This window comes from Lytechinus pictus, chromosome 11, assembly GCF_037042905.1.
Source record: "Lytechinus pictus isolate F3 Inbred chromosome 11, Lp3.0, whole genome shotgun sequence".
NCBI lineage: Eukaryota > Metazoa > Echinodermata > Echinoidea > Temnopleuroida > Toxopneustidae > Lytechinus > Lytechinus pictus.
In genome coordinates, this window is record NC_087255.1 from 31,985,240 (window position 1) to 32,057,328 (window position 72,089).

General features: G+C 36.6%; 3 protein-coding genes and 2 long non-coding RNA genes across 7 annotated transcripts in view; 2 read left to right on the plus strand and 3 right to left on the minus strand.

Moving 5' to 3' along the window:
• The first annotated feature begins 3,665 nt into the window (after positions 1-3,665).
• LOC129272138 (uncharacterized) lies at positions 3,666-22,357 on the plus strand. Its single transcript, XM_064106360.1, has 7 exons — positions 3,666-4,305; positions 13,066-13,109; positions 13,744-13,800; positions 14,321-14,400; positions 17,224-17,538; positions 18,132-18,333; positions 20,522-22,357. The coding sequence occupies exons 1-7, from the start codon at positions 4,245-4,247 to the stop codon at positions 20,795-20,797; spliced, it is 1,035 nt and encodes a 344-aa protein (XP_063962430.1). The 5' UTR covers positions 3,666-4,244; the 3' UTR covers positions 20,798-22,357.
• Positions 22,358-23,463: 1,106 nt separating this feature from the next.
• Positions 23,464-27,536, minus strand: LOC135155906 (uncharacterized). The gene is made up of 3 exons (XR_010295042.1): positions 27,461-27,536; positions 24,865-25,120; positions 23,464-24,175 (listed from the first exon to the last, which is right to left on the minus strand). It is a non-coding gene; the product is annotated as an uncharacterized LOC135155906 (long non-coding RNA).
• Positions 27,537-39,340: 11,804 nt separating this feature from the next.
• LOC129272139 (zonadhesin-like) lies at positions 39,341-57,144 on the minus strand. Of its 2 annotated transcripts, none has more exons than XM_064106362.1 (19): positions 57,056-57,144; positions 56,011-56,087; positions 54,506-54,712; positions 54,177-54,362; positions 53,165-53,350; positions 52,076-52,246; positions 50,686-50,862; positions 50,346-50,522; positions 50,004-50,180; positions 49,665-49,841; positions 49,135-49,311; positions 48,795-48,971; positions 48,455-48,631; positions 48,115-48,291; positions 47,775-47,951; positions 46,716-46,892; positions 44,134-44,316; positions 42,456-42,626; positions 39,341-41,158 (listed from the first exon to the last, which is right to left on the minus strand). In XM_064106362.1, exons 2-19 carry the CDS (start codon positions 56,072-56,074, stop codon positions 40,857-40,859), a joined length of 3,240 nt encoding a protein of 1,079 aa, XP_063962432.1. In that variant the 5' UTR covers positions 56,075-56,087; positions 57,056-57,144; the 3' UTR covers positions 39,341-40,856. The 2 variants fall into 2 exon arrangements, with proteins under 2 accessions (XP_063962432.1, XP_063962431.1); XM_064106361.1 differs by having other exon boundaries at positions 56,956-57,073.
• A 3,788-nt stretch (positions 57,145-60,932) lies between these two features.
• LOC129271681 (uncharacterized) lies at positions 60,933-66,823 on the minus strand. The gene is made up of 3 exons (XR_010295043.1): positions 66,753-66,823; positions 61,611-63,533; positions 60,933-61,410 (listed from the first exon to the last, which is right to left on the minus strand). It is a non-coding gene; the product is annotated as an uncharacterized LOC129271681 (long non-coding RNA).
• A 2,152-nt stretch (positions 66,824-68,975) lies between these two features.
• Positions 68,976-72,089, plus strand: part of LOC135155907 (trichohyalin-like) — a 5,231-nt gene continuing 2,117 nt past the window's right edge. Inside the window, exons 1-3 of one of the 2 annotated variants that reach the window (XM_064106363.1) lie at positions 69,066-69,251; positions 70,922-71,414; positions 71,782-71,850. In XM_064106363.1, the coding sequence (XP_063962433.1) occupies positions 70,928-71,414; positions 71,782-71,850 (556 nt within the window). In that variant the 5' untranslated portion in view covers positions 69,066-69,251; positions 70,922-70,927. Of the gene's footprint in view, positions 71,415-71,781; positions 71,851-72,089 lie in introns of both variants that reach the window. The other variant, XM_064106364.1, reaches the window with a different exon arrangement.

The following is a 72,089-nucleotide window of genomic DNA, read 5'->3' on the forward strand; positions in this document are numbered from 1 at the left end:
CCTTCGTGAAACGGTTTACGCTGATTTGTCGCCAATCTTCCTATCTCGGAAGAATGGTCGTAGGACGTTCCTACGGCTACGTATCGCTCATCTCGTCGTGCAACAGGCCCCTGGGCTCGGGCCCGCTTCGTGGGCCTGAGCTCCCTGGGTTAGGCTAACTGCAGTCCCACTGCATTAAATTCGTGTGGGCAGTATTTGGCAATTTTATACTATTTTATGAAAAATACTTACCACGTCCTTTAGTTTCCTCTGCTAGCACATCCCCAATTAGAAAGAGAAGTGTTCCGACCAAAAACGTGAGATACAACTCCATTTCAATTAAAGATTTTGCAAAAGAACAGTTAGAATGTGAGGAACGCTCGTCCTGTTTTCCCGGCTTGGCAGACGTCGACCACATATGGGTATGACTAAAATGTTTTGAACGCTAGGGGGCGGCAGCGCCGGCGTGGAGTTCGAGACTTCGAGGAGCCGGAGCTGCTAAGATTCCCTAAGATTGTCTAGATGATTATGAAGAGTTTGGTTGCAAAAAGGGTTAGGTCCACTTTGGACCATTCCGAGAAATATCATGTTTTTTATTCTTACTTAAAGCAATACTCTTATGAGAAACTAAATTTTCATGATGTACTACCCTATCATGTGAACATAAAAATGGGTATAAAGAAATCTACATGTCTTCAATTATTTTTCTATATATTTTTTCACAAAATTAATATCATTGTGGACCTAACCCCTTTTGCAAGCAAACTGAAATAAATCCAATCTCTTTTGAATAAAAAAAAGTAATCTTCTTTGCCACTTTTATTCACGTTTTAATGTGAATACAAATTTTCTTTTGTTATATACAAGAAGAACTGTAAGAGAAATTGCATTTATTTATTTAGTTGTTTTTTTCTCTCTCTAGGGATGTACATTGCCTATGATTAAGAATATTCCAGAATGTCTTAGTAAGCTTTGCAAGATACGCATATTTAATGAGATAGAGCAATGATTGGTATTTGGCTATTTTTGTATTGGACAATAGAGACTGCTTGACAATAGACACCCTGCAGTGAAAAAGATAATAGGATTAGGCTAATTAGCTATGTTGTTTACATAGCATTGTTAATTTTCACTGAGGTCATTCAAGAGTCTTCTAGAATAGAACAGCTCTAGAAAGAAGGAGAATGTTCTTTGTAAAGACAATACCAGAAACTTCCAGAATGGTGGAAATTTATATAAGCTGGCAGTTTTATCATCATATCAGATTAGTTTCACACCAGACTTTGAACTAAATATGGCAGGGGCTGCGGAAGAGGGGGAGCCCCCCCCCCCCCCCCCTCCCACACACACACACACACTTTTTTCCAAAACCGTGTACAAAAACGTAAAAATGACCAGATTTTTTGCATGGTCACGCCCCACTTTTGGCTGAGCCCCCCCCCCCCCCCTTTGAAAACTGTTCCGCGGCCCCTGTATGGTAACAATAGGTCACGTCAGGAATAGGTGCACTTATCGGCACATTCTGGTTAAAAAGTTCGTTTCCCAAAATGTGCAGTTACCAAAATTACCCGTAACAAGGTTACGGCACATTTTGATAAATTAGATATTTTGTAATTTTACCAAAATTTGCCGTAACAAACCTTGGTCATTCCTGTTGATGGTTTACGATACCGGACGGTCATACCCTATAGGATAATTATATAACAATGCTGCCAATGACTAGCGTTTTATCCTATTTAGTTGGATTTTTAAGAAGAAAGTGACACTAAATAGGACACCCCCCCCCCCCCCGAAAAAGGATTTTTTTTTTTTTTTTTTTTTTTTTTTTTTTTAGCAAGAACGATGATTTTTGGTATGTTTTCTAATGTTTTAAAGAAAATTGGATTTTAGGCTTGAAAATAGGATAAAAAGAAATAAAGAATTTTCTTTATTCATATATATATATTTTTTACAGTGAGGTTGCAGCTCCGTATCAATCTGATGTGCACTTCATGCACGTTCTCCATTATTTTGTATAATAACAATTCATAAAAATGTGTATTTTTAATCATTAATCAATAAAGTAGGCCCTACACCGAAAAGGCAAAATTAAAGAAAAGGAAAATGATAAGGTAGAAGAAAACGAGAACATTTAGTATAATCTGAAGAGCAAAGCCAACCGTAAAAACTCATCTTGATCAGAAGTCGAAACGGCGCGCCGTCGCCGCGGCGTATCATATCGGGAGGGGGCACAATAATTATCACTGTGAGGTCTGAGTAGGAATTGCTTTTCTTGTATGTTCTTTCCTATGAAGTTAAAAAAAATATGTAATGAAAATAATGAGTTTTATAAATGTACCACGTCTGTCAAAGATGACTTTTTTAGTGCAGTATTAAAAGACCATCATGTTGAATTGTAAATATATGCTTTAACATGACTGAATGATGGACAATAAAGAAGTTTAATGTGAAAGGAAATTATTTACTGTAAATAAAGGCATAGTGAGGCACGTGCACGAAAAAGATCATAATGAAATGTCTGAATAATGATGGTTACCCATTGTCATTGAAATCGAATGGAATGTTATAGCTCCAAGGTGATAAGGGGGTGCAAAAATGGTAAGGGGCGCCATCCGAAGGGGGGAGGAGACTTTATGAATATAAAGGGGAAATCAATGAAAGGGAGCACTTTTAGAAAATGTATCCTTAAAATAAAAGAAGTTCCTGCAGCAGAGTCTCGAGAACACCTGTATCTTACCAGATTGCGTAATCTTACAGGAAATTGGTATTTGGTGTATGGAACCTTACAAATTTCCTTTAACAAAACACCATTTTCCCCCTTTTGAAACAGACCTGTTCTGTTAAATTGCAGAAAAATTCCTGTTTTATGAATTTACAGAATGATTCTGTTATTGCTTTCTGCAAAATCTTCTATTTTCTGTTAATCAGGGTTTTTTAACAGTGAGGCAAGCAAAACGAAAAGAGTATAAATTTATGATAAGAAATGTCCAAACTCTATATGATCGTACACTTGTTTTTCAATTATGGTAACAAAACCGATGTCACCGTGGTCCATGCCCTCCTATTAAATGGTGCCGCCAATGAATATGATGAACAACTTGATTGGAGTGTGTGAGTGTATGTGTGTGAAATCTCTATCGTCATGAAACCAAATAAAACATTTGAAAAGACGGTGTGCGTGTGCGCGTTGGTATTTGTTTTAAAGGGTTGCTACCAGTAATGAGCCTAAATCTTTGAGTTGCGAGATATTGGGGCAAACTTTATAACAAGTTGCGAGATAGCAAAGCGAGCGAGCGAGCAAAAATTATGACATTATTTAAAAAAAAATCAAATTTTGTGATAGATTTTGACATAATATTCAGAAAAAATATAATGTGTCACCTCTTGTCTCTTTTTAGGGGGGGGGGGCAAGCATCCCCTGAAACTCCTCTGATCTGTACTCCACTGGTTGCTACTGTTACTGCCGCCTCCCCACACCACCATTCTGTAAGACTTTTTAATTGCATTTTATTACCTTGTATCGATGTTGACTGATCAAGAGCAAACATCGTGCAAAAACAGAAGGGCGACTGATGGGCATTCAAAATTAGACTTCAAACCCACTTGAATATTCTTGATCAATACGGTGATTTTCTTTTATCTCCATTTATCTTCAAACATAATTATATTTGTCAATGTGATATGGTACGTGGAGATTTGGCATGAGTAGGATCATCAAGATGGGATTTTTAAAAAAGAGATGTAGAAGAAAAATATATATAAACGAGATAGACTATACTTATCAACTAGGTAATAGAGCGATGAAGACGGAGAGATGGAGAAGAAGAGAGAAAATAGAAAGGGAGAGAGAGAAGGGGAGAGAGAGAGAGAGAGAGTGGGAAGAAGGGGGGAAAATTAAAGAGAATTTGAAAGAAAAAATAAACGAAAATCGAACGAGGAGGTCAAAAGAGCGAAAAGGGAGAAAACGATCGATCGAGGGATCAGACAATATAAATGAAATGATAGAGACAGGCAAGGTACAAAAATCAAACATGCGAAGACCCTGAATAGCATCATAATGAAGTTCACGTGGCTTGAACTGAGACTAGCTGATATTGACAAAGTGCTCGTGTTTCTGAAGCAAACTCTGTTTGATGACCGTCATCTTCAGATTGGAACATACCTTGGTTGAGAGCGCACCGTAGTCCATTGAGCACCACATCGTAACACTGCCACATCCGAGAGTTACACTTAATTCGAAGTCGATCTCGACCACCTAAACGAGGATGAAGACCTTGTTGCTCGCAGTAGTGGTCATTCTGACCATCTCTTCAGTTAATGGCCAGGGTAAGTTACATTCTCAGTTAGATAAGAAAAGTTTAAGCTCAATGAGGTTGAGGAGAAGCAATGAATTCCTCCAATTTCCCGGCCCAAAAACCAATATTTATCCTATTTTAAACCCTATCAGAATATAATGATGTCGGCTCATCTCGGCTATAAGTTCCATCTATAACAATCGAAGATTTATTTATCATAACTTCGTCAAAATGAATCAGACAAAAGACCAAACATTGTAAAGCTTATAGAGTCTCCTCCATAATCTGTTAAATGTAGACAATAATCATCCACGCATGGATGAGATAAACAACAGAAAACGTCTATATTCAAGAAAACCATGAAAGAGGAGACTCCAAGTTTTACAGTGATAATAAACCCCTTTTTTCTTACTCCTATTTTGATCATAATTATGCTCTTTTATTTCTCATCTCACCCTCTTTTGTGATCTTATAATACAAAATTTGGTGCTGTATTAAATGCATTAATCAATCTAGCTTCTTATACAAATTTTCAACAAACAAGAAAACCAAATTTGAAAGGAATATTTGAAATGCTCTGAGAAGAAATAAAATGGAGAGCGAATATCAAAAAGAGTGTTTTGGGAAAATTGCAAAAAGACGACAGAAAAGTCAAATATTGCATTTTGTTTGTCACACTTACTATTTGATATGTATCTAATATTCTCTCTTCTTATACCTAGTTGTCAATTTTTATGTTAAATTTTATTGTATATCATGCGGTTCTTTGGTTTAATGTACAGTGATGATGTAAATAAGAACATACAAATAAAAAATAGATAAAAAATTATACACAGCTTGTTCAATTTTAAAAGATATAATTATGTTGGTGCTATTCAAATGGCAGTCAAAGGGCGTTGGAAATATAAAGCAAATCGAATTGAAGCTTTGAATATGATTACAAAGGGTACAATGATCGTTTTAACATTCAAAGATAAAAATATTAGGCATAATTTGATCCCAAATGGAGATGAAGTTTGGATTAAATCCATGTCCACAATGGGAATTAACTTTCACCAGTACTCACTAGCGTACCTACAGGGGGGGGGGGGCAGTCTGCCCCCCCCCCTGACGAGCCACAACCCATGCAAAGGACGTATCCCTGCCCCCCCCCGACGAGCTTGAAAGACCTTTTTTGCCCCCCCCCCCCCCTGATGAGCTTGAAGACCTTTATTCCCCCCCCCCCCCCCCCTGAAGAGCTTGAAGCTTTTTTTTTTTTTTTTTTTTTTTTGCTTGTCAATTTTTTTCGGGTACGAAATCCTTCATTTGTGATTGAAGACCTTTTTTTTTTTTTTGCTTGTCAATTTTTTTGGCGGACGGTTTTGCACCCCCTGTGGAAAATCCTAGGTACGCCACTGCCAGTACTAACTGATCAGAGCGTTTTGGATTTAGATGACTTCTTTTTTGCTCTAATTTGATATAAGTGAATAAAGTATCAGTATAGATTTTGACTTGCACATTAATTCTTAAATTGATCTAAGTAATATCATTTGAACCTAAAAAAAATTGAGAACTTGCTAATTTCATATGCATAATTATGCCATATAACTGCCAGGAATAAGGTTATGTGCATTTTTTTTAAGACAATAATTGTTCAAAATCTGTCTAGATTGTTAAAACACCTAGTTTATTAAGAGAAAGCCACACATCATCGATTGAAGGGCTGTTTTGGTTCGGCAACTCGTTTTCTCCTTCAAAAAACCGCGTTTACTACTTATTCAGATCCTTCACATCTGCAAGAAACAATGAACATGATGAGGTCCGTAGACCTTATCTATTTTTTCCCCTTTGACTGTTTAAAACGCCGCTAAGAACGAACAGAACGGCTATTTTTCAAATGGTAAGCGGCGTTTGAAGACGGTTAAACTCGGGACCGCCACGAGAAGCCACTTTTTAGGGGGTGGTATGCTTCAGTTAATCATAGATACCATTAATTATTAACAGGATCAAAACGGTCTATATGGCGGGGCATGGAAAATCGCAAAGTAACCATAAAATCCGCGTCCAGGGGTCCGTTGCAGAAAGAGTTACGTTTAAACGCAAGTCAAAAAATCAATCGCAAGTCCCAAATGCGCTGTTGATTGGTTGAAAATCAAGTTGCGCATGATTTTTAGAGTTGCAATTGATTGCAACTCTTTCTGCAACGGGCCCCTGACCAAGCGTCGAAAGTGTTCCCCGCGTTTCGGGTTCAGGCGTCGTCGACGTCTTTCGGGAAAAGGGTTGCTTTTTCAGTACCATTTACAATGGCAATCGCCAGTTCGGCATTATGGGACGCCTTTTTTCACCCACCCCACCATTTAGAGTTGCTAATTTGATTATGCAATGCTTGTGCAGAGGTGAAATTTAATTGATAATGCATATTTTAATACGAAGTAGTAATGAATTTTTAGAGATTTATAACTTGCTTCAGTAAGCATCGGATTTTTTTTTAATATGAACTGTATCCGTGGCGGATCCAGGGAGGAGGTCAATTCGCCCCGTGCCCCCCCCCCCCTTGAGAGCCATAATCATAATTTTTAATGTAGATATATGCCGTTTTTACCCAAGTGTGTCCCCACTTTTGAAAGTAAGGATTTTTTTTTGCTAGTCAAATTTTTCGCAGACGAATGACCTTCAATTAAGGTGAAAACGTTTTTTTTTCTTTTTGGGCTTGTCAAATTTACATCGGGAAAACGAATGTGCCCCCACCCGTTGGAAAATCCTGGATCCACCCCTGAACTGTATTAGTACATGTTTCACAGTCATGTTAGCGGAGAACATCAAAGTAGCCGATTTCACTACCTACGCAAGGACTCAAAACTGGGACCTGGAGTTCCGGTCCTAGAGCTCCCCCACCTTTTTCAATAAACGTGTACAAAAATACAAAAAAGATACCATCTGATTTTATTATTTGTTTTTACATTAGACCCGACATTAGCCCCCCCCCCCCCCCCGGCCCCCCCTCCCACTGTAAGATCCGCTCCACTAGCCATTAGGGTATCAAATTAGGGGTTTCTCTTTTCATGTCCCTTTGGTCGCAGAATTAGAGCATAATTATCCTTCATATTACTTAGGGCTAAGAGTGGCTTATCTTGTATGTTACGCAATTTAGGGTTGCAAATTTGGTTATGCAGATTGCGCCGTTTTATTTCGGGTAGATCTCTAATGTTTTTGGACACGGGTGGGTTGCCCGGTGCAGCCAATGTGGCGAGTGACCCCCGCCCCTCTCTCGCGGGGGTGGGGCACTTGTGCCGCAATGTTAAATTGGTGATTATCCCTTTGAAAAATCACATCCCCTTGTCATTTTAGTACTAAAGTTAAATAATTCAAATCAAATTAGATGAATGTTCGAGTTTTACTCAGGTGTTCATAATGTGACATGCATGGACACGAAAATAAAGACATGATCTTAGCTTCATAGAAACGGTGATCATCATGTATTGATTGAAACGAATGGGCATGTTCAAGGATATCATTTATCATCAAGGTGCATTTTCAATTGTTACGAAATAGTAAATAAATACCACAGTGTCCACAGGGTTGAGCCTCTTATGTTTACTCGAGACAAAGTACAGTCTTGAATAAAGTATACTCCCGTCCTCGTTCTGATCATAAAATCATAAAAAATATTTGAGTTAGCAGTTGGAAGAAATAGATATGCAAAGAGGTATCCTCCCCTATTGAGTCAATATTTGATCCATCATAAAGAAAACGTGACATGTTTATGAAATACATATGGTTTACCTATAGCTGCTGGAGAGAAGAAGAAAATGAAAAGAGAAGTAAGAAAAAAAAAACGGAAACAAAAAAATATCTAGCAAAGGATTAGGAACAGCGACGAAATTTGGTGAATATCAGAAATGTAACTAGGGAGTAAAGAGATGATTGATCGGTTGCCAACAGCATATAAAGGATCACCCTCACAACTAAGGTGATGATGTTGGTGATAATAATAATAATTATTATTATTATAAAAATTAATAACAATAATAATAATAGTGATAATAAAAACGATGATAGTGATAAAATAGAGAAGCAATTATTAGGCTTTTGCTCAATGTGGAAAACTTCCCCAACGACAAACGCGACTATTGAACGAAGTCAAAAGAAAGTAATCATTGTTAATAGTCTTGCTCGGCAAAACAAAGCGTACATAGAGTTACACATTACACCCAAAAGTATCAGTTACCTAATGCCTCTGAATGACATGCAATACAGCATGAGCTTCTACCATGAAATAACTCGAAAAAAAAATTATTCCAAGCGACTGGGTCATGGTCTACCAGCCTTTCTACTCCATGGTTATTAGCACAATCTAGATTTCTTTATTGAAATATGATCAGCAGATCAGGGTCTCATTCCCTTTCACCGATATATTAAAAAAAGGTATTTCTTTTCTACGTTCCATTGTGCCCTGCACTCTCTCGCTCCACTGCGAGTATGTGCTGGTTAATATTATACAGCATTTGATATCAACAAAAACCTATTGTGTGGTTATGCAAAAAACATGTTTAGAAAGCGCAATTGCACTTTGGTCATATTTGAATTCGTTCATTGTCAGTGTGGAAAGTAGAAGGCGTGCAAATACTGGCCTCTCAAAAACGAGGGTCGCCAAGTCTTTATATATTTTCTTAATTCTTCCTCAGAACATGCCGCGAAATCGTGCAAGAAAGGGACTTTGGCCTTTGATCTTTCTTCTCTGTACCAAACACAATACTTCTGACGATCACAAATTAGTCAAGATCTGCTTTATAGGGCGTCACTGTCACCTACAACCCCCCTTCCCTCTGAATAACTATCCTTTTTCGTCTTCTCTTCCTATCTCTGTGTCAGGCCACAACCGTTTCATCTCCTTACACAGTAAAAAAAATAAAAATCACGCTGTTTAACCCGTCACTCTAACAACAATTTTTTTTACTTTTACACAATTGTTTAAGCTTTACGTTTTCAACATCTTGTTAAAAAAATCAAACATTGCACAATTAGAGTGACGGGCTTAAACAACCTGCTTGAAATATAAAACAGCGATTTTACGGTGTACATCGCTCATTGCTTTATTTCTCTGTTCAAATTAATAATAATTTAATTCATTTAATGCCCCGCCCCCTCTCTCTCTCTCTCCTTCCCTCTCAATTTCACCATTCTCCCCTCCCTCCTAACTCATTATCTTTGATCTTTTATCTTTAATCTGCTATAAGCATGGACGACCATTTCCTGATTTTTTGTGTCCATCTATATAGAGGGAAGGGAAAGAGATGACTCTCTTCAACAGGCTCCTGTGAAAAAATTAAAAATCAAGGGAGCTACGTATGTCTCCCCCTCCCGTCTCTGGAATCGCCGCCAATGGTTATAATTATGTACTTCCATTGAGAAATAACCTTAATTGTTAACAAAAGACCTTGCCCCCCTCGATCGGTTTCTAGTCTGAATGCCTTCTGCATCTCCCAATTTTTTTTTTGTTTCCCCACAATCGATTTTGCCGCAATAACTCAAATATTGACACGTTCTGGTGAAATGCTACCTAAAACAAAGAGAAAAAAAAAAGAGAATGCAAAGCTAATAATCGTAAAGAACCTGCGAGTAATTGTGGTTCTCTATCCTTCTGCACCCCTCCGGGGGTCACACCCCTATACAGTCACAGAAGGAAGTTATATCCGAACGATTCTAAATCTTGTTTCATTAATTCGATTGATGACTGTCATATCAAGTCATATTCACCACCAACAATAAGCTGGTTTGGGTAGAAATAAACGTAAACAAAATGCACTGCAAGATATGAAGGGTCTACCATTTTTCATTTCACTTTCATAATAAAGAAGTAACCTTGTGGGCCGTACAAATGAGGGATTCGTGGAACTGAAAGAGCAACCGCGTAGCCAGGATTTCATTTTGGAGGGGGCGGTAATCGCACGCGAAGCGTGCCAACACTTACAGAGCGCGCGAAGCGCGCTCCCTAGGGGGTGGGTGCAGGGAGGGGGAGTTTCCCGCGCGAAGCGCGAAGCTTTTGGTGTTTCATAAATTAAAATGAAAAGGAGCCGTCTCTCTTGTCTCTAGTACCTATATCACCCCCAGTTCAGTTGACAATATTGTGATTTTGAACCTTTTTTTCATGAACCTTATTTTCAAAAGTGATTGTGAGCGAACGCATAAAAGAGGAATACAATGGAGGAAATTAAAATAATAACCCCGCGCGAAGCGCGGAAGCTAAAGCGTTTTTTCAATTTTTTTCTGCCATGAAAAGGGTCCCGATAAAAGGGTATTTTCAAAGATATATTGAATACTTCCCTTGGAAAGATCATATTTGATTACAAACAATTTAGCGACAGTGCATAACTCGCAAAACAGAGGAGAAGAAGTGTATATGCCGGGAGGAAGATATTCCTCCCCGCGCAGAGCAATGAAACTCTGAAGTTTCAAAGGGCGGACGTTTCATCAAATTCAGATATCTCTAATACCCCATCGGGTCTAATTCGATTGATTTTCTAAGATTATTGAACTTCATTACAAGGAAAATAGTGCGCAAAAAGTTGAAACTTCTGTGATTCATTGAAATTATATAAAAAGGATGCCTAATTTCTTTGACTTATCCTGAAGCGCTTCATTTTGAATTATAAAGAACCCTAAGTGTCATTCAAAATTTCAAACTGAGTGCGCAAAACAGGACAAGAGATGAATGTGCAGGGAAATGACATGTAGTTTAATAGAATATGATAATAAATATTGTACTTTTTTATCTAATACGACACGAATTTTATACCTTCCTTTTTTTAAATTAGGAACCTGTTTGCCCCAAAATTATGGTTGATTAGTAATGAGCTGAAAAGCAGGAGAAGTTGACTTTATGGAGGTGACGGCAGAAATTGATATAAAGATTTTACCCGCCCATGGCCGACCCGTCCAGAAGTTGCGCAATCAATTAAAAAAAAAAAGATAACTTCATATACTTCGGCCTAACCTTACTCTAATTCCATGCCCTAATCTATACATTTGAACTTTAACTGGCAAGAAACACATATAGCTGAGGTGGAAAAGCAGAGTTAGAGAAAGGGTGGGGAAACAATGGAGAACTTCAATATTATCATTTAACCGCGCGCCGCGCGGTAGCAAAATTCATATATAAATTTAGAGCAAGAGAGAAGGAGTTTCTCTTTTGAGAAAAAAAATAAAGAATAAAAAGAAAAAAAAACACAAAGCTACCTTTCTTCCCTTTCCTCCCTTCCCTTTTCCTTTTCTCCCCTCTTTTTTCCCTTCTTTTTTTTTTCTTTTTGGGGACGTTTTTTTTTGGGGGGGCGACCGCCCCCACCGCCCCCCCCCCCTGGCTACGCGCCTGTGAAAGAGGGATGTATTTCAACTCATAATAGATTTGAAATAAAAAAAAACATTTTCACCATTAATATAACAACAGAGGAAATTATGATTTTATATAAAATCAATTACATTCTTGGAGGAATAGATAAAATATTCTTGACGCATCAGTGCCTTCATTAGCCGTCCAAAAAATAGGGCCTCCATCAAAATAATGAAATCATGATGATCATAAACATAATCTCTGTACCGGGCTCTATACACGCGGTGTTGTACTAAAAGAAATAAATCCATCAAAACTTGTAATTATCATTACCCTGGTGCAAATAAAAATATGCTCAAAGTAAAGATTACAAAGCAACACCGGCGTATCTAGTTGGAGGGGTGGGGGCTTGGGGCAAAGAAACCGACGAAATTTACAGCACGACTCAAGAAAAAAGGAACAGAAAAAAAGGAGGAAAATTGTGAAATGTGATGTTTCTTTCTAAATATTTCCCCTATGATATACATGCAAAAATACATGTATGTCCTAAAATGTTTCAAATGTTCGCTCGCTTGTGAACTTAAAGGGGAATCCAACCCAAATAAAAACTTGTTTTTATAAGAAAAAGAAAAATCAGACAAGTTGATAGGTGAAAGTTTGAACAATATTGGACAAACACCAAGAAAGTTATGAATTTTTAAAAGTTGTAAATATTGGTAATCACTATACTCATGGAGACTTCAAATTGGCCGCATATGGTATGTCATAGTGATGTAAGGCAAGGACTACTCTTCCATGTACTCCAATACATATTATGGCTAAAATGTCATTTTCCCAAAAGTTTTACTTCAAATTATATTTTTCTTTCATGAGGACACTAAACAATATACTACCTGGGTTATATTTATATTACTGCCCCAGGGGAATGGGTACCTAGGAGAAAACCACAAATCCCTGATAATAAAGTACATGGCCTATGGGAAAGTTGTCCTTGCCCCTTGTCATAATTTACTTACCCAGTTGCCAATTTGAAATGTACATACTATTAGTGATCTCAATTTTAAAGCAGCTATAACTTTCTTATTGCTTGTCCGATTTCTTTCAAACTTTCACCATTCTGTTTGATTTATTTTTCTCCTTCCCAACAAACCATTTTATGGCCAAGGTTGGATTCCCCTTTAAAGAAATCTTGCCCTATATTCCATATTATATCCCCTCATGTTTTCTTTGCCTGAATACGTGACATAAAGAGACTGCATAATCATAACAGGAAGTATGTGGTTCCAACTCTATATCGCATCTCTTGATTTGAAGTACGGTTCAGAAAGTAAACGCGATGACCAATTAAGTTCATTGTTGCATCCTGCTTTAATATTGTCTAACATAGACATTCGACCAATCAGAATGGTTGTTTTTCATTTGTATTTGATTATAATTCTTATAATCTGCCTATTGATTTTTATTCATTTTTTTGTTACATAACAGCTGTGCCTACCTGTGATGTTTCTACAGGCATTTCCAAAACGGAAGTGAGTATAGAATTTTCTTGGTTTAATTTTTATCATGTGCACATGTTCCTATCTAGCATAGCATTTTTCATTTATTTCATATTAAATCCATGCAAAAATAAATAAATGGAATACTCTAAACTGTAAAGGCTTTGTTTGAAATTTTAAGCGCGTTTTTTGTAAGCCCGTATTTTGTTTAAACTCTATTAAAAATATTTGATCATTGTTTAAATGGTTAAAGTTTGTAAACAACTTGTTAAATACTATAAACAATAGTTGTTAGAGTGACGGGCTTAAACGATGTGCTTAAATTATGGAATACACTCTAAAAAAAAAGGATTGGTCAAATTACCATTATCTTAGTTAATAATGTGTCTGACCGAGTTTCTAAACAATAATTTGGTCAATTTTTGGCATTTTTCTTGGTCGGATTAACCAAGAGAATTGTGATTTTGACCAATCTCTTTTAAGAGTGACTCCGTTCTCCCAGTGGGCCGGCCCTACATAACCGCATTATCATCAGTTCTTCTTACAGCAATTGCTGAGCCTGGTCTACGAACATAATTATGACGAATTGTATTTTCTAATACTAGGGTAATATTAAGATCATTCATAAATAATTCCTGTTATTTTATTCCTTGTCCTATCTATACAGTGTGATGAATACGTCGCTGCTGGTGCCATAACTGTGACATTCGACGGCAAATCCGACGTAAGTATAAACATTTATATTCTTTTTGGTTATGATATTTTATCAAACAATGAAAGAAAGAAGGTATATACAAAAGCGATACGTCCATAACGAGTAAAAAACATGGGTTTTATGCACGTGGTATAAATATTTTTTTTAAATTAAGTCGTATCGTCTTCGTTACATGGGTTTCACGGTTATTAATCACAAGATATTATATTTTATATCAGATTTTTAAAATGACTTTAACATATCAAAAAAATAACGTTCATAAGAATGATAATTTTTCTCCTCCCAAACTACAAGGAAACTTGCTCAGAACTCCGATGTGATTCAGATGTTGAATATCAAATGGTTTTATTGTGAATTGATCCATATTTCGTTCGCAAATTATATATATAGTACATTTCAAAGGCTGTTTTAAACTGCCAACTATGGATGACATTATACTCAAGGATTTTCCCGTAATGAAGGACAATTATCTCTCATTCGATAATTCATTGAAATCTTTATCTTTCGTCTATATTGGGTTTTTTTTTAGGCTTTAACTGATGTGGAAACGGAACTCTTCAAAGAAGTCATCGCTAACGTGACCAACGACTATGTTTTCCTTCCAGTTTTGTAAGTAAAATTCTGGTTGGTATTTCATAAAGCTGTTCGTAAAGTTACGCACGACTGGAACATGTTCTTAGGTCATAAATCAACTTCATAGGGATATCACATAGCACAAAAAAGGATCACCAGTCGTGCGTAAAGTCATTCGTATCTTACGAACAGCTGTTATGAAACACCCTCTGGGCTACAGGGCCTATAGGGTACACAACTGAGCAAGAAATAGCTAGGTCATGCTTCTTGATATGGGGAAAGGGGCAAAAGTTTACATAAGTACAAGATAAGAAAAAGGTAGAAAAGGGTCAAACGTCAGAACTATATATGGAAGCACTTTCCCGTTAAAAAAATGCGCCAGTGCACCTCCCCCCCCCCAAAAAAAAAAAAAATATACATATATATATACACAACAAAAAAAGTAAGTCCCCCTTAAACAAACATCAATAATTTCCGAACCAATGCGAGTTTTTAATATATTTTTACATGAGCGTGTAGGTAATTTTATAAGCTATCTTCTGAGTAAATGTTATGGACATATTTTACGTCATGCTTCAGTGAGCACCGTCAGAAGGCAAAAATGTCACTTTTCAAAAGTCACAAGCCAAATATCATTACTTTGATTCCATTTTATTGGAACTAATTCCACATTCTCATCATGAAAAATAGTCAGAAGGCTTGAAAAAAGGTACTTTCTAAAAGACGATACAACTTTTTTTGGATAAATTTCACGGTTGAATAAACACAAGTCCAAATTTGCTATAATTAGATTTTTCACACATTTCTATAAATAAAAATGATAGAATATGATGACAGTTATTTTTTAGAAGAGTATCTTCAGCAATATTCATCGATTCACGGTTCAATAAACATTTATTAAATACAAAAATAAGATTTTCAAATATCATAGGCATATATTGTTTCATTTTGGTAACTGAAAATGACCTTTTCTCAACTGTTTCGTTATGTTCATGACCAATTAACATGCTTCAATGATTCAAAGGCGTTTAATTAAACATTCACGCTTGAATGAACATGTGGAATGTGATTAGCTCTTTTTTACGTTATTGGAAAAAATGCAATTTGTAACTATGGATATCTGTCACAAACCTCCATGCATAGTTCATTTGATTTGATTTTTATGAAAATCCCGATGTTTAATGCATCAGTGAGCACACAATATTCGAAAATTATGCAAATAAGAAGAAAGTTCAAGGCCTTGGCGGCTTGGTTATTTGGAATGGTTATTTTGGTGTGCGCGCCTTTTGGATATAGTGTTACTCTGAAGCCATGTGCGAAGTTTCATGAAATAACTGTTGGCAGAAGTAACAAAAACCGTCCATGAAACAAACCCTCATTTCATATTTGTTAAAATTTTGAATTCCTCTCTCATAGACTTGTGTACATTATCATTTATGGGTGCATATGTTTAAGAATAAGTAACCCCTTTTTTCAAGGCTGTCTTTAGCAATGTCATTTGGCAGTAATGTTTATCAACCCATGGGCAGAATTCTGTGCAAAAATGAAATCGATTTGTTTATTTATGGATGAGTGAGCACGCATCAAAGTGGGAAAATTGGTATTTTCAATCATTTTAAAGGGTAATAAAGTGAATATTGGGGGCAAATTCGGTTTGAAATGTGACTTTAATTGCTGTGTTTTTATCATCCATCATTTCTATCATCACACAATTTCCGAACTTTAACAGTTTTCATGGTTGAGCGAGCACATTCGAAAACTTAGGAATGAATACTCTTTACACTGCATAAATGTATTCTTTTTCTAACAATTTCTCATGATCAGTTTAATTTATGGACAAATCAGTGGTGGATCCAGAATTTTAAAATGGGGGAGGGGTCTATAATCGGGGGAGACACCAACATTTTCAAATTTTAACATGATCTAACAAGTTGTAGAGGATACTACCATAAACTCGGCCCTATGATAATACCTCACAATACAGGGGCCGCGGAACGGTTTTCAAAGTGGGAGAGGGGGGGCTGACCATGCAAAAAATCACAATCGTATGGTCATTTTTACATTTTTGTACATGCTTTTGGAAAAAAGTGGGGGGCTGAGCCCCCCCCCCCTTCCGCGGCCCCTGCAATACATTCAATCACTCAACCATGAACATACGATATTAAAATTGTGTGAAGTGGCTAAATGATGGATAGTAAAACAGCATAACACCATAAAATTCACCTAAAAACAACTTTTGCCCAACTTTGTATTTGCACAATCTGAAAAACGACTCTTGTGACTTTAAAAAATGGTCATTTTCAATTCAATCTTTAATCACTCATGCATGACTCAACCGATCAATCTCATTTTTCACCAGGAGTTGCTTAATGAGTGTAGAAAACCACCTACGAAATATATCTCAAAATAATTCCGTTCAAAAATTACAGCAATTTGATTTAGGGGGGAATGACTTTTTTTGTTGTGTATATATTACATTTTTAAAATTCTCTTTCTTTTTCTAATTTGCTCTGAGGCAATGTGAGCATCTAATTATAGTTCATTTCAACGGCATTAAGGCAAAACTTTATGCGGTAAACAAGATTACATCCATACAAATAAAATTCAATTAATATCAGATTCAGATTATCTTATTTAAATGGTGAGCGGGAAAAAATCATTAAAATTTTCAATTTTTAATATAACATAACATCTAACATTTTATCTAACATCTTTTTAATGATATTTTCAATTTTGACTTTCACATTTCAGAATGTGTTTCTTGCATGTTTATCATCCCCTCCCCCCTCCCCCCCCCCCAAAAAAAAAATATTAATAAATATAAATATCGTTACTACCCTTTTTACTTATTCAAATTAGCCCAGAGCATGTGATCATCGTGCAGCGTGTTCGTAACACCGCAACCGATGAATTCGGCCTTGTGTTCTTCGTGCGTAACCCATCCCTTTCCGAGTTCATGCCCGTAGCACTCCGCAGGCAGGAGCTATACCTGATGGTGAAGCTAAACAACGGTATGATCAACGAATATCTTGGTCCCGGTTTGGCCATCACTGCCCAGGAGCCCCCATCTTCGTACCCATTGGCTATTCCAGCTTGGGCGATAGCTATCATTGGCTATGTCGGGCTGATTATCTTCATCTACTGCATCATGGTGTTGACTAGTGATTGGAGAAGGTATGTGGGCGAGGTTTAGATGGAATGCAAGGGATGGCCCCTCCCCCCCCCCCCCACCACTTCCTGAAAAAAAATCCCCAAATCACTTGATGGTGGTCATGATGATGACAGAAATCATAATTATTATTATAATAATGTTCGATATAAATAGAAAATCATTACTTCCACTACTACCAATAGATATAACAATAATGATGATCATGATCATAATAATAACAATAAATATAATGATAATAATGATAAAGTGCTTAGAGAAATTCTAATAGATGCTATATAAATATATTGAATCATTATCATTATAAATCATAATACATATGATAATAATAATGGAGATGATACTAATGCTTGGAGTAATAAAATGGCAATGATGATGAGCCCAGTGAAAATATTGTTATTAAGACATCACACATGAACTATTCCCCAATACAAGTCATAGGTATTCCCTATTTGGGGTGAAACACAAATTTGTCTAAAGTCACGTTATGTGCCTATTTACGAATCAAGCAGGAAATGTCCAGAACAAAAATATTTTTATCATCAGCCTACTTTATTCAATTCTGTTTAGTACTATGTACTCTATTTCATCCCGATAGGAAAAAGTCTGAAGAGTTTGAGGCAAGTCTAGAGAAGGAGTACTATAACAATACAAATGGAGTGACTGCAGCAGGTGATGAGATACCAATGAAGAAGATACCAGCTAACAATGACTACCAGGAGATTACAGAGACCAAGAAGAATGATGGACTGTCCAAGATATCCATAGGAGTACAAACGCCTCGTCATGTCGCTGTTCAGGTAAGGGAAGACCATCAAGCTACCATTCATTCTAACATGGGGGGCATTTTATGAAACAAATTGTCAATGACTTTTAAAGCTAACAAGGAAAAAATATATCAGTGGAAAATCACTGACTGTTTATTTCATAAAACACTCCCCAGTTGGCTATAAATAATAGGTTTCTTGGCAATCCACGTCAAACCACTAGTGATGAATATCTTATGGGTAATAGGTTTCTTGACAATCCAAGTCAAACCACTGGTGAGCAATATCTTATGGGTAATAGGTTTCTTGGCAATCCACGTCAAACCACTAGTGATGAATATCTTATGGGTAATAGGTTTCTTGACAATCCAAGTCAAACCATTGGTGAGCAATATCTTATGGGTAATAGGTTTCTTGACAATCCAAGTCAAACCACTGGTGAGCAATATCTTATGGGTAATAGGTTTCTTGACAATCCAAGTCAAACCACTGGTGAGCAATATCTTATGGGTAATAGGTTTCTTGACAATTCAAGTTAAATTATATGTCATCAATATCTTATGGGTAATAGGTTTCTTGGCAATCCACGTCAAATCATAGGTGAGCAATATCTTACGGGTAATAGGTTTCTTGACAATCCAAGTCAAACCACTGGTGAGCAATATCTTATGGGTAATAGGTTTCTTGAGAATCACAGTTAAACAACAGGTGATCAATATCTTATGGGTAATAGGTTTCTTGACAATACAAGTTAAACCATATGTGATCACTTTCTTATGGGTAATAGGTTTCTTGACGATACAAGTTAAACCAAATGTGATCAATATCTTATTGGCAATAGGTTTCTTGACAATCCAAGTTAAACCATATGTGATCAAAATCTTATGGGTAATAGGTGTCTTGACAATCCAAGTTAAACCATATGTGATCAATATCTTATGGGTAATAAGTTTCTTGACAATCCAAGTTAAACCATACATGTGATCAATATCTTATGGGTATTAGGTTTCTTGACAATCCAAATTAAACCACAGGTGATCAATATCTTATGGGTAATAGGTTTCTTGACAATACAAGTTAAACAATATGTGATCAATGTCTTATGGGTAATAGGTTTCTTGGCAATCCAAGTCAAACCACAGGTGATCAATATCTTATGGGTAATAGGTTTTTTGACAATCCAAATTAAACAATGGGTGATCAATATCCTATCAGTGATAGGTTTCTTGACAGTCTATGTCAAACCACAGGTGATCAAAATCTTATGGGTAATAGGTTTCTTGACAATCCAAGTTAAACCACAGGTGATCAATATCTTATGGGTAATAGGTTTCTTGACAATACAAGTTAAACCATATGTGATCAATATCTTATGGGTAATAGGTTTCTTGACAATCCAAGTTTAACCACAGGTGATCAATATCTTATGGCTAATAGGTTTCTTGACAATACAAGTTAAACCAAATTTGATCAATATCTTATTGGCAATAGGTTTCTTGATAATCCAAGTTAAACCATATGTGATCAAAATCTTATGGGTATTGGGTTTCTTGACAATCCAAATTAAACAACGGGTGATCAATATCCTATCAGTGATAGGTTTCTTGACAGTCCATGTCAAACCACAGGTGATCAATATCTTATGTGTAATAGGCTTCTTAATGAATGAGATCAATGCCATAATGGACAATTCAAGCCAACAATAGGTGAACAGGTGAAGTTACTCAATAATCCAAATAATATCAAATAAGATTCTGGAGCACAAGGTTTGTGAAACAATTACGTGACCTCATGGCAATGAGGTTTCTTTGCGAGCATTTCAATTAATTCCATATGTAATCAATGTCTCACAGGCATATGTTTTCAGTTGTGACAGTTCAATAATTTATACTTCAAAACTCTATCTTTTAAAGATATTGTATCAAGACAATTGACCAGTCAAAAAATTCAGATCTTATATTTTGAGGGATTTTAGGTTTGATTAAACATGTATATCATCCATTAATTTGAACAATCCATACTCCAAGAGTCATTTTTAGACACAAATGGCATTCATATATGCCAGAAGGGAATTTCTGTAACTCCATTAAACACCTATAATCAAAATGTATGGAATTGGGTTTTTTTTTTAAAATGTCATTCCAGGGCAACCATAAGTGATCGAAGACCTATTTTTAGATATATCTAACCCACCCTTGTTTTCCACATCTATCCCTTCTAGGTTGACCCAGATGATATAGTAGGTGGTCAGTCTTCGCCCGCTCCGAGTCAGACAAGCACCACAGAAGTGGTGATCGAAAATGGCCATTCCACGATCGATGACGAACCTGCATACGACTCCCCAGATATTCCAGACACTGCCCCCATCGTTACTCATACAAATGAAGGCGACGCCGATAAAGAAGCCGATGATGCAGCGGCGGCTATAGAGGGCGCTTTAAATGAAGGTTTTGCAGAGGATGAAACGGACGTTGCTCAACCTTCCACGAACCTCTAGCTTTAGCTCAAAAACAGAGAAAGATCTCTCGTGTGATGTGACGGAAGGTGACCTGACCTCAGATCGACTTGACCTTGGAATCTCACATAGTCTTTGCACTTTAAATTTTTTTTTCTTATCTCTGTCTTGTTAGAATGACGATTTGATAGTTATGATATTATAATCAGCCTTGTAGCAGTTTGATGCACATGACACAAAGTCACTCTTTTTTTTTTAAAGAGAATTTTTTCCCTATATACAGCATGAATTATTTGATAATAGGAAATCAACAAGATTAATATTAATTATATGGATAAAGAATGCTTAGCAACATAAAAAATATCAATTTGTAACATCTCATTCCTATTTCTTTATCTCGCTCTCTCTCTCCCTTTCTCTTTATATGAACTCTCTGAATTCCTGTTGTCTATGTACTAGGTGTATTCAGTTTCAGTAGGCGAATCCCCCCCCCCTCTCTCTCTCTTTCTCTCTCTCTGATTATTCTCTGTCTCTTTCTCTCTCTTTCATTTAATTTTTACTCTCTCTTTGATATGCAAATCTTGATGTTTTCATGTCTGATGAGGGGAAAGATTATCATAACAGAATGACAGGGAAGGAAAATCAATTATATGCAGCATAGATGATCCTGAATTTTTCTTTATGATTTTGTCCCAAAACTCTTGCCAGCTATTATGAACTGTGGAAAAGGCGAAGATGATATACACATACCACAGGAACATTCAAGCATTGATTAGTGAATAACCATCACATTTGGCTTGTATCAACAATGAAAATTTAAAAGTAGTACAGAAAGCTCTGTCGTAGATAGAGAATCAAACATTTTTGGTGAATATGTGTGTTTCATAATACGGTTCCATGTCATTGCTCCGAAGAAAAATCTGCAAGTTAAGCCAAACTTAAAACCCAACGTCCAAAACGAAATAAACCCCAATCCTAATCTTTACATGATTCTTAACCAAAAACTTCAATCGTAACGCTACCCATGTACCCTCTGAGATACTTAGACCAGAGCAAATGTCACATGTCGTGTCACCCATAATACCTCATTTTGCCATCACTCCAACTTTGTACTCGGCACCATGCATTAATTGGTATTTCTCCTTCAAATCCATTGCAACCAGTTTTCCTGGAATCTCATTTATAAGTTCTACCAATCAATTCTTGTTCTTCCCTGCAGTGACATCCATCTTATCAGAGCCCCATTGAATAAGTCACTAGTATCGTAACTTTCATAAAATCCTTGATTTTGATTGGCTGTTGGGTCATGTTACCATAGTAATTACCATTGGAAGGCAAAGTTACCAAAATCTGATAATAGTAACTTTTGTGCAACGGGCCCAGTTCTCATTCACACCCCATGCTATTTTGTACATCTCGGGGAAAGTTTCAAGCAGCCTCTTGTGATGTTGTTGGTGCATGAATTATGAAACACACAAATGGTATTTATAAACACATGTAGACAAAGGGAAATATCTCAAATGAAACTATGGTCCCACAGTGTAATAATAGACATGCTGATTAATACCCCTGAAAATGATCAAATAAATTGCATTAAATTAAGCTTAATTGTCATTACGTGTGTTTTGTGAATATTGTAATTTGTTGTGTCATAAATATGGTACATTCTAGATATAATACAAACTATGAAACAACCGCATCCTGAAGTTGTTTTGTTTTAACAGAAATGTTAAATATTTTGTACATTATACAAAAGACTCTGCTTAAGTCGACCTTGCATAAATTGGACAATCAGGTCTATGACATTTGCTCTGACGACAATTGCTCCGATGGAAAATCTCCATGTTTAGCCAAACATAAAACCTGACCTCCAAAACTAAACCCTAATCCTTATCTTTACACTATTCTGAACCAAAATCTCTATTACAACCCTAACAAATCAATTTGTATGCCTTAACTCTAATGTCTTCTGACAAATGTCGCAGGAGCATATGTTGTGTCACTGAATAATCACCAAAGTCAAAACATGTTTCCAGACCAAAATATGCAAACATATATTATTTGGCTCTTCTAAGACAAATTTTACCGATAGAAGTTGGAAAGATTCTTGTGTCCACAACATATCCTACTGAGGTAGATCAACCAGTACATAGCCAGTAACGGATCTGTTTGTTTTATCTTAATCAAAAGCGTAAAGATGAACTTTATGTCAACTGGATAACAAAGATGGCACATGATGATGGTGATGATGATGATGGACATTATGGCTATGAAGATGATGATGATAAACAATAATAATAATGATGTTCATACTAAATAATAATGATACAATTATGAAGATTACGATGACGATGAAGTTGATGATGATGATGATAATAAAAAGACATAATCCTCACAAAAGTCACCAAGCCACAGAGAGCTCAAGATGTTATCAATAAACACAACACTAACTTTTTATAGGTACAGACATAATCTTTCTTCGATTTCTCTGTCTCTCACACTGTCTATCCATCTCTCTATTTTGGCTCTGTCTCTCTCTCCCTCTCTCCCCCTCTATCTCTCTCTATTTTGTTTCTTTGCTCTCTCCTCTTTCTGAGCCTCTTTCTCCCTTACATTTCACTCTCGTCCCCCCTCATTTTCTTTTATGAATATCTCCGTTTGTCAATTTTGTCCTTCAATGAAATATGTCAATATGCAACCAATGAATCAAATTTGTATGCCTTATCCGCGACTGAAATAATTTAATATCTGATCTTACATAGATGAGTATAGATATATCACAACAGCTAAAATCGAAGGGTCCAGTAGTTTTCTTAACATGAATTTAACATGAAAAGTGCAGATTAAACTATCATCTACCATCAAACTTGGCGAATTAATTCTGAAATTGGTAAGACTAGAATTCATAGTGTTGTGTAGTCACAATCGAACCACCATGAATGTGCATCATTTACATTCTATGAAATATTCAAAGCAATTATAAAAGAAATGTTCATAGTTCTTAATAGAATATTTAATAGCAAGCCCATTTAAGGGCATTTGTTATCTAACCTAGAGATGATACACACAGAATAGTAAGGATCAAATCAAAATAATAACATTTGATAATTATCATCAGAACAGATCTCTAGATCAATTATAACATTAAGTCATTTATTGCCTCCTATTATCAGACCAGATATCGAGATCAATAATAACATTATTACATCATTTATTGTCCCTCTACTTATGGGTAGTTTCAAAATTCATGATAACCTTAACATGTCTCTTCTGGTACTGGCGCCACTCCCATGAAATATATACCTGGTATTCACATATTACTTGTTTAAATGGTGGCGTTTTACGCCACATTGGACCTCACGAAGCCCATTGTTATCGTTGACATAGAAGACAGCGTTGCAGCTATTGCAGAAGTTGGACCTATGATGGGAAAGAGAAGATTGAGAGAAAGATCATCACACCTGTATCACAAGAATTTAAAGGGAGAAACCATCCCTTAGGAAAAGTTGTGTTGCAAAAATAGCAGAAAAATAATAAAAAATATTGGTGAAGGTTTGAGGAAAATCGTTCAAAGATTAAAGAAGTTATTAGCATTTAAACTTTGTGACTTCTGACATCATATCCAAGCAGCTGCCCCATAATGTTATATAATATAAAATGCATAAAATTCATATTTTGAATGGTTCCTGATGACTCGATAATTCATAGCTTTCAGAAATAATCTTTTATTGATACACTGAAGGTATAATAAAAACCATTTTCACTATTTTGAGAAAAAGACATTTTGTAGATTTTTTTACCATAAGATATGTGGGAAAGCTGCTCGTACATGACATCATAAATAAAATTCTGATAACTTTTTTTTTTCGATGGATTTTCCTCAAACCTTCACAAATATATTTATCATTTTTCTGCTATTTTTACAATAAACTATTTGTTTATTCATACTTTTCACCTAAACAAATTTGACTTAAAAAACAATATGATATATGCATTATAGATAGGCATGAGATAAAAATCTGAAGTTTAAAGAATGCCACATGCAAAGAATGATCTTCCTTCAAGAATAAAAAGGACAATAAGAATGTTAGTCAAATGTGAATACTTACACACACTGCGCATCTGGAAAGTCAGGACATGTTGCAGATAGACATGGATCTGCGAAGCAATTAGCCACCGTACAAGATGGACATTCACTAGGCTCAATACACCTGCCGTTTTGGCGAAGATAACCCTCCTCACAAAAACATCCAACATCCTCTGGTCCACCAAAGACAGTAGAGAGTAGTGTGAAAAAGGGACACACCGGGTCGGAATTGGGAACCGCGATCTGATAGACTTCATTTTCCGTGCACTGCGCTGCCTCTGGAAAGACAAAACATATTGGGGGTGATCTTTTTCACCTGATTGCTATTAAAGAAAGCATGAATGCAGTTATAAAAATTTGGCAATATTTTGTAAGTGTATGTCAGACCCAAAAGTGCTATAAAAAAAACCCATGAATTTGTTTACAAATCCAATGCATATTGTGCTTTAGCCAAAATTCCATTTTATCCGACTCTAGACATTCAGTAAAAAAAACTGTGATGTACAAGCATGTATCTATTTCTGACAGGGGTTGCAGAATCAGCAAACACTATCATGATGTGTCACTGTTACCTATGTAGCTTCTGTTTGTTGAATGCATGTAGTCAGAATATACAGCATATGGAATATATTGCACATTTAACTTTTGAATAAAATTTTCAAATTCTTTGATAATCTAATCACATCTTCATTCTTCCTATGCGTACATAGGCCAAATTTAAACATGTGTTTTTTATATCCTTATGTGCCATTTCTATGCATGAATTCATAACTCTCATATGCATACACATGAGGGCATTTTCACGGTAACTGACATTACACGGCACAATGTTTTCACACCTTTCATTGTGTGTATCTCTAAAACAACAAATGATGGGAGTTTGCTTTTGATAGAGTTAATAAAGTGAACCTTGCTGTATACTCTGATACTAAGTTTTCCTATGTAACCACATTTTTTTACGCATCAGCAAGCAAATATGTGTGCAAATATGTGTCGGTAACTGACATTACGCAAAAGGACATGCAATTTCAGGGTGTTCATTAAAATTGAAATATCTCATGTCCCTGAGTAGATAAAGTAATAATTTGAATATGTAAATATACCTTCGTTACTAGGTTAACATGTGTCAAAATATTAAACATTTTGTTTTTGTACTTTGGGGGCTATGATAATTTTTCCACAACCATGCTGGTAACTGACATTACGGTAACTGACATTACACTTAATTTGCCATAGAGATAACACATGGAAGTCAAATGTGTGGAATCATTGCATGCAGGGCTTCACATGAAAGTGAGCTTGATGTGGAAGTATACCCAAGTTTCTAGGAACATTTCAATGAAAAACTTTTTTTTTTCTTAATTCCTTTCTTTGATTTGAACATTTTTATAATTACTTGTCGGTAAATTATGAGGCGCCGAATGTACCAATATTATATAGAACAATTATTTGTTATATAATCATTATTTATTAAATAATAACTATTATTTATATATAATTTACATTTTATTTGTAAATAACTACTATTATATAAAATATCATTTCTAATTATTTATATATAATTCCAAGTAATACTTCATTATTTGTAAATAATAATAGTTCGACATTCCATTATTTATAAATAATGATTATTTGTTTTTCATTATTTATAAATAATGATTATTTGTTTTTCATTATTTATAAATAATGATTATTTGTTTTTCATTATTTACAAATAATGATTATTTGTTTTTCATTATTTATAAATAATGATTATTTGTTTTTCATTATTTATAAATAATGATTATTTGTTTTTCATTATTTACAAATAATGATTATTTGTTTTTCATTATTTATAAATAATGATTATTTGTTTTTCATTATTTATAAATAATGATTATTTGTTTTTCATTATTTACAAATAATGATTATTTGTTTTTCATTATTTATAAATAATTTGTTGAGTTTTCCATTATTTATAAATAATGATTATTTGTTAAATAATGAAAACGTCTACTTCATTATTTATAAATAATTTTTTCGAGTGCACCATTATTCTCATTATTTATAAATAATCATTATTTAATGTTCGAGTTTTCCATTATTTATAAATAAAGATTATTTGTTAAATAATGAAATATCTACTTCATTATTTATAAATAATAATTTTGTTTCAATATCCCATTAATCATTATTTATAAACAATTTTTACAGTTTGCCATTATATACAAATAATCATTATTTATATACAAATAACCATTATTTATTAAATAATGCCATTATTTATTAAATAATGCCATTATTTATTAAATAATGCCATTATTTATTAAATAATGGAAAACTCGCTATAACATGCAAATGTGGGACTAGACAGCTGGCAGCCGTCTGTTTCGAGGAGTTTTTTAACATTTTTTTATTTTTTAAATTTCTCCTCATACACAGACGGCTCGCTAGCGTGCAGCCACCATTAGGGGACTTACAATGCAAAATCCCCCCGTCGGGGCTCTTCAATTTTTGTCTTTAATGAATAAAACTTTTGAAAATTAATGCGACCAAAATGCAAATTAATATTCCCTCTTGGCATTAATTGCCAAAAAACGGGGAAAATCAAGTTAAAAGGAACAAAAACAGTGACTTACCTCGGCTGTCGCCCAACTTCACTGCCCTGTTTTATCCGAACTTAATACACATAAACATATGGCCATTGAGTCCCCTGTACAGATCGCGCTAGAACTTCGGTCTCTGTATTTGGTGAGTGAAGCCAACGGAGTTCAGCTGAACAACCAACATAACAGAGACCGAAGCTTTTGGTCTAATGTGGGACCGCCCATGATATGAATATTCATGATGCGATTTCCTTTTTCGTGATTTTTCTTCACAAATTTTTGTCCATTTCCTCTTCATAATGACATTTCTTGAAGCAATTTTCTAGGGATATGGTCTGATTGTAATATTCTTCATTTTCTATATAACTTCGTCTTCGTAGAAATATCAAAAAGTGTAATTTTATACGATTTTTCCTACAGTTCACAATCCCCATAGGCGCGCGTGTACGGTAGGGACAACCGGTGAATCGACGGAGTGCTCTTCATCGAAATACTACGTTGGTTGGTCCCCGGAAGTGGCGGGCGGAATTTAGCCCGAATCCTCGATGGAAGTCGATCAAGTGCATATGAGCTGAGAGAGTGAAATATCAGTGTACTTGTACAGACCCTTCTACTTTTTATAAATATTTCTTGTTGCTTTTTTTGTTAAGTTAATTTTTCCTGGTGTAGAGATAAGTTTCAGTTCTAATAATGCACTTCAAATACATTTTGGAGTGTCTGTTTGAGGCGTTTGGGGCGATTTCACCCTGGCCCCAAAATGCTCGCAACGACAATAAGGGGGCATGATGACCCCTAAATTTTTAAAAACTTATTTTTCTATTGAAAATTATCTCAAAATTCACCAAAAGTGTGCACGAAAGCCTCCGTATTTCACTTTTAAAACTCCAAAAAGTGCCCAAATGACAAGCTTGGTCGCTTCGCTGTGTCGCATTCAACTTGAGAACGTTTACGCGTCTGCTTCGATATATCCCCCCCCCCCCCCTCCTCCGAAAGAAATTCTGTATACGGCCATGCTCTAAAGAGCCTGGCACATTGATTTATGTATACTTTCATTTTCATTATTTTTATCTCATTATCAACATGGCCTTACGTAGAATTTTTTCCAGGGGGGCCGGAGCATGACGCGCGCGTAAACTTTCTCAAAAAAATCTTGAAAGCCACGGGACCAATGAAGCCCAAATGACAAGCTTGGTCGCTTCGCTGTCTCGCTTTCAACTTGAGAACGTTTACGCGCGTCTGCCCCCACCCCCCGAAAGAAATTCTGTGAACGGCCATGCTCAAAAGAGCATATGGCACATTGATTTATATGTACTTTTCATTTTCATTATTTTTATCACATTATCATCATGGCCTTACACAGAATTTTTACCGGGGGGGGGGGGGGGGGAGCAGCTAGGACGCGCGTAAAGTTTCTCAAAAAAATCTTGAAAGCGAGACAGCGACGCGACCAAGCTCAAATGACAAGCTTGGTCGCTTCGCTTTTTCAAGATTTTTATGAGAAAGTTTACGCGCGTCCTGCTCCCCCCACCCCCCCCCCCCGGAAAAAATTCTGCGTAAGGCCATGATGATAATGAGATAAAAATAATGAAAATGAAGGTATACATAAATCAATGTGCCAGGCTCTTTAGAGCATGGCCGTATACATAATTTCTTTCGGAGGAGGGGGGGGGGGAAGCAGACGCGTAAACGTTCTCAAGTTGAAAGCGACACAGCGAAGCGACCAAGCTTGTCATTTGGGCACTTTTTGGAGTTTTAAAAGTGAAATACGAAGGCTTTCGTGCACACTTTTGGTGAATTTTGTGATAATTTTCAATAGAAAAATAAGTTTTTAAAAATTTAGGGGTCATCATGCCCCCGTATTGTCGTTGCGAGCATTTTGGGGCCAGGGTGAAATCGCCCCAAACGCCTCAAACAGACACTCCAAAATGTATTTGAAGTGCATTATTAGAACTGAAACTTATCTCTACACCAGGAAAAATTAACTTAACAAAAAAAGCAACAAGAAATATTTATAAAAAGTAGAAGGGCCTGTACAAGTACACTGATATTTCACTCTCTCAGCTCATATGCACTTGATCGACTTCCATTGAGGATTCGGGCTAAATTCCGCCCGCCACTTCCGGGGACCAACCAACGTAGTATTTCGATGAAGAGCACTCCGTCGATTCACCGGTTGTCCCTACCGTACACGCGCGCCTATGGGGATTGTGAACTGTAGGAAAAATCGTATAAAATTACACTTTTTGATATTTCTACGAAGACGAAGTTATATAGAAAATGAAGAATATTACAATCAGACCATATCCCTAGAAAATTGCTTCAAGAAATGTCATTATGAAGAGGAAATGGACAAAAATTTGTGAAGAAAAATCACGAAAAAGGAAATCGCATCATAAATATTCATATCATGGGCGGTCCCACATTTGCATGTTATAGCGAGTTTTCCATTATTTAATAAATAATGGCATTATTTAATAAATAATGGCATTATTTAATAAATAATGGTTATTTGTATATAAATAATGATTATTTGTATATAATGGCAAACTGTAAAAATTGTTTATAAATAATGATTAATGGGATATTGAAACAAAATTATTATTTATAAATAATGAAGTAGATATTTCATTATTTAACAAATAATCTTTATTTATAAATAATGGAAAACTCGAACATTAAATAATGATTATTTATAAATAATGAGAATAATGGTGCACTCGAAAAAATTATTTATAAATAATGAAGTAGACGTTTTCATTATTTAACAAATAATCATTATTTATAAATAATGGAAAACTCAACAAATTATTTATAAATAATGAAAAACCAATTATCATTATTTATAAATAGTGAAAAACAAATAATCATTATTTATAAATAATGAAAAACAAATAATCATTATTTATAAATAATGAAAAACCAATTATCATTATTTATAAATAGTGAAAAACAAATAATCATTATTTATAAATAATGAAAAACAAATAATCATTATTTGTAAATAATGAAAAACAAATAATCATTATTTATAAATAATGAAAAACAAATAATCATTATTTATAAATAATGAAATAAGATTATTCGAATAAGCGAAGAAGATAGTTTGCGAGAGAAGACAGGTCTTCTCAAAAAACCAATTATTGGCAAGCCATACACGGCCCGCGAAAACAAAGCGCGCCCCTGCGATTCCGCGGGAATTATTGCTCATCCCAGGTCACAGGGATGTCAGGATAAAATGGATCCCGGGAAAATTAATTCTCAGCGTTTTTATCAACATTATGAATGGCTAGCCGTCCAGATCTCGCTGACGACACGCTGGTGGCACAGCTGCAGAGTGCAGTGAAGGGATGGACGGATACAACGCTGAATTACCGAACCCCTACAGGGACTTTCTCAGTTAGGCCGGGATCACCATTCTCGTTAGAGGTCTAACGTTAGATCGACCGCTATTTTGCCACGGTCTATCGGTGAGACTGCAGAGTTGGAATATACATCAGCTTCCACAGGAATAATAAGTACTTTCAGTCAAACGGAAGCTCTGACCAATGCCGTAAATGAGGATATTTGCCGGAGTTGTTCTCCTATGAGTACAACTAGGCCGATTGTCTTTTGAGGCTGTGCCTGTGATAAAACTGCCAGCGATGCTTCGAGTTCGATGGAGCTGGATCTAATTGATTGTTGATGCGAATGGAGTGGAGTTAGGGCCCGGACTACAGTGTATATATCTTGACCCGGTGAGTGTTTGGATCCATGTTTGTACTTGTAGTTGCACATCTTGACCTAGACCTTAAATGAATTTGGCCTGAACCGGCCGCTTTAGTATAGGCTTTAGCTATTACTTAACTTGGGGCCCGGAACTCTAACGTTATAACTTGTGATACTACTAGATCTAGGCCTATATCTATTGACCAAATTCAAAGTTCCAACTCAGACTAAATATGTTCTCTGGGCCTGGATCTATCCCTATAACCCCTTTGGCTTTGGTTCTAGGGCCAACTATGATATACGATATCGATCTAATAGGACCGAACATTTTTCAATATATTTCTAATGTGGTTGCGGGAATGCAGGATAAATGGAAATTGAAGGACCTAGGCTAGCTTCGACTCGGCTTGGTTTGCGACTGGAGTTGAGTTGCTCCATGAGTTAAGTTGATTCAATATGACTTTATGAGAGCGTTGGTAAGGGTCGAATCTGAGGGCTTGGCGTCGCGCCCCACTCGGAAAGGCAGCGTTGAACAGTGGACTGAGTTGAATTATCAAATATTAGGCCTAGGTCAAAACCTATCACAATATGAGTTTTTTGTATTGGATCTAATTAAAGGATCAACATTCTGTTTCGCCAGCTGAGTCCCGGCTCATGCTACAAAATAAACAAAAAAGAAATAAACGATGCTCCATACACCAAGCTGGATCCCACGATAATTTGAGCCCATTGATCAGCTGGCATTTTGTAACCAAATTCCCCAAAATGAACAGGATAGGGGCTATAAATGAAACTGGGGTGGCTGCCTTCGGTGTGAACAGGGATACGATAAATATGATGAAATAAACTGCATTCGCCTACCGGTACTAAAACGATATTATTCATTGAGATAGATGGTAGAGGTATAGGTCGATGTACCGTAATCCGTATTTTGCTGTCCATTGGGCGTGTGTAATAATAGTTATTTGCTTGGTCAACTTCATCCTGTTCTGGACCTACATGAATTAACTGGCAGCTTAGTTGCTTGATGAGGTTGGGGAATGCTAAGATACGTCATTTTTATAGACCTCTATTACCAAATTTTAGTTCGGAAATGTAGTCAATGTATGCCCAGTGTCCGTACCACTTATCCCTTCTCGCCGGCCTCGAGTTTATAAGATGGCGTAAAGATAAAACATAACCACAATAAAATATACGTCGATTGTATCATTCCGGGTGAGGAGGGGAAGTTGAGGGCGTTTGTGCCCCCCCCCCCCCCGAAATGCTCAAAAGAGCCCTGGAAAACCCCATTTATTGCCATGTTAAAGCTTATCCAACGCTGTAGGTTCGGCCCCTAGTTGTGAAAAGTGAAGGGAACGAGTGCGGGATTCACAAATTCATTGGCATACTTTTTAAAAGGGCGCCTTGGAAAATCCCCTTTTATTGCAATTCTGGAGCGAGGCAAGTTAAGGCGATTAGTTGTGGAAAGTATAAGGGAACATGTATGGAATTCCTTGCACACATTCTTGTCACGTTGTGTTGAACAATACTCTGCCGGAAGATTTGTTTGTTTTTTACCTCTCCAGGGACGTGGAGTCTGAAGTTAATTGGACAGGGCACAAATGATCAAGCCTAGACCCAGACTGATGTACGAGGAGACTTAGCTAAGCTTGACCTGGACTGGTGTACGAAGGGACAGGGCTTAGACTTGGCTTACTATGGTTCACATTGGATGACAGTGGTTGCAAAGGTTTTCACATTGCAAGATGAGAAATCCGGATTTATTTGAAAATGCCGGATTTATGGTTTAACGTAATGCTCTAAATAGACGAGAGGTTGAGAAATGCAGTGATCAAGATCCTTAAGTCCAGACTTGAAGAGGAAACATGAATAATCTCGAAGTTGTTGAGAAGTATAACCCTTTCGGAGAAAACTAAAAAACCTTGGAAAAAAGGGGCATTATGGGAACACCTTCAGTTCGTATCTATTTGCAATTCTGGGCAGCCAGCAAAGTCGGTTGAAGCATCGATAACCAAGAATATAAACAAAAACTGTGAGGCATGTCCCTCTGGTGCATTTATGTGCTTATATATGTCTCTTCCTTTAAGACATAACCTCACCTGTTGTAAGAGGCGATCTCATATATGAAGCCAACTTGAATGTGGGAATGCACGCCTTGATTTTTATGCCCCCATTCAACTTCATTAATCGATGTGGAATGGATATTATTTGTTTCGATTCACACTGGTGACCAAAAACGAAAAAAAAAAAAAAAAGAGAGAGAAAAAAAAGAAGAAAACAAAAAAAATCCCGGTTCTTAGCTTGAAGGAAGGCATTCCTACATAAACATTACACATGAGAAAATCATGCAAAATTTCCTAATGCATGATGAAATTGAATGGTCTTATTTAACGGTTATGGAGGCCACAGTTTGTTCACTTGAAAAGAAATACACATTTATCAAATAATTGTGGAGATTGATTTTGTATGGCATTTCATCAAACAGTTGAGTTGTACAATAATGATAGAATTACTAGCATGGTTTGGCTATACATTAATTTGATATATTCTTTGGCCTCAAATTATTTCATGTTAGAGTCACTTCGATGACCCCCTAATTGACATTAAGTTGAAATTAGTTGAAAGAAGGGTACTCCTTTTTAAGGTGTGCCAAGACATTTGTTGATTTGTTGTTTCACATTTCCGCAAAAGTGGATCCGAATGTTTTCCAGAGTTTCTTCTCACCGAGTTTTATCTCTGGTTTTTTACCCTGGACCTACTTGACGTGGAATTGGTTTCAGCTCTCGTTGCATGAGTTATGTTTAGTGCAACGAGGGCTTACACTTGCGAACAACATTAACTCGCAGGGGGAATGAAATAAGCAAGGATGCGATGTTGTCAAGCTTGTTAATGGTTTAGAGTGAGAACGTTGGCCAATGTCCAATTGATGTAGAGATATTTATAACAACTTGGAGGTGTAGACGAAGAGTATGGTATATGATGCGTCCATTCGTTGATCGCATGAGATTGCTTTGTATGGAATAATTTTTTGATTGTTGACTATCCATTCCGATGGCTGGCATGGTTTATTGATCATTAACTTAGTTGTTGTTGTCCTTGATTATTGAATTGGCTGGGTTGTCGAGCGTGAAAACTCACTTTTGAACTTATGGCTTGGTTGGGCTTGGTTACAGAATTACCGACTGATTATTATCGGTAGCTTTGACATCAGCTTTCCAGGGGAGGCAATGGTTTGATAATTTAAACTAAAGTCGACGGCACCGATGCACGGCCCTCTATTCTACCATTTAGGGTCGCCGCCGAGGAGGCAGAATATGGGACCAAATCCTACCTTAGTCATGATATCGGGGGTGCTTTGGAAGAGTGGCCCTTATTTTATCGAGTATTATTATACGATAAAATGCACAAAATAGAATTCTCATACTAGTATAATGGCGACATTATTGAAGTACGAGTATAATTACATGACAAAAGAAGATGACGCTCATAGTATATATTTTGGTCCTAGTGCAGAGGACAAGGGAGAGAGAGCATAATTTATGGGTTTCCGAAACCATGAGTTGCAACCAGGAAACCAGACGCGATGGTTTGGGAGGGATGGCCTTGACATGAAGGGACTCCCAAAATCCAAAAGTGTTTGCCAAGTGTCACGGCAAAAAAAAAAAAAAAAAAAAAAAAAAAAAAATGATTATTTGGGGCTTTCGCTTTTTTGTGGGTATTTTTTCTTATATCGGTCAAATTTCAACACCAGGGGGAGGCACTGTATACTAATTATGTCAAGAAAATCGGGACAGGGGAACCCAACTTTCCAAAGTCTCCTGGTTTGGAAGTCCGGCTGGATGTCTTCCGGCAGGTTCCCCTTCCAAGAATTCACGTTCTGGTCTTGAAGCCTCTCCCCCAATTTTATTTCACACATGAGATAATCTTGTATTGAATAGATGATAAATGTAAAGAGGGGAATCCGCACCCCAGGAAATACCTGTCCTGGGATCCCGTTGGATCTCTTCCTTCTGGGAGGTCACGTGACCCGGTTTCCCCCTTAAAATCTGGTTGATTGTGGCTTGATGAATATTGTTTAGAAACTGTGTACTTGTTAAAATATTGTAAATGTCGTTTGAATGATTCTGGTAAAATCCCCCAGAGGCAATAAAGTTGAGAAACGGCAATTTCATGTTCGATCTGTATTTATTCTCGCAATAAGATTATTCGAATAAGCGAAGAAGATAGTTTGCGAGAGAAGACAGGTCTTCTCAAAAAACCAATTATTGGCAAGCCATACACGGCCCGCGAAAACAAAGCGCGCCCCTGCGATTCCGCGGGAATTCTCCAAGGACACGCCCCCAGCAACATGTCTGTGATTGGCTGGGCATGTCATGGATGGCGCCGTTACACAGCGCCCTTGGTGACAGCCAGGCAACGGCAACGGGGGCACAGCCTCTACGCTAAAAAGAACCAATGAAATGCATTGAAAGAATTCAGGGACGTGCGCAATACGCGACAGATTTGGAAGCACATGTTCATTCTCAACTAAGCTCTGGGGGATGCAAGACGTTAATTTGCCCTCCCTCCCGCCCATTTAATAATGGTTGTGAGTGGTTGGTTATAATATTGTCAGGGTCGGAGGGTATTGTTTCTGCCTCCAAAAATGTGGTACACATGTTATGAAAAAAGATTGGATGATATAATACATGGTTGTTAATAATTCTGTCGTGATTTTTGTTTATACTCAAATCTGTCAAAGGCGATTGTGCTAATTAATCTAAATGTGGTAATAGCGAATTTTAAAGACGGGGCTCGAGATTGCTCAATGAGCCTGTTTAAGTGCAAGTTGTGCCGGTTACAGTTGATTGAAATAACCTTATATTTTGGTTGGTTATACTGTTGATAGATAACATGGATTTATTTTGGTTGGTTGGCTGGGCATGTGTTTGGATAGAATTGCATTGGTTGCATAGGCTTGTATTAGTTGACTGGATGGGCTTGATTGGCTTGTTGGTCGGATAGACTTGCATTGGTTGGTTGGGCGATATGTTTGGTTGTTTATTATCATAAGGATCCACGCTCTACAAGCAAGGCTTTTAGTGGATCCCCTCATTTCCAAACAAGTTCTTGTTAATACAATTGCCCAAATTTTCATAATTTGTCTATAGTTGATTTGTAATTACAATTGTTGTGTATTTGTGTTTATGCATTTAGTGCATATTTGATTTGTACCGTGATTTTTTATGATGTACATGACGGAAGTTCAAAATGAACTCGTTTTTATTCGGTTGGATGTGCTTGCGCTGGTTGGGTGGATGGGCTTGCTATGATTGGTTGGTTGGTTATAATGATCATAGGGATTCACGCTCTCCAAGTAGTTATTTTAGTGGATCCCCTCATTTCCAACCAAGCTATTAATGTACAAATTTTAAAATTTTGTCTGTAGTGGACCGGCAATTACAATTTATATGTATTTGCAAATTGTTTATGCGCACTATGATGCATATTTAATTCGTGTTTGTATTTGGTAATGATGTACAAGATGAACTGAAATTTGTTTGGTGGCTTTATATGGTTGGTTGGCTGGGCTTGTTCTGGTTGACTACAATTGCACAAATTTTCATAATTTGCAGTTGATTTGGAATTATAATTGATGTGTATTTGTGTTAATGCATTTGATGCATATTGATTGGTACCGTATTTTTTTGTGATGTACATGACGGAAGTTCCAAAGGAACTTGTTTTGTTTGGTTGGATGGGCTAACATTGGTTGGATTTTTGGGCCTGTTATGATTAGTTGATTGGTTATGATCATATCGATCCACGCTCTATCAGCAGATCCTTTAGAAAGATCCCCTCAGTTTCAACCAAGCTGATAATACTATTGTACAAATATTGAAATTGTGTCCGTAGTTGACTTGTAATTACAATTGATATGTATTGTCATTGTTTATGCATCATATAATTTATAATTGATTTATGTTTGTATGTGGTAATGATGTACAAGGTGAACTTAAACTCGTTTGGCTAGTTAGATTGGCTTTACATGGTTGGATGGTTGGATGGGCTTGTTATGGTTGGTTGGTCGGGCTTGTTATGGTTGGTTGGTCGGGCTTGATATGGTTGGTTGGATGGGCTTGTTTTGGCTGGTAGGATGGGCTTGTTTTGGTGTTTGGCCTGATTACTGAGTATTTTTTCTTATATCGGTCAAATTTCAACACCAGGGGGAGGCACTGTATACTAATTATGTCAAGAAAATCGGGACAGGGGAACCCAACTTTCCAAAGTCTCCTGGTTTGGAAGTCCGGCTGGATGTCTTCCGGCAGGTTCCCCTTCCAAGAATTCACGTTCTGGTCTTGAAGCCTCTCCCCCAATTTTATTTCACACATGAGATAATCTTGTATTGAATAGATGATAAATGTAAAGAGGGGAATCCGCACCCCAGGAAATACCTGTCCTGGGATCCCGTTGGATCTCTTCCTTCTGGGAGGTCACGTGACCCGGTTTCCCCCTTAAAATCTGGTTGATTGTGGCTTGATGAATATTGTTTAGAAACTGTGTACTTGTTAAAATATTGTAAATGTCGTTTGAATGATTCTGGTAAAATCCCCCAGAGGCAATAAAGTTGAGAAACGGCAATTTCATGTTCGATCTGTATTTATTCTCGCAAAACAAATAATCATTATTTGTAAATAATGAAAAACAAATAATCATTATTTATAAATAATGAAAAACAAATAATCATTATTTATAAATAATGGAATGTCGAACTATTATTATTTACAAATAATGAAGTATTACTTGGAATTATATATAAATAATTAGAAATGATATTTTATATAATAGTAGTTATTTACAAATAAAATGTAAATTATATATAAATAATAGTTATTATTTAATAAATAATGATTATATAACAAATAATTGTTCTATATAATATTGGTACATTCGGCGCCTCATAGTAACTGACAATACACATTAACATAATTTACCAGTGCTATATGATTTTCAAAGGCATAATTTTCTTGGTACTTATATGTAAGGCTTTTTAAAATCATAAAAGTTTCATAATACTTCACATTCTTAATTATCAAAAGATAAGAAATGTATGTTTTACTTACTCGCGGGGTGGGGTTGGTGGGGTCATAGCAGCTACATGTTTTCCTATTAGTAATTTAATATTGCATTGACTGTACACATGTATTTTTCTGACTATATACCCATAATATATTCATCAGTTTTATATTGACTTTTTAAACCTTTTCCTTCTCCAACCTCCCCCTCCCCTCAAAAAAGGCAAAATGAATAAGGGTCTCCTCCCCTAGGCTACACATACCCCTCCCCCGAATCTCATGCAGCCATGTAGTTTTATTGATTTCTATTCTGGTCAGTGCAAGCAATGCTTGTTCATATCTGTTGGATTTCAATTCTCATCATAATTTGTTTAATCATTTTCTTTGCTAATTTCTTTTTTAAGCTGTCAACAAAAAATAAACTCCAGCTTCTAAACTGAAACTTAACTATTTGTAAATAAAAGAAAAAAAAACACAGTTTTAGTAGATCCATGCAACATTGATCAGAACTGTCAAATTTCACTTTCCATCTATACTTGTAAACCAAAAACAAAATTGTATCACACATCCACACTACTAACAGGTATAAAAACCAGGAATTTACTTTTAGCGAGGCAATGCTCAAAAGAATCCTAGAAACTAAAAAAGGGACCCTGGAAATCCCCTTCATCACAATGTTAAGCTTTAAAAATGTTGCAGATTTAGGCAATAGGTTGGGAAAAGTACCCCCTACCCCCCCCCCCCCCCCCGAAAACCAAACAAAAAATTGTCTGATACAAACAATTAGGTACTTGGTAAGTGCATGTACAAAACAATTTCATAGTAATTTTTTTTTGCACGATGGGAATGCAACTTCCTTCACAATTTCATTAATTTCATATAGTATTCCTTGTGAACTATACCTTTTAAAAGTCAATAGCAAGCTCCTTCTGGTGTGACTTTTAAAGTGAAAGACTTAAATAACAAGTATACAATATTTCTTCACCATAAAATTGACCACATATTTGCATTTCAATATTGGTAACCAATGTTTTATCATGGTAACTGACATTACATCTCGGTAACTGACATTACATTTTCCACTTGGTAACTGACATTACATATATTTAATGGTACCCTATGGCTTCATTGTTAATTGGTAATCTTTAATTTTGGTGTAGAAGGGAGGGGTGTTACCTAGAGAGGAAATCTACCAAGTTTCATATAATATATCCTCTTTTCCAGGAAATGAGAAAAAAAAGTTCATGTTTTCGGTAACTGACATTACATACCATATCACATACTTCATCAATGTTTTTTTATCAGATGAATGAATTACTGGTGTTTCTTTCTGTGGGATTTTAAAGAGTGTTATAATAGCAAGCTAAATCACAGGCGAAAACATCATGATCAAACCTGTTCTTTTAAAATCTGTCAAAACAAAATATGTATCAATATACTATTTTCAACACTAATTTGTATCCATACTTTGGCAGCCATTTTGAAACAAAAAATGGCTGCCAGAGTCGGAAAAAAATTTTGTCTCAGAAACTTCAGGCCTTGTTTTATTAAAAAACATAAAGCATTTGACATGAATATCAACTTGATTTTTTTGCCTCTGTGTCCATCTGTGGTGAAAATGCCCATGAGCGAAATTTAAATTCGTACAACGATTTGTACAACGTCTATGATTTATGCCCTTTGACCATCTGATATCCACAAAACTAATCTGGAGACGATAACACAAAGGTTAGTGATTGATCACATGATTGATTTTCACAATTTATTGTACATTGTAGTCAAAGTTCTTTGATGATTGCTAAGCTTTGTGTTCAGAGGCCCCAGATCATTATTTTTTCTTTATGATTACATGACAAAAGTTTGAAACTGATCCATGAAACAAGTTTTGGTAATACTGAGAAAGGGCCAATTTTCTATACTCAATTACTGTTGTGCACTGGTGTACCTAGGATTTTCCAGAAGGGGGGCAAATTTTTTGGAGGATATTTCATCCGCGGAAAAATTTGACAAGCAAAAAAAAAAAAGGTCTTCAACCAAAAAATAAAAGAATCCTTACCAGAAAAAAAAAATGACAAGCCCCATAAAAAAAAGGTCCCCTGTATCAGTTGTGACTCGTCAGGGGGGGGGGGGCAGGGATACGTCCTCTGCATGAGTTGTGACTCGTCAGGGGGGTAGTCTGCCCCCCCTTAGGTACACTAGTGCTGTTGTGACCTTTCACTTTGACCTTGTGATCCATAAAGCTAACAAGGGGCCAGTAACACAAAACTTAACAATCGTTGAAGAATATCTTTACGATTTATTGCATTGACTACAATGTACAATCAATCGTGAAAATTAAGCGTATGATCAATCGTTAATCTTTGTGTTATGCTCCCAAAATCATTCTTACTGGGATAGGCATGCACACCAAATGTGACACTGAACAATAACAAATTATTAACTTAATACAAGCTCAAGTCAATTTCAGCTATGTAATGACTTCTGTTAATGTCATCTTCCAAACCCTAAGAGGTAAAGACACGATCCCTACACAGATTCGATTTGCCAAATAAATGACATAGTACCTAGAAACGGTCTCCTAGTTCATGTAGAAAACTCTTTACAGGCAAATGGAGCTTCTTATATGTCCTACCACAAAACCTAGTTTCTTCTGAGCTATTCTCAAAATTTTAAGATTTTGAAGGGGCTTTAAATCTCATGATAGAAAAAATGACAGAGTATTTACGTGGGCAGTCGGTGAGATGAACACAGCCACCATCTGGCCCTCTGACGTAACCATTAGCATTGTCACACAGACACACTTTGGTTGGACAATCGCTGGCACAGCGAACTCTGGGACCTATATTTTCAGCACATGTCGGTTCCCCACAAGGGCATCCTTCACGTAACTCCCCTTTGCCGCCACATTGCCTGTCAGCATTATCGTCATCATCATCGTCATCATCCTCGTCATCATCATCATCAGGGTTATCTAGAAAAAATTATATTCACAGTGAGAACTACACATTGCGACATGGAAAGTGTTTCATGAAACAGTCAGTGATTTTCCCTGACACATTTGCTATGAGGCCAATCAGATGCCAGGATTTCAGTAGCCTAAAACAGTTGTCAGTGAAAATAACCATTTGTTTTGTGAAATACTCTCAAGGTAGGAGGACTATATTCTTGTAGATAATGTCAACTTTATAAAAGATTCAAGTATATTTATTTGTGTATCATACAACAAAAACCAAACTTGATTAACCCCTTATATTATGCTAAAGTTTGATGAGCCGGTGGTGTATTATTATAGAGTGGGTAAATGTATATTTAGCTAAATGCATTCATTCACTTAAAGAAGGTGCTTTTCAACCCACACAAAAACAAAATCATTGTCCAATAAATATTTTACATTATACATGTAAATGCAAGTAAAGATCACACAGCACAGTGAAGCTGTATAAATATTAAAATTCCAAATTTTTCACAGTTTGTAGTTTTAAGATTATATAATTCCATTCAATTGTAAGCGCTTTGGGCCTAATGGAAAAAAACGCAGTATAAGTAATAATAACAAAGATGACCAAATGGTGATAAGAAAATGGTTGTTGTGAGCAGGTGGTCATTATGGACAGGTTCCTGTAATACTATAACAATAGGGATGTTTCTTGAAGGCAAACTACATGTGAATTTGTGGTCTTATAGACAGGTGCATAGACAAATCAATGACAATTTGCAGACAATCCACTTTAAAAGATACTGAGTAGCCTGGGCTCCTCAATTAGCACCCTTTCCCCTCTAATATAGACAAAACAATGGCAAATACAGGAAATTAGCTGTAAAAGATGCTGAGTGGAAATCACACTCAGCATATTTTCCTCTTTAATCCTCCCATTTCAACATAGACCAAGCAATGGGAGGTGTAGAAAAAGCATGACTGTGAAATGTAGTGAGTGGGCTTCCTCCTGAGTGTCTTTTTCGTTCTTATCCTCCGTTTTAACAAAGCAATGGGAATGCAGGAAAGCCGATGGGAAAGATATTGAGAAGGAATCCTGCTCAGTATATTTCCCTCTCTGATACTCTTATTTCAACACAAAAAGGGCAATGTGAAATGCAGGAAAGTCACTGTGAGATATACTATGTGGGCTTCTTACGCAGCATCTTTTTCTCTCTAATCCTCCTATTTAAACATAGACCAAGCAATTAGATATGGAGGAAAGGGGGCTATGAAATATGCTGAAAAGGATACTAAGAGGAGATGCGGACGGAACAGACTAAAGGAGCCTTACCTGGTGGGCATTCCGTTCTGCTGATACATGGACCACCTACTAACTCACGGACAAAGCCATCCTCACAGAAACATCCTATCACACATTGTTCAGTGCAAAAGAGCGGCTTGTCATCACATGTTTCAGGGCATGCAGTTCCGCACTGATCATAGACCTCATTTGCCTGACATTCTGTAAAAAAAGATACAGAAACTACCGTCTTTATGAATCTACAAAATGATATGTCAAACATTTTTTTTTTATATGACAGGTAAAAACAATTTTGAAGTCAATATGATTTATAAGGCACCACGAGCTGGGTGGCAGAGACATAAAAATAAATATTTTTCATCAAAGGGAAATGAAACAAAGCAAGCAATTTTTACACTAGCATTTTTTGTGTAAATGAATACAACTGATAAAGAGATGGTACAATGGTAAATTGCCAATTCGTCTACTGCCAACTCGTCCACTCAGCACATGGTCTACTTTCATTTAGTCTAATGCCATTCCGTCCATCAACATTTAGTCTAACAACAATTTTGTCTATGACCATTTTGTCTCAAAACCACGGGGCCGTTTCATAAAGCTGTTCGTAAGTTAAGAGCGACTTTAAGAACGACTGGTGATCCTTTATTGTGGTAAATGGTATATTCATTGGCGATGGTAACGCGCGTAAGAAAGGTTCACCAGTCGTTCTTAAAGTCGCTCTTAACTTATGAACAGCTTTATGAAACACCCACCAGTTGGTCTAATATCCATTTCATTTTCATTCATTTGGCACAATTAACACTTAGTCCAATAAGACCAAATGGTATATGGACTAGATGGCTATTAGATCAACTGATTATTAGAAAAATGTTGAGTTGATGAATTGGCAACTAGACCATGTGGATAGGGAACGAACTGATGGTAGATCAAATGATAGTAGACAAGTTGGCCATTGGACGAATTGGCATAAGACGAATTGGAAATAAACCAAACAAAATTTACATGCTACTTTTTTCAATCAAAAAGTCCATTTCATTCTCATTTTCCTGTAACAAAAACAACATTGCATAAAAAGAAAGTCACATCATCGCTGCAGGACTAGCTGTTTAAACCTTTATTTTCAAAATGTTAACTTTGTAGTTTAAGTCAGAGAAAGCTTGATTTTAGAGCTATAAGTTGGAACCTTCTTTTCCCAAAAAATTCTCTACAGGAAATAGGAGATGGTTTTCAGATACTAGTACGAGGTTCTCACCATTGCCACACCGGTATTTCTAAAATAAAGTTTTTTTTCTGAGCTACCCACAATTCTCATCATTTTGAGATAACAATAATGATAATAATAATATGCAACATTTATATAGCACTACAATGTTTCTAAGCAGTGCACTGCATACTATTACCCCGGCTTTAGCATGGCTACTCTTATCAAGTACTCAAGTGTTCTAGGAATTTCTTCCTACCGGGTACCCATTTATTACACCTGGGTGAAGAGTAGCAAACGTAGATAAATGCACTGCCAAAGGCAGCCAGAGCTGCAGTGGGATTCGAACTCTGGACCTTGTGATTCAAAGTCTGAAGACTTATTCACCCAGCCACAACACCTCTACAAGAATACAAGATACAAGGTTTTAACAGTCCAGGGATGACTTAATACATGAAAAGTGTTGCTATACTGTAAGAAAAATCAAAGCAGGAAATCTTGGCTTACCAGATGTGCACTCTGTTTCTGGAATACATGGCCCATTTACTGATTCACGAACATAACCTTCTTCACAGAAACAACCTACTACACAATTTTTAGTGCAGGGGATCAATTCATTTCGGTTGTCACATGTTTTCGGGCAGGCTGTCCCGCAATTGTCAAAGACTTCATTTGCTCCACAACCTGCTGCTGAATGGATGAGAAACAAATTCAAATGGGGGATTTTATGATTACATTGCCTTCAAATAAAATAAACACCAAAAAAAAAAACATGACAAAATAGTATCATAATAAAGATTTAGAAGAATGCAGTCAAACCTGTATGAGTGGCAATCTGTCTATAGCATTGACCTGTCTTTAGTGAAAACTAAATCTGCTTCTCATGGAGGCAGATTTCATGTTTAAGAACCTGTGTATAGCAGCCACCTGTCTATTAAGGTCAAATTTTGTGTTGACCATGGGTGGTCACTATACACAGGTTTCACTGTAATCAAAGTAATACCATTATAGATTGAATTTTACATCAGTCAACTGCAAAGGGTGTTTGGGACATGATTTATAAATAGATTTGTAAAAGGTGAGAAATGGGTCTAAAGAGTGAATTACTTTGTTTAATTTTTAAAAGAGTAGAGATATGTGGGTTACAATCAGCAAAGGAATTATATAATCAACCTCAAAACCAACAATGTATCTGGCAAAATTAATAATTAGATCTTAAAGTTTGAAAACAAGAAAAGGTATAAGTTCTCTTTTTGACATAATAATGCACAAAAACTTGACAAAATTTGTCAACAATAATGGACACACATATTTGATTTTACAAGTATGTAGAAGAATGACAGTAAGAGTTTCAAAATATAAGGAGAAAACAAGTTCAGGAAGGGGCCGCCTTTAAGATAAATGCATACTCAAACAGGGTAGAAAATTGGCTCCTAGAACTCTTGTACCCCGTTTTTAATTGAATATAAGACTCTTGATTTTGTCCTTTCAATTTTCTTGAAAGGATAACAAAAAATCCTTCTCAGGACTACTCACATTGGCTAACATTCATAGAGGTGGTTTTGAAACCAAGGTTTGAACCATTTTAGTTTGTGCATATTTCATGCATTAATTATGCTTCATACATTACATACTGAGAAAGTCTCCAAGACTGAATATGGGCCTTTGCCAGATGGCAATAAATTCATGCCTGTAACTATTAATGGTGATTGCATTCATGAGCCAACTGTTTATATAAATTAATTAACATTAATAATTGCCTTATTAATACAAAACTGCTGGCTTATCAATGCTGTAACCTTAGTCACAAGCATCAGTTTAGCTTGTTGTGATAAAGCATAATTAACACATGATATTCTACATCAGGGGTTCTCAAACTTTTTCTTTGAAGGGCCAGATGAGACTCCGAGTAAACCTGAAAGGGCCAGGGTGAAGTGGATACTTAGAAAACAAATGTGCGCGAAGCGCAAAGACCTTTGCAGTCGGGGTCCGAGATGCTCTCTTGTGCAATCTGGTCCTTATTTTGGGAGCATTTAATCCAACAAATTTATAACAGTTTCATATGGAACGCAGGCAAAATTAGAAAAGATTTCAAAAAACATCGAGAGTCAATATTAATGATAACAAATTGTAGTACTTTGTAAAGAGGAATCTAGATTGTACCTTTATATACCTGGTATATGGGAAACGTGACAGTCTGTCAGCAACAAAAGGCACAAAAGGTGTAATTGCCAGACGAAGGCACTGGTGCAAATGTTCACTAGTCAAGCAGGGGCCGCGGAAGCGGGGGGGTGTTCAGCCCCCCCCCCCCACTTTTTTCCAAAACCATGTACAAAAACGTAAAAATGACCATATGATTGTGATTTTTTGCATGGTGCAGCCACCCCGGCCCCCACTTTGAAAACCGTTCCGCGGCCCCTGTCAAGGTACTTCGATATGAGTTAGTTCTTTTAAATGTTCATAGTGGAAAATACACTTTCGCACCTGTATGTAGATCCAAACATGGTGAGAACAGCGCTGGTCATCTAATATAGATCGAACAGACAGAAAAAACTCCACTAAACTTTGTTTAAAAGTCAAATTAATTTGACTGCCATTACTTTTATTACGGTTAGGTCTACATGGATACACAATGATTATATTGATTATATTGATTACATTGATTATATGATTATATTGAGCTTTGTTTCATATTGTGACTTAAAGTTATTTTTAAAAAACCAGCAGAGTCTCGCGGGCCGGATTGAGAAGCTCCACGGGCCGGATCCGGCCCGCGGGCCGTAGTTTGAGAACCCCTGTTCTACATAAACCAACATAAACATCCTCTATAAATTTGGACCACTGTGGTCCCGCAAGCAATAGTGACGAACGTGAGAAGAAAATTGGGGAAAAACAGGAAGAACAATAATAATAATAATAATAATAGCTGTATTTATAAAGCGCCTTTTGCCCGAGGATACAAAGCGCTGCTATTATTACCCCGGCTTTAGCTCGAGCTACCATCACCGGCGCAATAATACATATAAGAGGGAAAGAGAGGGTGAAATATAAAGAAGATGGGAACTGTGTGGGAGATGCGAGGTAATTACTTGAAGGACATTGACTTTCTTGAATACAACGACCATTAACACGATCCCGGATGAATCCCTTGGCGTGATCACAGATGCATCTTGGTTTTATTTCTTGGTCCGCACCACCGCATACAGGCTCGGCACAGTCTAATCCGCAAGATCCTGTATCCAGGATCATCCCTGGACCACACGGATCTAGAAGGAAGAAGCAGGGATTAAATGGTGTGTAAGGGATGAAAAGAGCAAGATACAAGGAACAAGAAATTTGATGGAATTCATGAACATACAAATTCAACTTGGATGTCTAACCTGTGCTCCATGCAGGAAAAATAAGAAGTAACCATAGGAACATTATGCTGACCGATCTGTGGCATTTTAATGCAGATGCTCGTAAGTCAGGCATGACTTTACAAACAGGTGACCTCTTTCTTGTGCTAAATGAGATTCCCCAGGGATTCTTTCTTTAAACACAATGAGAGTAAATGGAACCAAATATTGATAAACAACAAATACTGCATACTAATGCTGATTAACAAGAATTCGCATCTAAAAAGGTCAAATTTTAAACTTTAGCTGATAGGAATAGAAGTATTGATAATTGATCTGGTACAAGAAAAGTTTTTCAGAGTTCCATAAAGTCCCGTGTATCTTACAAACAGCTTTATGAAACATCACCCTACATGTAGTATTGAAATCTGTGCAAGTGATCTGTGTTTACATATAGACCTAGATGTAGCCTGCACAGATAGTTCCACGGAAGCAACAACAAAATCAGCAGACTTTGAGTTGTACATTCACAACACCCCTCATTCATTTCTCAGTGCATTGTTGTTTTCGTTCTAAAAATTGCAGAGTGAATAAAAATTGTGTTTTTTTTTTTAAGAATGACATAGAGAAAGTTGGCTTGAATGGTATTCAAAAAAGGAGAAATGACAGGAGGAAAAGCAAGATGGAGAATAAATGTTGCAAAGAAAACACAAGAAAAAATTGACAAAATGAAGAAGAAAAGACCCCCAGGAGAGGGGGTAGAAGAAATAAACAGAAACACTGAGGTCATAGGAAGTTGGAGTCACTTACTTGTTGATGGACATTCACTTTCCAGAACACATCGACCATTTTCATCGCGTAAGAACCCATCGTCACAGAAACATCCTTCAACACAAAGAGTAATGCAGAACTGTTCCTCATCTTTATTCTCACAAGTTTTTGGACAGGCTGATCCACAGGATGTGTAGGATTCATTCTCCCCACAGCCTACAGTGGGAATATAACAGATGTAGAAAGAACATTGGTGAATATCCTGAGAGACAGATGGGATGACAAAAGACAGCCAAGATAGGTATGAAAGGAGGAGAAAAGGGAAGTCAAAGAGATAAAAACAGAAACACAGAGGCCATGGGAAGTCAGAGTCACTTACTTGTTGATGGACATTCACTTTCCAGAACACATCGACCGTTTTCATCGCGTAAGAAACCATCATCACAGAAACATCCTTCAACACAAAGAGTAATGCAGAACTGTTCCTCATCTTTATTCTCACAAGTTTTTGGACAAGCTGAGCCACAGGATGTGTAGGATTCATTCTCCCCACAATCTACAGAGGGAATATAACAGATGTAGAAAGAACATTGGTGAATATCCTGAGAGACAGATGGGATGACAAAAGACAGCCAAGATAGGTATGAAAGGAGGAGAAAAGGGAAGTCAAAGAGATAAAAACAGAAACACAGAGGCCATGGGAAGTCAGAGTCACTTACTTGTTGATGGACATTCACTTTCCAGAACACATCGACCGTTTTCATCGCGTAAGAAACCATCGTCACAGAAACATCCTTCAACACAAAGAGTAATGCAGAACTGTTCCTCATCTTTATTCTCACAAGTTTTTGGACAGGCTGATCCACAGGATGTGTAGGATTCATTCTCCCCACAGCCTACAGTGGGAATATAACAGATGTAGAAAGAACATTGGTGAATATCCTGAGAGACAGATGGGATGACAAAAGACAGCCAAGATAGGTATGAAAGGAGGAGAAAAGGGAAGTCAAAGAGATAAAAACAGAAACACAGAGGCCATGGGAAGTCAGAGTCACTTACTTGTTGATGGACATTCACTTTCCAGAACACATCGACCGTTTTCATCGCGTAAGAAACCATCATCACAGAAACATCCTTGAACACAAAGAGTAATGCAGAACTGTTCCTCATCTTTATTCTCACAAGTTTTTGGACAGGCTGATCCACAGGATGTGTAGGATTCATTCTCCCCACAGCCTACAGTGGGAATATAACAGATGTAGAAAGAACATTGGTGAATATCCTGAGAGACAGATGGGATGACAAAAGACAGCCAAGATAGGTATGAAAGGAGGAGAAAAGGGAAGTCAAAGAGATAAAAACAGAAACACAGAGGCCATAGGAAGGTGGAGTCACTTACTTGTTGATGGGCATTCACTTTCCAGAACACATTGACCGTTTTCATCACGTAAGAAACCATTGTCACAGAAACATCCTTTAACACAAAGAGTAATGCAGAACTGTTCATTATCTTTATTCTCACAAGTTTTTGGACATGCTGATCCACATGATGTGAAGGATTCGTTCTCCCCACAGCCTGCAGAGAGCGAATAAAACAAATGAAGAAAAGACATTGGTGAATCTTAGAAAACAGTGGAGGACAGGAAACAGCCAAGATCTGTAGAAAGGGAGGAGAAAGACAGACAATTTTTTTTTTTTTTTAAGGCTAATTTTCACAACTTACTGCATAATTATGCTACATTGGATAAGCTTTAACATTGCAGTAAACGGGGATTTTCCACGGTTCCTTTTGTAAGTTTCCATAGCTTTTTAAAGCATTTCTGGGGCTAAATTGCCCCAGCCCATGTGTAATTTTTTTCCCTGGAGAAAAAGAAAGTCCAGGCGAAATGAACAGAAACAATGAGGCCATAGGCAGGTGGAGTCACTTACTTGTTGATGGACATTCACTTTCCAGAACACATCGACCGTTTTCATCGCGTAAGAAACCATCATCACAGAAACATCCTTCAACACAAAGAGTAATGCAGAACTGTTCCTCATCTTTATTCTCACAAGATTTTGGACATGCTGATCCACAGGATGTGTAGGATTCATTCTCCCCACAGCCTACAGTGGGAATACAACAAATGAAGAAGACATTGTTGAATATCCTTATAGAAGATGGGATGACAGAAGACAGCCAAGATAGGTATGAAAGGAGGAGAAAGAGGAAAAGTCGAAGAGATAAAAACAGAAACACAGAGGCCATGGGAAGGTGGAGTCACTTACTTGTCGATGGACATTCACTTTCCAGAACACATCGACCGTTTTCATCGCGTAAGAAACCATCGTCACAGAAACATCCTTCAACACAAAGAGTAATGCAGAACTGTTCCTCATCTTTATTCTCACAAGATTTTGGACAGGCTGAGCCACAGGATGTGAAGGATTCGTTCTCCCCACAATCTACAGAAGGAATAAAACAAATGAAGAAAAGACATTGGTGAATATCCTTAGAGACAGATGGGATGACAGAAGACAGCCAAGATAGGTATGAAAGGAGGAGAAAGAGGAAAAGTCAAAGAGATAAAAACAGAAACACAGAGGCCATGGGAAGTCAGAGTCACTTACTTGTCGATGGGCATTCACTTTCCAGAACACATCGACCGTTTTCATCGCGTAAGAACCCATCGTCACAGAAACATCCTTCAACACAAAGAGTAATGCAGAACTGTTCCTCTTCTTTATTCTCACAAGTTTTTGGACAGGCTGAGCCACAGGATGTGTAGGATTCATTCTCCCCACAATCTACAGAGGGAATACAACAAATGAAGAAGACATTGTTGAATATCCTTATAGACAGATGGGATGACAGAAGACAGCCAAGATAGGTATGAAAGGAGGAGAAAGAGGAAAAGTCGAAGAGATAAAAACAGAAACACAGAGGCCATGGGAAGGTGGAGTCACTTACTTGTTGATGGACATTCACTTTCCAGAACACATCGACCGTTTTCATCGCGTAAGAACCCATCGTCACAGAAACATCCTTCAACACAAAGAGTAATGCAGAACTGTTCCTCATCTTTATTCTCACAAGTTTTTGGACAAGCTGAGCCACAGGATGTGTAGGATTCATTCTCCCCACAATCTACAGAGGGAATACAACAAATGAAGAAAAGACATTGGTGAATATCCTTATAGAAAGATGGGATGACAGGAGACAGCCAAGATTGGCAGAAAGGGAGAAGGTGGAGAAGTCCAAAAGACATAAAAACAAGACATCACATTACCTAATTTCTCCAGGATGCCATGTCAAAATCTCTGCTCACGCTTCTGTTGTTAATCAGAATTGAAAACTAAGTTTAAATGGAAAAACGCAATTCAAAACTTCATTTTTTCATTTTTTTTTTTCATTTTTATGTGCCATTTTGAGAAATTAACCAGCAATTATTAATTCTTTATTCCCTTCAGCAGGTCTATTCAAATCGCTGACAATTTCACCAATTTTGGTGCATAGAACTCATAAGCAAACCCTAAATAGCTGCATGCATGGGCGCACATAATATGAAAGATAGTCTCAATCGAGGGGGGGAGGGGATAACTTTTACACTTGATGGCTTGTTATGTCTGGAGAGAGACATAAAAATAGATAAATGAATAAATGTGAAGTCAATGGTATATATTCCATGCACCTTCAGAATGTATTAAACAAACCAAGGTCCTATTTCAGAAAAACTTGTTATAATAACAAATTTGCGATAACAGTTACAAGCTTACTGAAATCATTCAGTTTGATTGGCTGATACTATTTAAACTTATTAAAAAGAAATTGGGCAATTTTTATTACAACAAATCTTTATTCAACGGGACCAAATACAATGACACCTTTAAGTGTTCTTTGAGGTCATTAGCACTACTGAGGAAAATAATTTGCTTTCACGAACTTGCGCTTGGACATTCCTCTGGTGGAACGCATGGTCCGTCTTCAACCAAACGGACAAATCCTTCTTCACAGAAGCATCCAGCCACACATTGGAGAGTGCAGATGACACTCTGCTTAAATTTGGCCAAGATTAACTAATAGATAAGTATCAATTAAATGTGTAAATGAAAGGAGAGAGGAGGTGAGAAGACTATTAAGATGAAAGACACTGAAAATGGTGAAATTAAAATAAACAATGAGAAAAATGATAAACAAAATTATATGGATGTAGGGGGGGGGAGTGTTTCATGAAACATCAGTGATTTTCATTGACAAATTTGATCTAAGCCAATGAGAAACAAGTATTTCAGTAGTTTATAAGTTATTTAGTGAAAATCAATGACTATTGTTTCTTAAAATGAATCCCTGATCTGCTTACCTGGATCTGGACATTCTGCTTCCAGAACACATCGACCGTTTCCATCGCGGACATATCCGTCATCACAAACACATGATTCTTCACAATTCAGAGGACATGGGAGTTTTTGGTTCTTATTTTCACACGTCTTCTGACAGGCTTCGCATCCAGGAGACTCGTTCTCTCCACAAACTACAAGGTGAGAAAGATGGTTAAGAATACCAGTGGGGCAGGGGAGGGGCGTCAAATCTGGGTGGACACCATGCTTGTCCACAAAAGTGGGTGTAAAGCGGGTGTTTTTCACAATCATATATGCACGGACAGTGAAAAGGGTATCAAACTTGCCAAAATCAGGAAAAAGGGTATACTTTTCAACAGCCATGCAAGAATCAGAAAGGGGAAAGGGTATATTTTTTGTCCTATCATAAACATAGAATATTTGAGACATTATTCAGTGTTGGGAAAAAATGAATGGGGTACTCTGACATCTTGAAAATTCATGGACGAGCATGGCGTCCACCAAGAAACAAGAGTTGTCTCCCATGAGACTTTATAACAGAGAAAGCAATGAAGGTAAGGTGCCCATGCAAAGTCTGTACAGTGTCCCTTGTCTGTGCATACGCGTATCTGCGCAATTCTAATAAAAGAAGACATGCAATGACCTCATATTTTACAATTGTAATACATAGACAAATATTCAATGAAAACTTGACTCAAAATAAGGAAAATATTGAATTCCAGGCATTCAATGTGAGGGCCTCGATATGCAGCTTTTCTCATCAAAATATCTGAATCATGTGTAAAGTGAGAGGATGCACAGACATGGGGTACAATTTTTTTTTTTTTCAATCTGACAATGATTGGCCAAGATTTTCACAAGATTTTGGCACCCTTACTCATAATAATATAAGGAACATTATCCACTGACATTTTTTATGGAATAAAAGGAAATTCCTGTTCAATCTCAAGTTAAATTTCTAGGTGCACAGACATGGGGCTGCCCTTCATACAATTATTATAAGCTGGTTAGGAAGGAGATTAGAATAATTCTTAAAGAGTCTGGTCACCCTAGTCCCACCCTCCCTTTGCCGAGGATCAATTGCTACTTACCAGGTGGACATTGTGATTCTAGAATGCATTGGCCGTTTTCATTGCGATCGCGGATAAACCCTCTGGCTTCGTCACAGACACATCCAGGAGAACAAGGAGCTTTGCAGGCTAAGTTTAAATTTTTATTTTCACAGGTTCTCCGACAAATGGAATCACAGTTAGAGAAGACCTCGTTCTCGCCACAACCTGCATGGAGGAAAGATGAGTGGATACTCTATAGTGTGTCCCAGAAAAGAGGCAACTTTTTTTAGGCATAGATATCTCAATCATCAAGTGTATTTTGATTTCATATTTGACACTTATAGAATGAGTAATCATGCTCATGGACGCCCTCTCAATCGACGAGACTGCACATTGAATATTGTGCATGTTGGCACACTCTCTGAATTAAGAGACCAAGTTTTAACAGTTTATATTCACTTGGCCAACAAACAGCTGGTTTTCTTCTCAGATAGTCTAATAACATATGAGCTAAACACATTTGATCTTGTTGCCGTTTGGTCTACATTACACTTGGTTTTATACTCACTTTTTCTAATGCCTAGTTGATCAACTTTCCATTTTTTCTACTCATTTCTTTTTTTTTTCATTTATCAAATAAAAATTTGATTAATAACTTCACTTTTTGCAACCATACTAAGACCAAGCAGTCTTATACCAAGTTATAGTATACAAATTGGGTATAGACCAAATGGTAATTAGATGTAATAGTAAAATACACGTAGTTCAAGTGGTAAATTGACCAAAAGGTTATTAGACAAAGTGGTTGTAGACAGAATGGGAAAAGACCATGTAAGATGAGATGCATGTTGGCTTTGGACAAGGTACACCAAAAGTATCAAGGACCATACTGTCAGAACATTCTGAAGAACAAGAAAATAGACTATTACCATGGCAACAAATACAAGAAGAGTAAAACAATATTTCAGGAAAATGTGAAGGAGATAAGGAAGAAATATCATGACATAAAAGAATATCTCTGGAAATGAGAAGAGGACCCTTCAAAACTTACTTGGTGGACATTGTTCTACTTGAATACAGTCACCGTTCTCATCCCGGACATATCCATTTTTTCGATCACAGATGCATTTTGGTATGTTCTGACAAGCCGCTCTACAAAATATTGGCTGTGGGTTGCTGCATGATGGCTCAGGACAAGGTGCACCACAAGTATCAAGAACCATGCCTTCAGCACATTCTGAAGATCAAGAAAATAGAATATTACCATGGCAACAAATACAAGAAGAGTGAGACAATACAGGAAAACATGCAGGAAATAAGGAAGTTCATCAAGACATAACAGATTATCACTTGAATTAATAAGAGTTATTTCAAACTTACTTGGTGGACATTGTTCTACTTGAATACAGTCACCGTTCTCATCCCGGACATATCCATTATTTCGATCACAGATGCATTTTGGTATGTTCAGACAAGCCGCTCTGCAAAATATTGGCTGTGGGTTGCTGCATGATGGCTCAGGGCAAGGTGCGCCACAAGTATCAAGGAGCATGCCTTCGGCACATTCTGGCTCTGGAGCTGCCGCTACTGCAAAAGTCAAAGCAACACAACAAGTTACTTAGCAATAATTTCCCCTTAATTAATTTTACGTATGTAAGACTTGCATATTAAAGGGGAAGCCCACCTTAACAAAAAGTTGATTTGAAAGATGATAAAATCTAACAACTCTTTCATTTCATCAAAATCAGAAGTAAAATAGGAAATTCACAACAAATTAAACTTTTGGTCAATTAAACATGTACTTATCTTCTATTCACTGCCTCTCAACTCATCTACTGTCTTCTACTTGCTGCCAGCAGGATTTCTCAACTCCTCTCAACTCATCTACTTATCTTCTGCTCACCATTAGCAGCACTCTCTCATCTCAACTCATCTACTTATCTTCTACTCACTGCAGCAGGACTTCTCATCTCAACTCATCCACTAATCTTCTACTCACCACTGGCAGGATTTCTCATCTCAACTCATCCACTAATCTTCTACTCACAACTCCTCTACACATCAACTTAACTTATCTTCTACTCACCGCAGCAGGACTTCTCATCTCATCTCAACTCATCCACTAATCTTCTACTCATCACTGGCAGGTTTTCTCAACTCCTCTCAACTCATCTACTTATCTTCTGCTCACCATTAGCAGCACTCTCTCATCTCAACTCATCTACTTATCTTCTACTCACTGCAGCAGGACTTCTCATCTCAACTCATCCACTAATCTTCTACTCACCACTGGCAGGATTTCTCATCTCAACTCATCCACTAATCTTCTACTCACCACTGGCAGGATTTCTCATCTCAACTCATCCACTAATCTTCTACTCACCACTGGCAGGATTTCTCATCTCAACTCATCCACTAATCTTCTACTCACCTCAGCAGGACTTCTCATCTCATCTCAACTCATCCACTAATCTTCTACTCATCACTGGCAGGTTTTCTCAACTCCTCTCAACTCATCTACTAATCTTCTGCTCACCATTAGCAGCACTTTCTCATCTCAACTCATCTACTTATCTTCTGCTCACCATTAGCAGGACTTCTCATCTCATCTCAACTCATCCACTAATCTTCTACTCACCACTGGCAGGATTTCTCATCATCAATTCCATCTAGTTTACAGTCCTCCTTAGGAAAAAGATACTTTCCCTCTCATCTTTCTCTTTCGCATCTTTCATTTTTCTTCATCTCTATCAATCCACCATCCAGTAGTTCTTCTCTTGCCCAATAAAATGGTGAAACATAAGCCTCTTCTATGATATATGTACAACCATGCAAACATACAAAGATCTCCTGAGAAAAGAAATATAATTTGAAAATAAACTTACAGTTTGCTTCTGTTGATGCAGCAAGTAGCCCGACCAACAATGGGATGAACATTCTTGAAAACATCTTGAAAACACAACTGAAATAAACAAAACAAAGGTATTTCAAAATCTTAATGAAAACACTCCTGTAAGTTCAGGGGCCCGTTGCAGAAAGAGTTGCAATTAATAGAAACTCTACAAATCAATCGCAACTTGATTTTCAACCAATCAACAGCACGCATTTGGGACTTGCCATTGATTTTTTTACTTGCGTTTAAACGCAACTATTTCTGCAACGGGCCCCTAGGGCTAGATATTATAAGTATTTCAAAGGTTATTAAGTTCTATAACCCTTTGACAATGGAAATATGTAATTGCCATTATGTTTAATACAGCAGTCACAAAAATCCAATATCCTGAAAGAATGTATAATGATATTGATAAAAAAGATAAGGATAAGGCCTGCTCTCCCTGAGCTAAGGTAAATAGACCTACACTCTGAGAAATGCTAGCGAAAATCATTGATAAGTTCGGTTTGAACATTCATCTCATAACATTTTTTAATAAAAAATCTTATTGACCAACTTTTATCATACATGTAGCTGTAATTAATGATAGTATTCTTTTAGAATCGGTAGGTTCTAGGTTATAAAGTCTCTCCTATCGTTTCTTCAATTCTGATGACAAATTTTAAAAAAATATGTGTATTTGACTTCAAAACAAAGTACTTAAAGTTATATTAAACCCAACATATCATTTTCATTATCTATTTACGCTTCAGAAAAGGACTACTCAATGTACAGGGTTGTGTGATGAAAAAGTTTGTTCTACCTTTCTTTTTGGTAAGATAAGGGTTGACAAGTGTCAGCTCTTTAAAAAATATGATGACTCTTTAGATTGCTTAAAATCTGAGAATGAAAACCATGACTGAATATTCAAGAGAATTATATGAATTCTCACAATCACCTCATCAATCTTTCCAAAAGAGGTACAAGCCAGGATTTTTTTTCTAAATTCCTAGCAATATGAATGTTCAACTTGAGCACAAAAATAAAACTTGCCTTACCTCGATGGTTGTTACCTCTGATCTATGAGAATATATTTCCAAAGTGAGAATACATATTTTCAAATAAATAACAAAACCCAGATTATTGATCCATGGCATCTGGTCCCACACCAGGTACAGGTGCTGAAATGGAGTAGACCCGTGGGGTTGCACCCCCCCCCCTTTTATGAACAGAATAAATACAGATAAGATTATTATTGAAAAATAACACAATCTGATAGATACAATGTGCATAACTGATATATATAGCTTTGTAAAAAAATACCCCCCCAAAAAAAATACAAAAAATACATTTATCATTTGGTTGAAGCTATCTTTCCTCAGCTTTGCTTTGGAAAGATACAATTGACATCTCATTCACTGAAACCATATTTTTTCCTTTGTACTGTATAACATTGGAAATGATCTAATCATAGAAAGAAAAGGAAGGCATTTTCTTCAAAAATAATGTCAACTGAACGATTGAACATTGCTTAATTACTGACAAAGCAACAAAGTTCAATCTCTCTTGTATGCACATGCCAATTGCTTTTGGTGCGCACAATAGTTTGTTTTGATCATGCACAAGGATAATGCTTTTTTTGGGGGGGGTAATTTAATTAAGTGCACGCACTGTGCACCTATGAGTTAAGAAAAAAATAAACATTGAAGTGCAATGAACCTTAATTAAAGATAGTACACAATCCAGCAAACTCAGATAGTACACACTGTACAGCATTTATTTAAATAGCAGATAGCACACAGTGCAATGCACCTCTACCAATGTTAGTATACAGTGCAATAACTTTCATTATGAGCTCACTCCAGATAAAGAAAATGTGTGTTGAAACTGTATTGTATAGAAGACTGAAGAAACTCGGAAGATAAGTGAAGATCAAGAGTACTACTTGGGTCCCGTTTCATAGATACTCGTTATGATAACAAATGCATAATTTCTAAATTTCTAGAACAAGTTCACTATCACCAAATGAAACTGCATGATTTCAGTAGCTTTAAACTGTAATCGTAAATTTGGTGTTATAAGAAGTTTTATAAGAACAGACCCTAGGTGTTTGATGTGCAAATTACAATTGATCATGTGATTTAGTTTAAACCAATCAGATTGCAACATATTAGACAAATAACCCCTCCCTATAATATCACCGTTGACAATACCCCCAATATTTGGTTTATGTTCGTGACAATAGTGTGCACAGATGGAATAATCCCAACCCTCGACTCTAATTTGATTCACACTTTGTTAACAAAAATATTAATCCTTGCTTACCCCATGGACCTATTACAACCCATGCTTATCCCAATTACATTCAAAACATGAAACGAAAATCCATGATTATATCGTTTGATATTTGACAATAATCAATATTTAGTTGTAAACATGAAGGTTAACATCAGGCTTAAAGGCTACGTTCTAAGAAAAATATAACGCCCTTTGGATTACAAAAGAAATTTTGAAGGACCACAGTACCATCGTGTGACAGTAACGTGAACAGATGGAGTTGTCACATCTCTTGATTTGCAAAAACAAACCCTTGACCATCCCATAATTCTATCACTTTGATTTACAATATACACAATTGACACTTACTCAAGGTTTGGTATTCTTGTATGCAGTTATTAACAATAGGATTACTCTAATATGGGAATAGAATGCATTTTGCAATAACCTTATATAGGAGTACTAGTTTGGAACAAACAAAACTTAGATTTTCTAATGAAGAAGAGTTATGATATTGATTTGTTTTGGAAACAAGTGTCTTCTCAAGTGTAGGCCTACAATTGCTTGTTTTTCTCCTCAAACATTATTTTCAAATTTCTCAACCTTATCAATCATACTTTGGTTTATTTTCCTTCTTCAGAGGTTTTTCTAACAAATGCATATGTATATATATATATAGAAGACATTTCTCTTCTCCTGTCTCCAACCAACCGCGTAGCCAGGATTTCATTTTGGAGGGGGCGGTAAATGCACGCGAAGCGTGCCAACACTTACAGAGCACGCAAAGCGCGCTCCCTAGGGGGTGGGTGCAGGGAGGGGGAGTTCCCCCCCCCCCCGCGCGAAGCACGAAGCTTTTGGGGTTTCATAAATTAAAATGAAAAGGAGCCGTCTCTCTTGTCTCTAGTACCTATATCAGCTCCAATTCAGTTGACTATATTGTGCTTTTGAACCTCGTTTTCATGAACCTTGCTTTCAAAAGTGATTGTGAACGCACAAAAAAGGCAATGGAGGAAATTAAAATAATAATAACCCTGCGCAAAGCGCTGAAGCTAAAGCGTTTTATCAATTTTTTTGCCATGAAAAGGGTCCCGAGAAACGGGTATTCTCAAAGATATATTGATTACTTCCCTTGGAAAGATCAGATTTGATTACAAACAATTTAGCGACAGTGCATATCTTTAACTCGCAAAACAGAAGAGAAGAAGTGTATATACCAGGAGGAAAATATTCCTCCCCGAGCAATGAAACTCTGAAATTTCAAAGGGCGGATGTTTCATGAAATGCAGATAGGCCTATCTCTAATACCCCATCGGCTCTAATTCAATTGATTTTCTAAGATTATTGAACTTCATTACAAAGAAAATAATGCTCAAAAAGTTGAAACTTCTGTGATTTATTGAAATTATATAAAAAAGGATGCCTAATTTCTTTGACTAATCCTGAAGCGCTTCATTTTGAATTATAAAGAAACTTAGGTGTCATTCAAAATTTCAAACTGAGGGCGCAAAACATGACAGGAGATGAATGTGCAGGGAAATGACATGAAGTTTAATAGAATTTGATAAAAAATATTGTACTTTTTTATTTAGTATATACGACACAAATTTTATACCTTCCTCTTTTTAAATCAGGAAACTGTTTGCCCCAAAATTATGGTTGTTTAGTAATGAGCTGAAAAGCGGGAGAAGTTGACTTTATGGAGGTGACGGCAGAAATTGATATAAAGATTTTACCCGCCCGGAACCGACCCGGCCAGAAGTTGCGCGATCAATCAAAAAAAGATAACTTCATATACTTCGATATAACTTTACTCTAATTCCATGCCCTAATGTATACATTTGAACTTTAACTGGCAAGAAACACATATAGCTGAGGTGGAAAAACAGGGTTAGAGAAAGGGTGGGGGAAACAAAGGAGAACTTCAATATTGTCATTTAACCGCGCACAGCGCGGAAGCAAAATTCATATTTAGAGCAAGAGTGAAGGAGTTTAATTCTCTTTTGAGAAAAAATTTTAAAAAAAAATAAAAAAAAAAACACAAAGCTACCTTTCTTCCCTTTCCTCCCTTCCCTTTTCCTTTTCTCCTCTCTTTTTTCCCTTCTTTTTTTTCTTTTTGGGGACGTTTTGGGGGGGTGGCGACCGCCCCCACCGCCCCCCCCCCCCTGGCTACGCGCCTGTCTCCAACCCCAACCTCACTACCCTCACTTTCTTTCTTCCTCTCATGATCATCAATCATCAAAATCATCACATACCAAAGAATAAATCTAACACTGTTGGGATCATTATCTACAGTATCATCATCATCATCAAAATCATCACCATTATCATCATCTTAATCAACATCATCACCACCACCACCACCACCATCATCATCATCATCATTACAACATTTTACATAAAAATCCACCATTCACAGTACTAATGAATTATGTCTTTATCATCAGAACCAAAATCAAATGGAATGATCTCGTCTATTATTAGGAGAGTTGACTAACTAAGCATTGCTGGAGTAGTCTGCAAACACAGACTCAAAATTGACATTTTAACCCATTATACCAGGTCTAGAGTGAAGACTAGATTCCAAACTCTCTATGTCTTCGGTAGCAGCAGCCACAGTACATATAATATTAAACAATAATAATACCAATGATAATAGTATTCCACTTTTGTACATGTAGAGCATTTAATGTACTCAGAATAGCATCTCCAAGTGCTTTTACATGTATATAACTACTAAAGGTCATTTGATTCCGATGTGCTCGCAAACATGACGGCACTAAAATACAATAATATAATTCATCACTCGACTCACATTTAATCTACCAGACAAGGACATTCTTCTTTTACAAAGGAAAAATTCATACATTAACGAATTTCTATAATTACATGAGGCTGGTATTGCACAATTCGGATACTAAATTTATTTCATTGCTACACAAAGAGATGCTATGATACTTTTACCTATACATGTTTTACTTCGAAGAGTCATATCTATTTTTTCTTCATAACATTCAAACCAGCCACACACACAAAATTTGTCTGTGCATGTAGGTCTTTTTACAAAACAAGTCTACAAATTACCTATTAAAGCCACTAAGGGACGCACCATTAGAACTCCGGGGGGGGGGGGGGGGGGCTGGAAGTTTTTTCCCCCCAAAAAAAACTTGACTCACCATCAGAATAAAAAAAAAACTTGGTCCACTGACAAATCATCTGAAAGGTGCCAAAAAATGGACTATTAAAAAAAAATTACTCAAAGAAAAAGGAAAAAAAATGCATCAACCCAAACTTCCAGCAACCTCCCCCCCCCCCCCCGGGTATCTAATTGTGCGTCACTAAGGGGTAAAAAATGTGCATTATACTTGAGTATCGTCTAACTTTCCAATCTTAAAAATTCGTAGAAGATGTTCGATATTATTTCAACTGCCAATTCTCCATGATTATCTAGATATTCAAATCAAATTACATGTATCTAACGCCCTCTCTTAACACTATTTTCATTTTCCATTATAAGTCTTTTTGGGCAATGAGGTGTGATAAATGGGTATCCGGTAGGAACAAAATCCTTGAATGCTCAAGCGTCTGCTCAGAGTAGCCATGCTAAAGCCAAGGTAATAGTATGCAGCGCTTTATATTAAGCCCTATATAAATGTTGCATATTATTATTATTTATCTTAAAAAATTAGAAATTGGATAATTAGAGGCTACAGGCAAAGTAATATATCCTGAAACTTTCAGCCAAGTTAACAGTTTGGAATGGGTTTCTAATAAATAGAAAAACCATTACATTTTGATCGAGTACCCGATCAAAATACATATTCATGTACAATCACAAAATGTATCCTGTAAAACACTGTTTTAGGGCATCATACACATTCATATAATCTTGTAATGATTTGGAATAGTGATAGCCACATTTTGGGGAATTTACCAAAGCTAAAAGAGGCTTTAATTCTTTGCTATTTTGACATCATAATGGCTTAGTATACGTCTCCAATTGCTTTAGCTAAAGGTTATTTTCAAAGAAGTGTCATTAATTTAGGCTTCTTTCAACAAAATCTCTCAGTATGTTGAAAGGTAGATTTGGGGGTTGTTTCATGAAGGACTTTCAATCATGCTAACTGTCCCATTATGTTAAAGTAGCATCGTAGTAAAGGCTCAGCAGCCAATCAATCATAAAATATATAAATTTATATTCAGCGACACGATTGGTCGAATCTAATTTATCTAATTCATAATAATAGATGAATAAGTACATGTCCCTACATGTACAAGTATAGGGGCTGACACACCACTTTAGCCAGCATATGCTGATGGACACAAACTACATAAAAAGTATGTTTATTTGATTCTAAATTCATTTTTTTTTTATCAACACAAATGATCCTTCACATCAGATAAAAGGAGAAAAAACACTTGCCACACATACAGTACATTGGCACAAGCTGGCTAAAACATCTAGGGGAGTATTTCACATGAAAGGACTTGTTAGACATTTCATCTGACAAAGTATATTTTATCTAACAGTTACCATAGGTACTGTGCTCCTAAGCTTATCAAAATAAAGGAAAGTTCCAAAGATATGACAACTTGTGGATAAAAAATGTCGACAAAATGCTTTCCAGACGCAACATCCCCTTTTAAAAAGGCCAAATGATTGTCTCTCCCATAGGCCTCTCACAATGTGCTCCTCCAAATATCTAGTTTTGGTCCAATATTCAATGAGTATAGCAGTACAAGACATGTTCCTGGCTCCTAATAATTCAAACCATCATCATACATCACTGGTAAATGTAAATAATATTTTTTTAAATCTTAAGTCCTTCCAACAGATCATTCTAATGGCATCTTCAGTGTCACCAAGAAGTGGAAGAGTTGTCAGTTGCCATGAAGTCAGGTACATGATCTTCACTTTGTGCAATGCCACTGGAATATTTTGAGATGGCAAATGGTATATATTAAGACCACATTTACTTCTTTCTCATGAATAGTAGTTCTCCTTAGACCATGTAATAAAAGAAAGAGGATCATCCTAGAGAGACACCGTCCTGTCCATCCCAAATGGTCCTAAGACAGCAACCTGCCAATTAAGTCCTTCTTTCTTGTCATCCTTGAGCGGTATTTATACACAGGTTGTACAGTAAACGCTTTTCTGAAAGACTAGCGTTGTTCCAGAGATTTGTCTCTAGCAATAACAGAGTCTTCAAATTTGATCATGTATGTGGTTCCTTTGTGCCAATGAGCAGTTACCTTAGCCGGCTGTGTGTGAGGGGGGGGGGGGGAAGGGAGATGACAGAAGAATGGGAGAATGAGGAAAGAAAAGGAAGAGAAAAGGCGATGTAATTATTATACCATTTTCCTATAAAATAAACAGATATTGACTAAGATATTAAAAGGTTTTTTTTAACATATATCTCATAACACTAGTTTTGAATCTCCATAATATCACCAAAACGGTCTATGGTACCTAGCAATAGTTGTTCTATATTGTACATTTCCACAGGTAAATGTCAGAGAAATCAATAAAATAAGTGCAGCACCTTGACATTTGGCATTGTTACTTTGTAAAACAATTATGTATTATAGAATGTTTTATAGGTTTATCACACTATAGAAAATTAGTAAGCTAATGAAACTATAGGTCTCACTTTTTTCAAACAATTTCATGAAATGAGATTACCAATACTTATTTTTTCTTCAAGATTATCAATAAATAAGTTATCAATCAAAACATTTATATCATTTGTTGAGTGTAATAACCAATACAAAGAATATATTTATAATATAAATAGAATCACAATGTAGATTGTGAAATTGATTTCTTATTTTGTGATAAAATGCTCCAATCTAGGGAAAGGCATGATTACAATAGCGCCATCATGCAATCAAGTAACAAAAAGCCTATCTCAAGCTTTGGAAATGGGTCAGTGATATTAGTTAAGTATGATGAATTTTTCAGCAATTAGAATTCAAATTTGGCATATTTTCCAGCCATCACAAATTGAATTTGGCATTACCTCCCCATCTCAGCAATGGTCTTTTTTTTTAAAGCCCTTTGAGCCCATTAAAGCTAAATGAAAGTAGTTGCAGTAAAACACTGATTTCGTGAGAAAGTCTGTAAAACCAAGGTTAAGTATTACTATACATCATGGATCTCGATCTGGTACAGTTACATAAACTGAACTTTGTGAAATCATAAAATCTAAGCTGAAAAACGATCACACTGAAGATCGCCAACACAGATAGGCATGCGTGGGACAGTGTATATTATTATTGCTGGAATACAGGCCAGACGGAAGTGCCTGAATCCGCACTTATTTTGCATTTTTCTCAGCAATTACACAATTTCTTCCAGAATCCCTTGGCACATATTTTTTATTCATACAAAACAGACACTTGGGTGGTCAAGATATTGGATTCTGTAAAAAGTCATTTTGAGATCGTTACCACAACTGGCATTTATCTTTAAAGCTTTAGCAAATGGAAATTAGCTCCTGACAAAGATTATGTCCTGAAAGTTTCAGCTCATTCTGTAGTTTAAAAGGGGTTTTACAAGACATAAAAATGCAAACATTTTATTTTGATTGAACACGATTGACCATTGACCAGTCTTTAAAAACTACCCCTTTTTATATTATTTTAAAATAAATTCTGTAAATCTATCCAACTGTGAACCTTGCTCATTTGTTGTTTTTACTGCTATTTCATCTAAAATGTTCACATAGACACTACAAAAAATTATATAGGCATACATGTCAATCCATTTGCAAAGCAAATTGTTCTGCTTTTGTTAATGTCAAGTCATCCTTCTTAAAACATGTGCTGGAAATACATCTCAGCAGAACACTCTGTTTTTTAGTTTATCCTATCTTGACATAAAATAGAAAATATATACAGTTCCCTATTCATGCTTGCTATCAGTGAGCCATTTTTTTTTGTTAATGCTAATTTACCCCTTCAAAAACAGCTGGAAATAAATGTAGGCTGAACACTTTGCAGGATTTTTCTTTTTAATTTATATTCAGAGACAGGAAGAGAGAAACAATGTGTCTAATCCACAGGTGCTAATTTATGCCTCCCAATTTCAGTCCTTCAAATTCAATCATAAATGTCAAAATAAAATTATTTGGTAATGTTTCAAACCGCCAATTCTATACAGTTTCAGGAAGTTTTCAGTGTTGGTTAATAAAATGTAAGAATGTTCACATACAGCTTAACAACTCCCATGATGGCCCTACAAGTTGGTAGATTATGAGGCAAAAAAGATTTGAGAAACAGAGGGAATTTTACTTTTTAACAAAGAATATTCTCTCTTTTCAAGGACTTTCTCATTTTTGATTCCATATTTCATAGTAATAATGTTAAATTCATTAAATGTATAATAATCAATAAAGTTTCTCTACATGCTTTTAACTATTCCAAACTAATTAAGAACATGAATTAATGATTTAGGAGGGAAAAGTTTGTCTCCTTTCAAAAGGTGATCATGCAAACACTGTTTAATCTCTGAAATAAGACATCATATTTGATGTTTCCAATAATTTTTTAAAAGACATTCTAGACTTAGTAAAGAAAGTTACTTTGTAAAGGTGAACGCAAATGAATTTATCATTTCCCTAGCTACAGACATGAACTTAGATATTGGTATTCCAAATTGGTTGCAACCTGGAAATAAGAAAAAAATTATTTATGACAAAAAGAATTGCACTTTTCTGGCACTGCATTTTATTAGCTCTGTGGGTGACAAGATATAAATCAACTTTGATCATTCTTGGTGAGAATTGATGACTAGGATTAACTGAAGCCTTGTTCACGTCTTGAGTTGAAATTGATATGGAAAAAAAATTGCATAACTTTGTTCTTGATTGTGGATACTGCAAATATCATTGATTGAAGGTGCTTGGTGCAAGATATCCTTCTTATCATATGTTTTTCAACACAGAAATTGTTCACTTGTTTTCTCTATAAATTACCAGTAATCTTAAACTTTTCAAAGAAAAATAAATTGTCAATGAAAACTCACCGCCCCTCCATCCCCCTCAGTTTTACAAAATATTTATAATTCTTTTTACACTGGTAAATGGTGGTGATTTTTTTACCTGGTTGCTATTAAGCATGTATGCTTGTAAGCAAGCAACCAAAGGAGCGATGGCTTAAGGTCCTCTCCAAGGGACCTGGTAGTGAGGATTAATGCCTTACCAAAGGGCACTAGCGCATCAAGTGGGAATCGAACCCGGGTCACTGGAATCTGAAACCCCCGCTCTAGCGACTGAGCTATTGCACCCCCACACTAAGCTCCAATTGTGTTAAACTTGGCTGGTAGTTTTTTCTTCAATTTATTCATACTTCATTTTAATTGGCTCTAAACCCTGCTACCATGGAAATTTGCTGAGTTATTACTACACTAAGTATTTTTTATGCAACATTATCAAGATCATCTTCCCTTATATTTACATATTCTTCCTTTTTTTTACTTACAAAGTTACATCCATTTAGTATAGCCTCAATGATACCAGCGGTGAAAGCTGCACAGTTCAAACTACCTGTAGGGTGAGATACAAGTGAATATATAACCATTAATCAATGTACAGGGCAAAAATGTATAGGAATACAAAGAATGGGTTTTCTCTAATATTTAAATCATTTCTTACTGGGGTAGACTTGACCTTTACTATTCAATATTCATATTGGAGCCAACTGTATAAGGGGGGAAAAGGATGCAATTCACAAAATATCTTGAAATGTTTCATTGACAATTTTCTCTGGGGAAGAAAACATATTAAAGACAGCAATTGGGTTGAAGAAATCATACAAGTATGGAGTATCAAGGAATAATGGAGCATATAACTGGGACATCACTTACAGGGGTGTGTAAAAGGGGAAAGAACAAGGGGGAGCAGTACTATATTACAACCCATCATCCCCTTCATCTGTTTGATTCACTTCTCTATTCCTCCTCTCTCAATCCTTGCTCGTTCCTCCCTATCCTCTCTCATCAATTAGACATTATGACTGAATGATTTCTTGTTCTTAGAGAACAGAGACAATGCACAAATATCTGCAAGCAATTGTACATTTTTAACATGACCTCTAGCAAAAATGTTGAGTTAAAGTTCTCCTGTGACGGCATTCATCTCTTGAGACATGACATTAAACTTTTATGTCAACATCTCAACTTCTCTGACAACATTCAATGTGGTGGTGATTTGATATCTGATGGCTATTAAACCAGAGGACCAAAGGCTTAAGGTCCTCTCCATGGGACATAAATGCCTTAAATACCAAAATGCACTAGTGCTAGCTCACCAACTGGGATTCAAACCAGGGAAAGCGGAATCAGAAACAACAACTCTACTGACTGAACTTTAACACCTATCAACATCACAAGGAAATATATTGAGCCAATATGACAGAATTCAGGCTTTAACAGATTCTACTGAATTTGATCAGATTGAGCTTTCAACGATCACACAGAGCATATGAAAAAATATTTCAAAACTATAACATTTTGTAATAATCTCTATACAGAGCACACATTAGATTTTTCACTTATATTAAGAGTCAGATTTTTCCGAGCAATTTGGAAATATTTGGGACAATGCATATACATGATAAATTTAGGGTGCCCATAAATCATATGGGACCAAAGAAATCTATCACTCTGCAAACAAGAATCACATTTTTCAGATGTTTTAATTATCTCATATTACCATTATAGTGATGTAAAAAAGCATGTTTATGGTGCTCTGATACTTTGTGAGGTGAACAATGTTACTCCAAGATGTCTTATACCCCTTTCATAAACCCAATAAAACCCAATTATGCGGCTAATAGCAGCATAATTTGGTCGTAAAATCAGAGGACAAGAGTTATCCGCATTATTCTGATGCTGCTATTATCCGCATAATAGCGGCATCGGGACAAGATTTTGAGTTTATGAACGTATTTCCAAATAATGCGGATAATTGCCATGGTGCGGTCACAAGGTCACCCTTTTCCAACACAACCGCATCGGAGGGGGCGTGTCCAGTTGTCATGACGATTATCCGCCTTTTTCAAGACGGGCGCTCGTAAAAATAATGCGGATAATTTTCGGAGTTTGTGAACGCAATTTTTATTGAATTATCCGCATTACTCTTAGGCGGCTAATTGGAGGATAGGTTTTATTGGGTTTATGAAAGGGGTATAAAAGGTTTATTTCCAATTCTTCTATTGCCAATTCGTCCAATTGCCAACTCGTCTACTATCATTTGGTCTACCATCAGTTCGTCCACTCACCACATGGTCTACTTTCATTTAGTCTAATGCCATTCCGTCTAATAACCAGTTGGTCCAACAGCCATTTAGTCCATATACCATGTGGTCTAATTAAACTAAAGTGCTAATTGTGCAAAATGAATGAAAAGAAAATGGGTATCAGACCAACTGGTTATTAGACGAAATGGTAATAGACGAACTGGAGATTAGACGCATGGACGCGTCATGGTCTAGTGGTTCTGACTCTCGCCTTTCAAACAGAGGTTCGTGGGTTCGAATCCTAGCCATGGCATGTTTTCCTTCAGCAAGAAATCTTTCCACACTGTGCTGCACTCGACCCAGGTGAGGTAAATGGGAACCGGCAGGAAGTAATTCCTCAAAAAGCTGTGCGCACCAATATGGGTAGAATAAGACCCCTGTTACACATACGTTTGCAAGTGGACTGAGGCCGGCCCCGGAGGCGGCTCGACGTATGTGTAACATCAACTTTTTTTGAAAAGCCGGACTGAGGCCGGACTGAGGCCAGGTGGACTCAGTCCACCTCTGGATGTGGTTTGAGGCCGGCCCGAGTCCGGACTCAGTCCCGCAATCGGTAGGTGTAACACCAAAGTGGACTCGGCGCCGGCTTATAAGCGGAAGTGACGCGACCTGTCATCATCAACAATGCATCGGCCGGGCGCGCTTTTGCCATTTGGACCAGGCATGCAGTATATATTATAGGTAAGCCTCGCCCCGAGCGTAAAATTACATTGTTTTTCATCATTTATTGCTTTAAATTTTAATTTCCTCATATCCAGCAGCCTGCACTAAGACACGACATATTCTGTACTGGTGGGCTAAAAGTTTAAACCGTTTATTCCTGGTATTTTCTCCGAACAGAACTGATGAGTGATGGTGACTTGTAATTCAGTCCCATCCCTATATTTCTGTGGGTTTGGGAATTATGATTTTCGATCGTCTGATCATTTCCTGTTTATTTCGATGTTTTTAAATACATCGCTACTGTGATTGCACCATCTGAAGAATGATCATTATTTTTTTGTTGGCGATGATAATTTATCAATACTAATAGACAGACTAAAAACAATAGCCTGGACAGGAGTGCCATACATCATGAGCCGTCATAATTTTTCTCATATGATTATGAAATTATGACTCATCATCATCAGACTCGGAGTCAGACTGTCAGAGTTAATACATCATCTTATGCCTCAAACAAAGTCATCATGATCATGAGGCATGAACTTGATGAAGTATTTAACTTTGATTTTGAAGGCATGGCCAGGGGCAGGCCAGGCCATGAGACATGAAACTAGACAATTGCCATTAATTATTTCAAATGCCAATAATCCACTCAGTCGGAGTCGCACATAGTCAGAAATTGGACATGAAATATGTCGCTAGACATTGAAACAAATGAGTAGGGTCTAGATCTACATATAAAATAGTGTCTGCCTGTAAAATCCCCACAAAAAAGAAGTAGACTAAAATAAGTAGATTCTAGCGGTGAGTGCATAAAACAATGTTAATACAGATTACAGTACAATAATATACACAACTCTAACTTCGAAGTCCTATCCCTAACCAACCAAAGTCATCAGGAGGCCGCGTACTCTAGGATGGACGCCGGGGTCTGCGAACCCTAACCCTAGCTGTAACAGACTCTGCGTACCTTACTATTATAGTATTAACTGTCTCTATAATTAACACTCTAGGCCTACCATCTCTAAATGATCATTAAACCGTCTCTAAAATTATCACTAGAAGCAAATTGTATTAAAAATTGTATACATTAACAGATTAACACGTGATATGATAACAAAAGAAACTTGTAAATAAAGTATGAATAAGTTCTTCTTCCACCGGTATTCAGAGATCAGCGGCTGGCCACGTGTTAGTTGCCGAGCTGTAGGAGTTTATCTTGATGGACTTGATAGATTTTTAGAATATTATTTCCCATATTTTGTATACTATATGGATTTCTAGATAGTTATTTTAGAAAGTGATTTCCCATATTTTGTATACTTTATTTATATTAGTTATGTCATTCTAAGTCATACCCATATTTTTCAATTGTTTTATTCAATTTTAGTGATGGGTACATATGGAACTTTAGCGGAATAATTTGTCCATCGATCATCAAATGTTACATAGCAGGGGGAGAAGGGCCTTCATATATCTAGGTGGTCGATCAATCTGAATCATTAAATTTGAATTTTTGATGATATTCATGTCAACTGTCCCCTGACAAGAGAAGTTGTTGACAAGATCAAAAATCCTAAAAGGTGATTAATAGATGTTACACATAATTTTATATAATAATTTTACCACATCGTAATCTTTGTGGTTACCATTATTAATTTGTATTTGTATTTGTTCTCTCATTTTAGATCAAAATGGCACCAACAGGGAGAGGGAGTCTGTGGGAAGATGTGGAGACGCTGTGCCTCCTGAATATTTGGCGGGAGAAAAACATTCAAGAACAGATGGATGGCACAGTAAGGAACAAAACGGTATTTCGTAAGATATGCCAATTGATGAAAGAAAGGGGGTTCGAAAGGGCAGAGGACCAAATCAAGCGGAAAATTAAACAACTAAGAGCGTCCTTCCGAAAGACGGAGGACAATAACAATCGATCAGGCAGGGGGAGAATTACATGTAAATTCTATAGCGAACTGCAGGAGATCTTTGGGGGCAGACCAGAGACTGCACCAGTTGCCATTCTGGCGTCGCAACCAGAGGAGGAGGATCAATCTGAGTCGCTAGACTCGGTGGACTCTGATTCACTGCCGAGAGAGGAGGAGGAGGATGGAGCCGAAGAAGATAGAAGTATAACGGATGATGAACTGGAGGAAAATGATGTGGAAGCACCAACAGAATTGGGTAAAGGATTCCTCTTCCTTTTTTCATTTGTAATCACATATACATGTTTATTTGTATATACATGTGTAATTATAAAGACTAATCCTTTTTGGCTCTTACCCTCTCAGTGTGAGCATTTAAAATAAACATTATTGGTATCATTATATTGTCTTGATGTATCATTTTATACTGAGTAATATGAAAGGAACTGATTTGAATTTAATAAAATAAAAATGTATTGAAAGTTAGCCTTTGTTTTAAAATGTTTTTACTTCAGTGACACATAACAACATAAAAATTAGTTCCCCTTCATTTTATGCATAAAAATGAAATGTTTATTATTGTAGTCACTTATTGTAATCGCTTTTCTATCCCTCATTTTCTTTAGTTGGCAATTTTCCACCGGAGGATCTAGAGGGACCTTCAACATCATCTGCTAATGGACGTAAGGCAACTGGTAATATAAACAGATTGTTTCCATACATTTGCTTATTTATAGTTCATATGATATTTGAATTCGATTCAGCAAATTTTCAAGAAAAGGGGCCTTTTACATCCCGTTGATGTTGCTTTCATGCAGTATGATTTTTTTTTGCAACTCAAGGTTTTCTCACTTGATTTGTTGTATTAGCTATTAGAAGTGTGATATTGCATGCCTTATGTCAAATACAGAAAAGTATGTGTGTAACAAGTTGA

Excerpts from the sequence above, each read along its gene's own strand:
- LOC129272138 (XM_064106360.1), top strand. The coding sequence starts at position 4,245 with ATGAAGACCTTGTTGCTCGCAGTAGTGGTCATTCTGACCATCTCTTCA. Across the intron at positions 4,306-13,065 it reads CTCTTCAGTTAATGGCCAGG|CTGTGCCTACCTGTGATGTT; the intron begins GTAAGTTACATT and ends GTTACATAACAG. Across the intron at positions 13,110-13,743 it reads CAGGCATTTCCAAAACGGAA|TGTGATGAATACGTCGCTGC; the intron begins GTGAGTATAGAA and ends CTATCTATACAG.
- LOC129272139 (XM_064106361.1), bottom strand. Across the intron at positions 50,523-50,685 it reads AAGTGAATGTCCATCAACAA|ATTGTGGGGAGAATGAATCC; the intron begins GTAAGTGACTCC and ends TTCCCTCTGTAG. Across the intron at positions 41,159-42,455 it reads CAGAACGGAATGCCCACCAG|ATAACCCTGATGATGATGAT; the intron begins GTAAGGCTCCTT and ends AATTTTTTCTAG.